Source organism: Phragmites australis, chromosome 6 (assembly GCF_958298935.1).
Source record: "Phragmites australis chromosome 6, lpPhrAust1.1, whole genome shotgun sequence".
Classification (NCBI taxonomy): domain Eukaryota; kingdom Viridiplantae; phylum Streptophyta; class Magnoliopsida; order Poales; family Poaceae; genus Phragmites; species Phragmites australis.
This window is the reverse complement of record NC_084926.1, coordinates 11,250,801-11,318,717: the sequence shown is the minus strand read 5'-3', so window position 1 is coordinate 11,318,717 and position 67,917 is coordinate 11,250,801. Positions and strand designations below refer to the sequence as shown.

The 67,917-nt window shown below is 42.2% G+C and overlaps 2 protein-coding genes across 4 annotated transcripts; one reads left to right on the top strand and one right to left on the bottom strand.

Moving 5' to 3' along the window:
• Nucleotides 1-27,525: 27,525 nt before the first annotated feature.
• On the top strand, nucleotides 27,526-35,718 carry LOC133921667 (thylakoid lumenal protein TL20.3, chloroplastic-like). Of its 2 annotated transcripts, XR_009910310.1 has the most exons (7): nucleotides 27,526-27,963; nucleotides 28,047-28,076; nucleotides 28,654-28,760; nucleotides 32,662-32,696; nucleotides 34,577-34,705; nucleotides 34,987-35,119; nucleotides 35,307-35,445. XR_009910310.1 is itself a non-coding variant. In XM_062366643.1 (6 exons), exons 1-6 carry the CDS (start codon nucleotides 27,659-27,661, stop codon nucleotides 35,496-35,498), a joined length of 798 nt encoding a protein of 265 aa, XP_062222627.1. In that variant the 5' UTR covers nucleotides 27,537-27,658; the 3' UTR covers nucleotides 35,499-35,718. The 2 variants fall into 2 exon arrangements, 1 of the variants encoding a protein (XP_062222627.1); XM_062366643.1 differs by lacking the exon at nucleotides 34,987-35,119 and having other exon boundaries at nucleotides 27,537-27,963; nucleotides 35,307-35,718.
• Nucleotides 35,719-35,830: 112 nt separating this feature from the next.
• On the bottom strand, nucleotides 35,831-39,075 carry LOC133921666 (NAC domain-containing protein 7-like). 2 transcript variants are annotated; one of them, XM_062366642.1, is made up of 5 exons: nucleotides 39,012-39,075; nucleotides 38,755-38,915; nucleotides 37,230-37,419; nucleotides 36,849-37,120; nucleotides 35,831-36,775 (listed from the first exon to the last, which is right to left on the bottom strand). In XM_062366642.1, exons 3-5 carry the CDS (start codon nucleotides 37,387-37,389, stop codon nucleotides 36,191-36,193), a joined length of 1,017 nt encoding a protein of 338 aa, XP_062222626.1. In that variant the 5' UTR covers nucleotides 37,390-37,419; nucleotides 38,755-38,915; nucleotides 39,012-39,075; the 3' UTR covers nucleotides 35,831-36,190. The 2 variants fall into 2 exon arrangements, with proteins under 2 accessions (XP_062222626.1, XP_062222625.1); XM_062366641.1 differs by having other exon boundaries at nucleotides 38,755-39,069.
• Nucleotides 39,076-67,917: the final 28,842 nt, after the last annotated feature.

Sequence of the window (67,917 nt, the reverse complement as noted above, 5' to 3'; positions counted from 1 at the left end):
ATCTCCGTCGCCCCTCTGCCTCAAGACACGCGCCAACTAATATCCTTCCTCGATGGTTTCCTATTTGATCCGTTGACACGGCCACCTCTAACTCCCGCCACTCTCACTTTCCCCGTCTACTCGTTCATGTGCCTACCGTACCGCTCTCCTAAATCTAACGCATGCACTAGGCGAAAAAAAAATCACAAGTGAAGGATGATAACAGATATTAGTAACGGATCTTGTATATGTCATTTTTATCACGTCATTAGTGACGAGTGATGACTTATCACTATTGAGATCATTAGTGATAGGTTGTAACCACAACCCGTCACTAATGTTTCATTAGTGATGGGTCACAGTCAGGGGCGGATCCACCGCTAGGGCGAGCTTGGGCGGCCGCCCGAGCTCCCCGTCGGCGAGAACTCCTTGTACCCCCTCCTTCCCACGGATTTCGGTGATTCACCAAGCTGTGAGGCCGACGCACACGCACAAGCGCACATCCCACAACTCCACAAGTAAATCTCCAACCAGCCGGATCCCCCAAATCAGAAATTCCAAATCTCCACAACTCCATCACAACTCCAAATCTCCAATCCACCCTGCTGCTGCGTAGGCTCCCGGCGGCGGGCGAGCAGCGGCAGTGGCCTGCGGCGGCGGCCAGCTCCCGACGGCCCTGCTGCTGCGTAGGCTGGCCAGCTCCAGGCGGCAGCTAGCAGGGGCAGCCGGCAATCGGCAACCCGCAACTAGGCAGGCGGCCAACCGACCATGCTGCGGCTGCTGCTCCTGCGCCCAGCAACCACAAGCCAATACCACGCGCTACGGCAGCCCTGAGCAGGCTAGCAAAAATGATTCATTTCTTGATCCCAGTTTCCAACCGTGCACGCGAATTTTTCCTCGCCCAGGTGAGCTTCCCAGCTGCCAACAATGTCATTTTTTTAATCCAAGAACTTGAGCCGTTGAGGTGAATTTCATTTCAGATTAGCTCACCCTTCGGTTATTGATTCGTATTTGTAGACTCGTAGTGTCATCTGTGAGATTGTGACCCAAGAATTTGTGTAAGCCTTTAGTTCTAGACATAATTAGTGGTTGTGGTTTCATAAGTTTTTTTATCTAATTATTTCTATTGTCTTTGATTACATTTGGTTACTTTGCTTAACTGCATATATATTTACCTTCGGTTATTTTCCATTTTACTGGTAATATGATTTTATCGCCCTACCTGCTTTGCCCGGCTGGATCCGCCACTGGTCACAGTTATACTCGTCACTATTGACCGAACATTAGTGATGGGTTGTAATTTTAATCTGTCACTAATGACCAATGAATATTTTTCGTATTTTTTTTAAAAAGTTAAAAAATATATATTTTTTCACCGAGCCATTCCAACGCAGGCCTATCTCATATGCCCCACACTTTTTTCACATTGTTTTCAAGTTTGCATTCTGTAGGAATCGAACCCACGACCTCCTCCTCGCGCGTGTAACCACCTTAATACCTCTGCTATCACGTAGTTGTGATAGAAACTGAATATTTTATCCTTTTAACCTTCTTTACCCAAGGTCATTAGTAACGTGTTATAACCATGACGCATCACTAATGACTCATTTTGCCAAATTTCGTATTCTAGTGATGCTGAGGTGAGAAAAAAAAGAGAAAATTAAAATAAAAGTAAAAAATATTTACCAATACCGTCATTAGTGACTGAAGTTGGTCATTAGTGACGGATTACAAGTTGACCTATCACTAATGATTAACATAGGATGACCCGTCACTAATAACTAGCCTAGGACGACTTGTCACACTGATGACCTAGTCATTAGTGATGGTCACAACTTGACTCTTCACTAATTACTAGCCTATAACGATCCGTCATTGATGACCTTATTATTAGTGACAAATCACAATTTGACCTATCACTAATGACTGGTCTAAGATGACCCATTACTGATGACCTAGTCATTAGTGATGGGTCACAACTTGACCCGTTACCAATGATTGACCTAGGATGACCTGCCACTGATGACCTAGTGATGGGTCATAACTTGACCCATCACTATTATTATCAGTGACGGATCTATATCTGGTCCCGATCAGAAGATACATTAGTGATATATTCTTATTGGACCCGTCACTAATAGGATATTAGTGACGCGTATTGAGCAACCGTTACTAATATGGTGTCTGCTTTACTGGTTTCTTACGTAGTGGCACTGCAGAAATGATTTAATAGGACACTTCAGTACAGACTATTCTACAGAACCGTCTATACAAAAATTACTATAGACAACTTCAAACAAAAACCATATGAGGAAATAATGGGAAATAATTCTAAATTGGTGAGACGTTTTAATACAGATAGTTTTTAATAGAAACCGCCTGTACTAATACAGATAATACATACAATTTTAATAATAAGTCGTACGGCTATATTAATAGTACAGGATGACTCAAGACACGTGCCAACCAATCTCCTTCCTCGATGGTTTTAATTTCTATTGGATCTGTTGACACTGCCAACGTACGGGTCCAGTGGTAGCATCACCACAAAGCTGCTAAATCACAAGTCCCACCCCACCTCCACCCTAAATTCATCGACCCTTGCCATCGACGAGCATCATCGCTTGAGAAGATGGAACATAAAGTGAATCTCAGCATAAGTAGTGATCGAAGTTTTGCTAATTCTTTGGCGTGCAGAGACCGGAAATCTATGGGTACTGTTCTTGTACCATTCCTGGTTTTCCCTTGCAAAAAATGTACTACCATTTCTTTATTAATGTGATAATGTCTACACGATAAGGAAGGATATACTCATTGTAGACATACTGGTTGACGTTGACCACAAGCATGCATGCTCTTAGATTTTGCCGCTCCACAAATCCAGAAGTACTATGTTATATCACATCATAGGGTAACTTTACACTGGACCTGTTCGTTATTCTATTCGCATTTCCAAGCTGTTGAGCATGTGTAATTGGTCCATCCATCTATAATCCATTGTTCTATGTTCCACAAGCAAGCTGCCAAGAAAACTAATATAAAAATTACATGAAGCTGCCAAAAGCGATGAAGTATCCACATGGAGGACCACCATTCCAACCCATCTCTCTCTCTCTCGTTCATATGCTAATCCGGATTGCTTTATTTCTCCATTTGACACTAAAGCCTGCTGGGCACTAGCTCCACGGCCTCCACGCACACCAAGATATATGTCCTTACGGTCCATCTTTATTCGTTTCTCAGCTAGTGCCTACACCTATTATTCGTGGACAGGGCACACAAATAAACCTTTTCAGAAGGTGGGAACACTAGAGATAGCTACAGCATGTTAGTGTCAACTTCATGCTGTTCGTTACTATACTCCAATTAGCATGGTGTAAAATTTCCGAGAGAGAACGATGGCATTTCTCTCACATGCAACATGTGTTCTAGTTCTTACTCCTTCCCGTTTGCCGTTTGGAATGTGGAGATCGTTAGAACAGCGCGAGCGCATGAACCATGCCTATTTAATCAGTTCGTTGGGAGATAGCTCGAGCCTTTGCGATTTGCTGAATATCGCTGTTGCCGAAGATAGCTAGCACTGGACGGCTCATGCAAATTACAGAATGGCAGAACAGATTTGCAGGCTGGCTAAATAGGCAGGGGTAATTTTTTTCTCTCTCTCTCTCCAGGTGCATGCATGCTTGCAGTTGCCTCTGTAACAGCGATCGAGCTGATGCCACTGCCGGAGCTAGCTAGATTCCATGTCCTGACTCGCCTAGCTCGTCAGTCTTTAGAGCAGATGGTCCCTCTAGCTATACGAACGTACGTACATATACGTACTACACCCCTTTCTTCCTTAATTGTTCCTGGAGAGAAGAGAAACGGACAAAAAAAAGGTAGCCGATCGAGTCACGGTGTAGACAGGGACCAACGACTGTTCTAGCTAGTGTGCGTTGCATGTTGCGCGTCGCTGTGTTTGCATGCACACGTACAGGAGCACTGCGCACTCATGTTCCCATGCAGGCATGGGCGCATACATGCATGGCGCATGCGTTAAATGAGCCCTCCGCATCTGCATGTGTAGTTGCAAGTTAGGCTCTGTTTGATTCAACTTGTACAGTGTGGATTGTGATTATAATCAGTAAATTAAAATAAATAAGTAGATTGTGCCATTTAGTTTTTAACAATCTAACTCTTATATTATAACAATCTAGCAATTTATCTTCCACCAACTTATATAGATTGCGCAGTCTAGTTTTTACAATCCAACTTCTTATAATCAATAATCTACCAGCTGAAACAAACATGCCCATAGAGCAACTCCAACTTAGCCCTCAACTGGCTCGTTACCTTACTATTTAGGGGAAAACACCTGAAATCGGTCTCCAACCCGCTCGCTACCCTCCTTGCTAAATTTTTTCACTCGTTATTCCTCCTCCCTCACTTGATACATGTAACGAGCCGCTCTCGCTCGCTATCGAGCATGGGAGGAGGCCAATGGCAGCGTGGGAACGAGGGGGGGGGGGGGGGGGGGGAGGGGGCAGCGACAGCGAGGTGCTGGGGTTGAGCTTGAGCACCGGATTGAAGAAGACAGTAGCGGCATGAGGGAGCTCGGGCGAAGCAAATCAAAGAGCAGGCACTACTACAGAACTAACTATAAGTAGCGCCTCATCACTGTCGGTTATGTAAAAAACAGCAGTGAAAGTGTATCACTACTGGTTCTTACCCTCTCACGCTTGAACCATGATAAAACTGCTAAGAACCGGCACCATTACAGACTATCAGTGCCGGTTTGTAACAAAAATCGACACTGATAATATCAGTGCCGGTTTTTAATACAAACTGGCACTGAAGCCTAGCCCGGACCCAAAATTCCAATGGAATAGCATTTTGGCTCACAGCTCTCACGTCCGTCTACTTGACTCGATCATTATCCTCACACGCTCAGTATGACTGCCTTATCCTCGCACGCTCATATTGCCTCCCTCATCTCTCCCTCTTCTCTCCGACCATCCACCCAATGGATCCAGTGTGAGACTCCACTCCCTCTTCTCTCTGGCTGCCCCGATGGAGGTGAGAGGGGCATTGATGGAGAGCCTGGTGCTAGTGGTGGGGAGGCACGGGTGCTGCCTCAGCCACGTCGTGAAGCGACTGTTGCAGGGGCTCGATGTTAACCTGGCCGTGCACGAGGTTGCAAGCGAGGCAGAGCTCACCGAGGTCATCGATGGTGGTGACATCGTGCTCCTGGCGGTGTTCTTTAGAGGCAGGCTCCTTAGGGGGCTCGATCGGCTCATGGCAGTGCACATCTCCGGCGAGCTCGTGCCCATCCTGAAGGAGGCCGGTGCACTCTGGCTTTGAGAAGTTGGAATCGTCATTCTTGCTTGCAATCCTCTCGTGAGTTACTAGCGCTCATCCTCCTCTTCTTTTGCTTGGGATTAACGATGGTGTTGTTGTTAGATAGAACTTCGATTCTTTTAGGTGAAGAACAGTTAGGAAATGGAGTGTTTCTGGAAGATAGTGTGCCTTAGTTTCTCTGCGGGATCCATAGCGGAGCAGCGCGGCAGGATCTAGAGCATGTGCTGTGGCGGCTGCCTTAGAGCCGTCGCGTTATATTGTTGTGCAGGAGCACGGGCACGACACCAGCTTCCTCTCCGGTGGTGGCGGTGCCCGACGGGAGCGGGATCCAAGCTGGCTCGATTCCAGGCTGGCTTGATCCATTTTTTGGCTCCCAGAACACCTATCACTATTGGTTCTAAAACCGACAGTGATAGGTATTCACTTTTAGTGGCAAGTAAACACTACTGGTTCCAAAACCGATACTGATATGGTTTTGGAACCGGCAGTGATCACCCTTCAGCCGACAGTGATAGGTATTCACTTTTAGTGCCGAGCAAATATTACCGGTTCCAAAACTGACACTAATGTGGTTTTGGACCAGCAGTGATCACCCTTTTTGCAGTTGTGAGGCTTTCGCATGTGCCGCCCACGTTGCCCTCCAGTGCGCCGCTTGCCTGCGTTTGCTACCTGCCTTGCCACCTGCACGCACCGCTAGCCAGCATGCGCTGCGTCGAATCTGAGTGAGAGAGGGGAAGGAGGGGGCCGTTGTGACCCCCTGTCGCTACCCCCCACCGACCACATCGAGGGTGGAGGCGAGCGGGGTGCGGGGGCTCGGCAGGTGTGAGACGAAGCTTGGGTACCCTGGAGACGGCTTCTTTGCCACCATCACCGCCGAATCGATTTGGAAGGAGGATAGGGAACTCAGGCGGCGAGGTGGGGAGGAGCTACTGGGCGGCGAGGTAAATTTAGGTAGAGAGCTCTCTATTTGAGGTAATAGAGAGCTAGAAATAGGAAATGAGTTGTAGATGCTCTTAGTATAACACTCTCTTCAGTCTAAAATAAATGTTATTTTGGATTACATATAATTAACTATTTTAAACTTTGGTTACAAATTACTTTTTATATATTGAGTTTATATATTTGAAAATAACACTAATAGATTTGTCTTCGAAAGTACTTTCATAATAATATATGTTTACTATGTTTTATCAATATATTATAATAAAATGTAATAATTAAAGTTATATTTTAAAGACTCGGTATCAAAACGTACTCATTTGGAACTAGACCTACTAAACTCAAAACTTCTGGCACTAGTATAAATCTCGATGCGATATATAGTTATATATACTCCATGGTAAAATACGGTTGCTCGAGCAGTAGGCATTCATACAGCATGCAGCTGCTTCGATCGGCGCTGAGCTGACGCTGCGAACTGCTTACGGTGTGCTGCACGGAACGCAGGAGCAGCGCAGGGTCAATCCAGTAAACAAATGATACTCTTCGAGTACTAGTAGGCGCAGCATAGCATCTAGCGATGTAGCTAGAAAAGCAACATGTCTATGCATGCAGTAGCAGTACTGAATTCGTAAGTTAATTTAGTATTTGTTTGTTTCTGTAGATTAAAAAAATAGTTTTTAGATTCTAATTATGAAAAGCTAAAGATCTAAAAACTGAAAGCTGTTTGATAACCGTAGATTTTTGATAGATTGAATTGCTATATGTGTATGTCAAAAAGTCTGAAATACCCTACACTCAACCGATCATTATCGGATCATTCACAGTCCTGGCCTGATCTGCATATTTATGTGTACATAGTGCATGTGATCAAGTGAGGGCGCGATACAAGTATACAATGTTTCATTTACTGAACACCTCTTGTTGAGTTGTCATGCCAGTCTCTCCTAAATTATTTTTGACTTACTATTAGTTGCTTTTGATGTGCATAGTTCCACGTATGAATTTATTTTAGAATTGCTTGAGGTATACATATCTTTTTGGCCATATCATTAACATATACGTGCAGTTTGGCTATATTTTCATATTTTATTGTCAGGTGGACATCAATTGTTTGCAAAATTTTCAAAAATTAAACATTATTTCCTCTCAAACAATGTGTCCAACTTAAAAGATGTTTGAACAATGGTGTCTTTCACAAATAATGCAATAAATAAGCTCCATATTTGTAAATTACGATAACACATAATTAAATTGCAAAAAAAAATACATCATTCATACAAACTTTAATTTTTTGTCCATACCAATATCCCCCCATAAATAATCTACTCTCTCATAGCATACAAAGCATTAGCAAAACTATCACGGAAGACATTCATATATATCTCCCTTTTCATCTCCTAATTCACTATTGCCACCACTCCCTTGAGAGGGTATCGGTATGTAGTTTTCATCTTCATCACACATGTCGAAATCTTCATCACTCATAGCACTATCTCGAATGAAGTTATGAAAAGTCATGCATGTATGTATTATTCTTGTTTGCTTTAGCATATGATAACTTGGTAAGTCCAATAAAATTCTCCACTTCATCTTGAAAACACCAAATGAGCGCTCAATCACATTGCAAAGAGATGAATGCAAATAGTTGAATACCTTCTTCTTGCCACTAGGACGTGGGCCTTGACGAAACTCCGGTAAATGATACTTCGTCCCTTTGTATGGAGCTAGAAAGCCTGTTCGATTAGAATAGCCCAAGTCAACAAGATAATTTTTTCCCTAAAAACAATGTACAACATGAGAAATTGTTTTCGATATTGAAACAAGTGAGATGAAATCAATAGTATATGTGGCTATACCATGTAGTGGAAATGGGACCTTGTCAACATATTTCTGTATAGCAACATTGAGCACTCTCATGTCATGTACCGCTCCGGGCCATCCCGCAACAACAAAAGTGAACTTCATATCAAAGTCACATATGACCAACACATTTTGAGTGGAATGTCCATAGCGTCCCACATATTGTACCATTTTTACCGCATGCACAACAACAGGTATGTGAGTACCATCTATTGCACCTATGCAATTGTTGAAATATGGTGCAAAACTAGAACCTTGAAGTCTTGGATGCACCGCTATAAATTCTGGGTCCCTTGGTTTCAAAACATCTATTGACATAAGATATATACTATCCAACACTATATTGAATTTCCTACTAATAGTTTCCTTTGACCTCTCAAATCAGTTTTTCACTTGAGTAAATGACTGAGTAGCCCCAATAGTCCATAAAAACATGCCTAAAGCTTCAATAGAGATCATCTTTCTAGTTGTCTTCAAACCATAAGATGACACCAACAAGTTATGAAACCTATCAAAAAGTGGCCTACTCATTCTAAACATGTCATAGCATTCTTTTGGAATATTAAGGCTATGCATAACCCAATCATGACCCGATAGAATAGATTCTCTTCTTTGTGACTTGTTCAAATAAGTGTCGACATAGTACGTACCAAATGTGCAAGATATTGCTCCATATTGTTTAAGCACATCAATTTGATTGCATGCAACCTCAAATGCTTCATCCTCATCATCTACAACATTTTTAAACATAGACATTGTCAAACATAGTTCACATTGATAATGAAGCCAATACATAGGTTCAAACATAGCCATTGCCATATATAGGTCAAGCAAATATTACATAACCATTTTCAAATATAGGTTCAAGCAAATTAAATTAACACACGCTAATATTAGATGAGTACTAATAGCCTTCCTTCTTGCACCACATCTTCAACCAACTGAGCCTCCCTTCCTTTGTGGTTATCCTGCGGAATACATCACAATTAAGAGTTGGCTAGCTATGAAATGCTCTACGCCTCCTTTGGTTGCCCCGCACTCCACTGTCAAGCTCATCACTTCCTTAGTGGACCCAAACCTCATTTTACCCTACATAACCTTGTTAGTAACAATACTATTAGCCTGCATAGTCTCCCAAATGCTCTTCATTATCTTAACCATGGGATTCTTCACTTTCTTCTTTGGGCTAGTAGCATTGTTACTACTACTACATCACTTTAGTGGATTGCTACCCTTTGAATTGCTCTTCTCTCTGCCATTTTCTTCACCACCTCTTTCTCCAATTCCTTCTCCGAGAACACAAGAAGAAGAACCATCCACTGCATTAAGACCGAACATGATCTGAAGCTCATCCAACCACTCAGGTGGACCATTCTTGAACTTCCTCCATTCTGCATGATTCTGCAAACATTACATATTAATAGTAGTTCAGATTTGTAAACAATACATGCTCTCTAAATGATGGACATTATTAGAAACTTCCTACCTTTGTGTTCTTTTTCCAATAAGTATCACTTGCAGTTACAGTATCACTTTACCAGTATCTTTGTTAAACCTTAGCCAGAAGCTATACAAACCCTTAAGTGCATCCCACCTATTCTTTAGTTGCGTTCTAGAGTGACGCAACCCCATGCTTAACAATTACTTCTCAGCTATGTTCTTATAGCCTCTGTGTAGTCATAACTCTAATAGACCTATTCCGAGCTCTTGTTTCCTCAACACATATTTTACAGAATGTTGTATTGTTGAAGGCATTCCAATCGACTTTGTCAAACTCATCCATCTATTCGGTACAAAAATAATAGAGGTAATGGTTGGTATGTAATAGGAATCAACATCAAAAGTATGAGATTTGTGCATATTTACTAGTTGATTTCAGAATAACAGAATAGGAAAAACTAAGACCTGAAGAATGTCCAAACCAGACAAGTGCCACTCACTACATTTTGTTGAATTCATGCTGTCAGTTTAATATACTGTACCAGATAAACCATACTAGAATGGTTGACTAAAAAAATCATTTTCTTTAATAGTTAATATTGGCAGCTCAGGACAACAAGATGCAGCTAACTGACAGCATGATTTTTTCCTTCCCTAAAAGGATAGAAAAATTATTGACACCATCTAAGCATCTATGTTAACAAAGGCTAGTCATGAACAGGTATGCAAGTTTTTTTTTTGGTTCTGCATGCCTTCTACAATCTACATAACAGACTCAAGTTGACAAAAAGTGTTGTAAGCTAAATTGTATGTGTTTCATCCAGCAAACCTACTCCACCCTCTGCTATCTGAATCATAGCCTACATGAGCAAAATATAAACACCGCATGATGGACTGAGTGACACAAATACAACAGAATTTGGCACACGCACAAGAACATAATCCACCCAAAGTGATTGAAAGCAATTCAATCGATAGTATATGAGTGTACTGAATATACATGTAATGAAACGATTCTGAACTAATAGACACATAATTGAAACAGAATTGAGGCAATTTGCATGGATCTCACTGAACATATTTGAGGCAAATTGATCTCACCGTGTTGACCGGTCGCACCTGGAAGGGGAGCAGTGCCATCCGCGCCTAGGATGGGAGCTGCGCCGCCCGCGTGGGAGGGCTAAGGCGCCCTATACGTGGCCGGGCTGGGCCGCACCGTTGCCCCAAGGACGTCAGGCTGCGCATGCACCGCAACCGCGCCATCGTTGGAGAAGTAGGCCGTTGCGTTGTGGCCTTGGATCCGGCAGGCCAGAGTCTGATCGATCAAAATTCAGACATTAATGATATTGTTGGTATCGGAGCAGATGTGATGAGATTGTAGATTTCAATCCAGGTCAGCTTCGCGAGTTCCTCAGCGATTAAATAACCTCAATCACAGGCAGCGAAAGCTAGCAATGGGCCTACGGACATCTGAACGTACGTGGATTATTATGCGTATATACTACTACAGAAAATATTTGTACATATGGTTTAGAACCCATGCGAGATTCTTTGCTAAACCGTCTGTAAAAAAGAGTCTGTACAAATCTTGGGTTTTGAATCGTCTATATAAAATATTTGTACAGATGACTCCTATCACGAAACGTCTGTACTATGGAATATCACAAATGGCTCAAAGTTTTGAACCGTCTGTGATATAGTAATAGTACAGACAGCTCCACTAACGAGGCGTCTATACTATGGTACAGTATAGACGGTTCGAATTTGCGAGCCGTCTGTGATATTGTAACAGTACATATGTCTCTAATAACGAGATGTCTGTGATATAGGAACATGAGCTATCTGTTTTGATTTATAAAGATGTTGTAGACCTAGAACCGTCTGTACCATATAAAGTACTGAATTCATATATTTCTGAATGTAAACTGACATATCAATAACAGATCATACACACAACGAATAATTTGCATTTAAACTCCATACACAAAGTAGATCATACACACAGTATATCGAACATATTCATTCAATGTCACAAAGTCATATACATATCATGTCTCAATGTCATACATATAAATAGAAGTAAAATGTCAACATTATAGAGACTCACAATATTTGCAAAGCATTCTTCATTCTTCATTCCTAAGTCAACCAATGCCTGACAATATATAAACTAACAAATTAGCTTTAACACATTGAATTAAAAGGAAGTAATGAGTTCATTTGCTTCATTTTAGCTTAATATCAATAGACTGCAAGATGCAAGCATTTTTAATATATTGAATTGACCCGCTTCTGTTGAGATTACAAACCTTGGCTCATAAAGTTCTCATGGTCATGAAATTCACCGCTCTCCTTTAAGTCTGCGTATTTATGAAATAGATGAGCTATTTTTTTAATATACATGAGATCCACCTTTTCGAGACTATTTATAGGAAATTTATATGTCTATAGAAGAAAATTAAAATAATTAAGCACAACGATGAAAAATGTATTTTAATATACTATAATTACACTAACCGGCGGATATACTGGTGGACTAGAGCCAACAATTTGCATCATATATTGGGTAACACTGCAGAAATTTATGACACGGTAAATTTAGTTCTATGGAATGCATATTATAACGGTAAATTGATTTGTGACGGAGGAATTATTTCTGGGAACTTATGTTGGTGGGTTGCCGAGGGTTTATCTCTCTGTACAAGCTCGTTCATCGAAGCATACTTCTCTAACGCCCTTGTTAGCAAGTCTGTTAGATCTGAATACCTGTCTGGGTCGTAGTACATCGAGTCGAGGTATATGTAGTGTTGTTTGTGTGTATAGATACAAACTAGCATCCAATGGTATCGGTAGTTGTACGGTAGAAGAACAAAATCCTTCAATCCAATGAGCGACCATGGCCTTCGCGACGTATTTCCCGACCTCCCCCGGAGACCAAGTGATTGTTGACCTGCATACGATCTGTGGGTCGAGGAATTCAATTCTTGGATTCTCTCTTCTGGCTTCTTGAATCATATGTCTACACATAAGAGTAATGTAGATGAATGAGTATATCAATGAGTTAGACGATTCATTAAGCATAGACCGTGATTAATAACACTGACAATATCCAGCATTTCATTAGGCCCACGTCCAGTCAATCACGAAGGTAGAGGAGAAATAAATCCTCAAAGGTCACGAGGAAGGTTCCACCTGGTTTCAGAAAATATTGCCGCTGGTACTTGGAGCTGAAACAAGGAGAAAGATGTTTCTTCTCATGGAATCTCTTCATGTATATGTCGTGTAGAATCATATTTACCCAACCCAATTGCTCTAACGCTTTCTTGCTCAGTAACGACTCGCCTACCACATAGGTGTTTGACAGAGATTCTTCTTCTAGCTCCTTGCTCTTGCCCTTCTGTTTGTTAGCTCTGTGCTTTCTGGAAGGTGCCATTTTTGCAGACGGTTGGCCATATTTGCTGGACAATTGTTGTTGCTCATGAGGCGCAGAAGGAGATTTGACCTTCAGTGGAGCACGACAAAAAGAGAAGTCTATCGTCACGTACTGGAGACAGAGGCTGCAGAGGCGGTGGAGGGGCAACCAATGTTATGAACTTCTTTGGCCACTGGATGATGGAGCGGATGGCCTCCCCACGTGTCCTGATGTCGTCCTCTGAGGAATAGGAAGTGAAAGGGACGTGCAATTCCTAGAGACGATGTCCAATAACACCATAGCATAAGCAGACTGTAGCGAGACTCCGTGAATTGGTTGTTCCCCACCACATGGGAATGCGAAGCCTATTCCAGCCTTAATGATGTTATCAGAGCCAACATTGGTGGACAGTAAGAGCTTGCACTTGGTGGCCGCCTCTATGTCGTCAACGAGGTATCTCTCACTGAGGACCTCTTTTGGAATGCCATCGACGGAGGGTCACCTTTAAATCCGTCGATAGGGAAGTCATGTTGATCGAGCATGTTATCTGGATCATTATCTAGTGCAGATGCGCAACTGCTCTGGTGCCGAGCTAATGGAGATTCAAGTGTCGTGGCCGCATCTTGCTGCCTCATTGCCCGTAATCGCTCCTCGACCCGTTGTTCCATCCTTTCTGCAAGCATATCCATCTGTTCTTTCATCCTTGCTTCGACCTCAGTGACAATATCCATTCTCATCCGTTCACGCTTGGCTACTTCGTGCTCAGCTTTATTTCTCCTTCGGCTCCTAAATGAATTGGCGTCATCAGGGAATCCCATCTTCCATGGAACGAAAACACCTATGCCACGCGTGTGACCTGAGTGCTCTTTGTTCCCTAAAGCCAAGGTTAGTATGTCTTTTTCCCGAGATGGGTGGAATGATCCTTGAGTGGATTCTTTCAAAAGTTGCAAGATTCTTTGATCCACTTGTTCATTTTCTGGCTTCCTAAAGGTAACAGAACTATTGACCGAGCTCATGGCCCTTCGTCGGAACTTGTTCTAGGCCCACCTCTCCAGGATCTGTGAAAATGGTGTGGAGCGGTTCTCCTGAGCTGCCTCCTCATACTCCTTGTCCCAGTCCAACTCCTTACGCGTGTAGCCAACGGTGCCGAGCCTGTGGGGGTGCATGTTACATGACTGGTGCGCCTTGTTAGCGTGACTCTGCTGCAAAAATTCCTTAGACTTGCACCTCGCCACAAACTCTGCCCATTGATCCGCCAAGTACCCTAAGCAATATTATTTGGGAGGAGATCCTCCTTCATATATTTATTATACAGCTCGCTCTTGAAGATCTTTCACGCCGTGCCCATCTTGACTATTGTCTGTCTTTTCATGTCCTTCAAAGAGCATCCTTTAGGGAAGTCAAATTGAGCTTTAATTATTTGCCACAAGAAGCTTTTCTTGCTCTACAGCCCAACCTTCTAGTTTGGGTAAGTTATCTTGACTATTGTCCGTCCAAGTGAGGTGCATGCTCTAGAAAATACCGCCTGAGCTTGTTGAGGCTGTGTTGGAGCGTCTGTCTCATTGACGTGATTTATGGTGCAGTGACTCATGGGCATTTGGTTTTTGCCCCGGCCACCTTGCTTTCGCTTCTACACCTGAGTTTATTTTGTTTTCTTCTGAGAAGTGGCCTCCGCATCTTGTTGAGTAGTGACCCCCTCTTGTTGCTGAGAAGAAGAGGCTGGAGGCAGTTCAAGTTTATCTCCAGATGCTATCTTCAAGATAGGAAAATTTCAAAATCTTAGAATATATATGTGACAATAGAATGTGTATCGATCTCAGAAAGAAAATAAAAAAGATAATGAGATGTGGATATATATTATAGGCTTATAGTTGACTACCCTTCCTAAACATACACCCTTTTTCGAATACATGGATCCTACAGTCTCTTGTTTTGGGTGCTACTTCTAAGAATCTTCCCACAGTTAAGATTTGAACAAAGCTAAATGAACTACAATGTACTTGTGGAGTACATATAATCTCTTGTAGATGCTAAGCTCAATAGGCTAAAACACATGCCAATATGCCATACTTCATTGAAATGACTTCATACTTCCTTTTTTCTAACATAATTATTGAACCAGGAACTCATACAAAATAAGAGAGAGAGAGAGAGAGAGAGAGAGAGAGAGAGAGAGAGAGAGAGAGAGAGAGAGAGAGAGAGAGAGAGAGATCCTCCACAAATTACCAGTTGTTGACAAGCCAATTGGTAATGAAGGGCTAGCACAAGGCCACAAGCAAACATAACAGTCATATAGTAATATATATATATGTGTACACACACATGACCTTTGAATGAAACAACAGGTTAACAGGACCATCAATATCCACCATCACGTATATTCCAAGTACTCAACAACAGAAATAAAAAATTAATAGATGTGCTCTCAAAAACAATGTAACAATTGGCCCTAGGACTAACATGGTTCTGCTCCCTAATTGTGCAATGTTCCTAAATATTCAGCTAGTAAGAAAACCTAGACAAAGTTCTCATTGATCAAGGAATCATCATGGGCAGTACAATAGTGTCAAGCCAAAGTGCACATACTCGGAACGGGACTAGAAGGTGACTGCCGAGATCATATCTCATACAGAAAAAAAAATTGAACAACAAATTACAAAAGGGATAGTAGCAACAATTGGATCACCAATTTATCTAGTATGAGATATGTAAAGCTCACTCTGAAATCCACTGCATCACTAATCCGGTGATCAAATGAACTGACCGCACATAGGAGAACAAAACCACCAGGTGCATCTTAATGTACAGGAACAGAACTGAGACACACACTAATTAGCCTTCAGGTGCTATCAATTCAACCAAATAATTAGAGATATCACAAACCTAAGATAGAATACTCAGAGAATATGCCCAATTCTCAGCACATATATTCATCATTGAGCAAAATCATAAATGAACCTTGCTGTCTAGATCAATAGAGATGGAGGAAAGGTAAACCTTGAGGGAGGTCGCCGGGAGGGGGGCCGCCAGGAGGGAGGACGCCAGGAGGGAGGTCATCGGGATGGAGGTCGTCGGGAGGGAGGTCACCGGGAGGGTGGCCGTCGGGGAGGAGCGTGATCACAGGGGATGTCACCAGGAGGACCGCAGGAGAAGGAGGCGGTTAGGGTTTAGGAATGAACTGGGTAGCGACGCGGGTTGAACGATATTTATACCCTCGTTAGTACAGACGAGTCGTAAGGTGAAACCATCTGTACTAACATTAGTATAGACAACTATTTATAAAGAACCGTCTATACTAATATTATGGTTACAGATGACTCGTTGTACATAGCCATCTGTACTGATATTAGTATAGACAGTTCTTTATAAATACCCATCTGTACTGGTATTACAGACTGTTCAAAATAATAACCCATTTGTACTATTAATTTTTCAAAAACTTGCAAAATTTGTAAATAATTCATACGAACTCCAAATGAGATGAAATTTTTATGTAAACTTATGGTTTAATGTGTACTATCAAATGGTGTAGATCTCATTAATGTTACTATAACCCAAAATTTAACATCGACACTAAACATGCTATTGGTCTTGGAAGCTGTTCTTCGTTAAGGTCATTGCCGTCTGAGAGAGGGAGGTAATCAAATTTAGTTGTACTCTTATTTGTACTTGTTGATCTTAACACTATGTTATAGTACACATTATACCATAAATTAATGAGATGAAATTATTAAGTAAATTTATAACTAATTCAATTTAACATATTACATTGCAATATATATGTACATAACAATCGAGTAACATCATAGATCTTTAACAATCAGGCTTTCTTGATGATCGACGCGCAGATAGCAAACAGCCTCGGTCGAAAGTTGTTCTTCGTTAAGGGTGACACCATCCCCATGAGGGTACTCATTAAATTGAGTGTACTCTTCTTCATCCAAGACACTCTCAACTTCGACAATCTTTCTTTTTCCCTGAAGGACTACATGAAACTTTGGATTTGATGGGTCTTGCACATAATGACCTAGACAACTTGCTTGGCGAGTACAAATGATTCATATTTGTATGCGGCACGTTCAAGGTCGACAACAGTCATTCTGTACTTGTCTACTTTAATCCTTGAGAGTGCGACCCAACAACACCAAAAGAGGGGGATCTTGAAAAGTACATAGTCAAGTTCCCAAATCTCCTCTACTTACCCATAGTGCACACAGACTCCACGTTTGTCCTAAAAGGCATCTATGTGCACACCGTTGTTCTGTACCGTGCTCTTACTATCCCCGTGCTTTGGTATAAAAGGTGTACCTATTTATGTCATATGCTTCATATGTCATGATTGTGTGATTTGGCCATCTTGCCAACCAGCCAATATTATCCTCTGTTGAAGTATTATTACTGATTTGCGCTGCTAACCAGTTATTGAAGTTGCGGTTGTGTTGTTTTGTGATCCAAGCCTCTGTACAGCCTGGATTCTCTCTGCGTAGCACGTCCTTATGCATGTCAATATACGAGGATACTTCACTCATATGTTACAAGACCATGAAATGAGCTTTAGATAACGTGGCAAAGCTAGCAATGATTGATTTCCTACCTATGATCCCTTCCCACCCAATCTCCCCTCATGGCGAGATATGGCCACACCTATTGGTTTGAGTTGCTCCATGTAATCGATGCAGAACTTGACTACCTCTTCGGTTATATAACCTTAAACGATGCTGCCCTCTAGGCAAGATCGATTCTATACATAATTCTTGAGAATTCCCATGTACGTCTCAAACGGGTATATCTGACATAGAAATACTGAGCCACATATCTTTCTCTCTCACATGGTGAATGATAACATATACCATGATATTGAAAAATGACGGAGGAAAGTACATCTCAAGATGACATAGTGTCTTCACCACATCAACCTATAAAACATCAAGTACTTGGGGACGATGACCTTCTGAGAAATTGTGTTGAAGAAGTAACATAGCTTGGTGATTGTGTCTCAGAGATAGGTCGGCTGGATATTTTGAATTGCAACAGGAAGCATCTGTGTCATCAACACATGGCAATCATGGGACTTCATGCCAACTAATTTCAAATCTTGCATCGAAACAAGTTTTGAGATGTTGGTGGGGTAACCGGATGGAACTTTCACATCATGCAAACATCGACACAGTTCGGTTCTCTCGGTCTTTTTTAGATTATAGAAGACAGGATGAAGTCTCGTTCTACCTTTTTTGGAGGGCCCAGGTGCCAACTCGGGTCTGATCTTCAAATCAACCAAGTCAAGCCTTACGTTGAGTCCATCCTTCGTCTTGCCTAGAATATTAAGTAAAATACCAACCAAACTTTCACACACGTTCTTATCTACATGCATGACGTCGACGCAGTGGCGAACTTCAAGGTGCTTCCAATACGGTAGCTCCCACAATATCGATCTCTTCTTCCACATGCCACCAGTATCCTTAGATTTTTTACTCCCCTTTCCGAACACAACATCGAGATCTTTAGCCATATTGTGCACCTCATGACCACTGTAGTGCCTTGGACATAAATCTCTCTCCCTCGTTCCATCGAATTGTTCCTTCAAGTTGTGGTATGGGTGGTACCTATTAAGGAACCTACGGTGGCGTATGAACACCTTTTTACATTAGTGGGGAACCCACATACTTACGGTACCATCTAAGCAATGAGGGCACACCATGTCTACTTGTTTACTCTGCCCTGAAAGGTTACGTAATGTAGGTAAATCATTGATCATGCAGAACAATAAGACGCGTAGCATGAAATTCTCTCTTTTGTACGTATCCCATACTTGCGACCCTTCGTTCCACAATGTTTTTAGATCTTTGACCAATGATCTTAGGTATACATCAATATCGTTCCCAGGTTATTTCGGGCCTTGGATAAGCAGCGAGATCATCAAGTACTTCCGCTTCATACACAACCAAGGAGGTAGGATGTAAGTACTAAGAACAACTGGCTAAGTGTTGTGCCTGCTGCTCATGTTCCCAAAAGGATTCATCATGTCCGTGCTCAAAACAAACCTTATATTCCTCGGTTTTGCACCAAAGTCATCGAAGATCATATCGATATTTCTCCACTAGGGAGAATAGGCAGAGTGCCTTAGCTTTCCATCTTTCTTGCGGACCTCTGAGTGCCAGCACAATAATTTGGCCTCTTTTCGATTCACAACAAATGTTGAAGCTGTGGAATTATAGGTATATACCACACCACCTTAGCAGGAATTTCTTTCTTCACCTCATCGTCGTCTGATTGACTATTATGCTTGTATCGGGATGCTTTGCACACTGGACATGAATGTAAGTCTGATAGATCTTTACGGTAGAGGATACAGTCGTTTGGACATGCATGTATCATTTCTACATCCATCCTCAATGGACAAAGAACCTGTTTTGCTTCGTATGTGCTTTTGGGCAGCTCATTTCCATCTGGAAGCATGTACAATAAGAGTTCTAATAGCACCGAGAAACTCTTGTGTGACCAACCATCGCTTGCTTTCAATTTAAGCAGTTCAAGCATGGATGACAACTTTATGTATTCCGGTTTGCATCTACAGAACAACAGCTTCTCCGAGTCCTCAATCAAGCACATGAATTTGTTACAGTCTCTCTAAGTACTCAAGTGCACGTCTGTATCGCACAGTATCTGATCCAACCTATCATCGTCTTCTGTAGCACCATAGTCATCATCATCTGCACCAAATTACTCGTCATCTTCTCTTCTTACATCGACTTTGGGTTTTTCAATGATACCAATGTCTTTATGTAACACATTATGCTCTTTACCATGTTTGGTCCAACACGTGTAGTCCGGTTTGAAGCCCCTAATAATCAAGTACCCTTGGATCTGTAGGGCTGCATTCTGTCTAAGAAATGATTTTTCGCTTCTACAATCGCAACAAGGACAATATATAAATTCAACACACTTCTCCGATTGATCCTCTTCGGCAGCTACCAAAAAAGAAGTCACACCATCAAGGTATCTTTGGTTTGTACGAGAACTGTACATCCAGTCATGATCCATCTACATGTATGAAGTAAATTAATATCAAATCAAGCTAATAAAAGAGAGCAACCAAGCTTTTCGTTGAAGAAAATGGAGCTACCATGCATGCATGCATGAATGAACCATACATATGACAATTAATTCAAAAATAATTAATGATTACCGCTATATTATATACATGGATACCTAAAAATAAGGGCAAACATTAATTCAAAAGTTATCATTAAATACTATATAGTTATTGATAATTTTATGTTTATATTAAAAAAAATTCAAAAAATTTCTAAAAAAAACACATAATTAAATATTGATCTATACTTTGAGCTTTATATATAACTAGAAGAACTAATATATTCTAGATCATTATAAAAAAATCTAAGTCTAGATGTAGATATAGACTTAATTATCTACATCATCTAATGAATAGAACAAAGTCTAAGACTAAATTAGCATACAAATCTACATCATCTAATGAATAGAATAAAACTATATGATCATAAAAAAAATCTAGATCTAGCTAGCTCTCCAAACCAAATCTAGACCATCTAAGCTAAATTAGAACATAATACTACTTACCTTGGAGTAACAAATGCAAATAAATATTCAATTTTTCACCAAAAATTAATATTATTTTTTGAAAATCGTCAATCTCTTCCTCCAAAAGCTACGCACTGTTCTTCATTAGGCTGGCACTGTTCTGCTTCGATCCGGAGGTAAGGGATGATGTACTGTTCTAATATTATAGATGACTTCATGTTTGGAGCCGTTTGTACTAAAGTATCCCACCTCTACTCGGTCATTTTCTTAGACGGCTTGTTTTTAGAGCTATCTATATTAATTTTATGGATGACTCGTAGTTAGAGCCGTCTGTAATAAAACAAATATCACATATGTCTCTAAATACGAGCCGTCTGTAATAATAGTATAGACGGTTCTTATTTGGAGTTGTCAATAATATTTGTTTTATTACAGATGGCTCTAAATACGATCCGCCTATATTAAGATTACAGATGATTCTCAATAGAAATCATCTGTACTAAAAGCATCTCACCACTTCTGGAGGCGTCTCGTTATTATCATAGACGGTTCTTATTTAGAGTCATCTATAATAATTTTTACACAAATAACTTCATAATAACCGTCTGTATAGTAACGTCTCACTAAATTATTTCTATAACAGTGATAGCTACTTCTACATTAGTCGTTTAGGTGTGTGTGTGCGCAGCTAACGAGATGACAGGTGTGGAGGCAGAAAGAACAGCTACGGCTGAGTGGCAGCCCGGCCAGCTCCAGGTCCAGCTCCAAGCATCCAGACATGCAAGTTGTAACGATCGACTTATGAGTGATCAATATCATTCCCCAATTTGGACAAAATCATCGATTAATGCACAAACTCTAGTACCTACATTGATAATGTACTTGTATTACTGCTTGTTAGTACACGACTCCAACACTTGTAATATCATGTGTTTGTGTATGATTGATTTGAGGCGTTCTAATGTGGCCTTGGGGTAGATCTTTTTTCTTTTCCTCTTGATTAGTGAGAGACTTTATATAGTCATTTTATTTTAAAACACATATGGCATAAGGTGAGATTGTAGACATCACCATTGTTTCGCAGCTAGGAATTCCCACAATATTCAGTTAAAGGAAAAGAAAATTCCTAGGAGTTTCCTCAATAAGCCACGCTTCATATCTCGGAAGACAGATTGCGACTATACAAATTAATTCTGTGACACTCCTTTAATCTTAAATTGATTCCTAATGCAGCATCACACAAAGTCGCGTTATCTCTGAATTTATAGCCACCGTTCAGGATACAAACCCTTAAATCTTATAAACAAGATTCCAGAACCCTGTCAATGCCGATACAAACTGGGGAGTAGTTAATCTTCTACCGGTATATATGTGCTGCCTGATTGAGAACTTTGCCTCGATTGATGATTGACATCACGATCCTTGGTAAGCAATGCATCTGGCTCAAATAACTGGTGGTCATTTAATGAAAGCCGGTGGTAATTGATCGACGAGTTTGCTGATTTTGAAGCTCGACCATTTGAGCTCATTTTTTACAAGCTCACTGCAAGGTAGTGAATCACAAAAAGAACATATTCAACTCATCAGCTGCCTGAGATCTGCAAAAGGCAAGAAACGAAAAAAAGAAGAAGCAAATTTACACAATGAAGGTTCCCTCAAAAAAACTTACACAATGAAGCAGTTCTCATATGGCAAAGCGAAAAAACGAAAACTTTTATAATATAAGCAGGGTCATTTGCATGAATATTACAGAGATACTAAGCCTAGCACGTAGCACCCAACGTGAAACAAGGAACACAGCATCACGGTAGGGTAGCACACCGGTAAAACCGAATGTCATGAGCATCAAGCATTCAGGCTTCAGCAATCTACCAACGCAACCAAGCAAGCCGAAAAGCACTACAGTTGCTGCAATGGCGAGAGGTTTATGTTGCCGTGGGTGCTTGGACTCGCAGGCTCGCAGCTGCATCTCCATGTCTGCTTGCTCTGCTCGTACGCTTCTCCAGCTGTTTCGAGGACGCTGCCGCACTCGCTGCTCTTCGGTTCTTCTCAGCACGTGTGCGCCATCGGATGCAGCACAACTCAGAACCGGAGGTCGTAGCAGCGAGGAGCCAAGGAAGGGAGGCGTCTTCTTCACAATTTGACTCAGAGATGTTTAGGAAATCAAACTGACCTTTTTCCTATATCGAATCGAATGAGATTTTGCAATGCCTGTTCGTTTTTTTGGCGTAGTGTTTGTACTGCTTGCAGTCAAATGAACAAGAAAAACTGTACCAATTTCCCAAGAAAAAGAACTATAGCGTTGTCCATATTAAAATAAACTTTAGGTCGACTTATTCATGACATATGCTCTGTAACAATCTTTGCCACCTCTAAAACAAATCTGACGACAAATCTTTACCAGATCTATAACAAATCCAAACTGTATTGGACGGGTACTAGATCTGCAGTTTAACCAGCCGTTGTCACCAATAAACTGACTATCATTTGCAGTTTATTAACTAGCAAGATGACCACATTAATAGTGTGACAAGGCTCGTCCTAATATTTTGTCATGATATTTTTTATTAAACATTAGTTCATTTAGTTTTTTTTTAATAAAGTCAGTGTCATTTAGTTACAAAATACATAAAATTAGAAGAAGAGAATATAGGACCGAGATATGTGACTAGATGGGGTGAATAAGCGTTTTAACAAATTATTTTTGAAATTGATAATTTTCTCCTATTCCTGAGCCCAACACACCTTAAAAACACATGCGAAAGCAAAAAAGACAAGAACAAATTGCAAAAATTCCAAAACCAATACTCATTTTTGATGGATGTGAACTCTAAGTACCAGTGAAGGCTATATTAAGAGTCATAGCGCAAGGAATCAAGCACCTTGACGAAAAACTACTGAACACAAGAGAACTAGTCGCTGAAAAAGAGATTCTTAAGTTGATGGATCTAGAGGGTTGTGATGGTTCAAGACTAACTCATATAAGATGATTAATCCTCTAGCAATAAGAAGAGTACCTCTTACATGATCCAAAATGAGCAGCTCTATAGGAAAAAAATTAACAAGAAAACATAAAAAACTTGCACGAAAACCAAAAAACCAAAAGCATGAGACTAGAACAAGATGAATTCAAGCATATACAAAATCATTTCCTTTATTAATCTCAAAGAAACACCCTCATTTGATAAATTACAAATTAAGTATTTTTCTCACAAAAGCTCTCATCTAAACATAAGCTAAACACATATCTCTCCCTCTCCTCACAATACAAGTGGAAGGCTTTCAAAACTCTTCAAAAACTCTCAAAGTCTCATACCGAGGCAATACAAACATTAATAACTAGCCAACTTCAATCTCATATTAGGCAAACAAGCATTTAGGACATAAGGCTCACATATGTAATCAAGACTTAGTTAGATCAAATGATTAAAACAGAATTGATCATTTTTAGTACTTTTATTTTTATTTTTATCCTTAAGTTGTCTCTTATCCAAACGAACTATCGCATGACTGGGTACGAAAAACACCTCAATGCTTCAAGACAACCGTATTAGATCACATTCAAGCACAAGAAATTTGATTCTTAAGATTTTTTTTTTAATTTTCACAAGATCAAGTCAAATAGTGTCTTTGCCATATAAGGAACATATGTTCCCTTAAGGTTATATCATAAGCTAAATATTTGATAAAAATGAAAAATATAGTACAATATTTTCCAATCCACTATCTTGAACCAAGAAGATTAGAGTAAGATATTCATCAAACTAGACTTAACACAAGTATTGACTAAGCCAAAGCAATTACGAACATGATGATCAAGAATATAGCATTTCATACTCTACATGATTCATAAAATTAGCAAATTTCATCTTTACGAAAGCTAGCTTGCTTAAGATGTCTCATGTCAAAGCACCAAGAGGAGCCTAAGATTCAAAAATTGCTCTACACGACTACTCAACTTAGTCCAAATTCAAATCTAGCAATTGAAAATGCTAAATACATACAAGCTAAAGTTCAACTACTATGTTTATCTTATAAGATGAAATGAGATGCAACACAAATACAATAAATATAAGATAGAGTACGTACAATTATTACCCCCTCATATAATGCCATAGGGATGGCAAACTCCAAGTTCCCCCTCATAAAAGTAAATTTGGAAGCATCGAGAGGCTTGATGAAGATATCGGCAAGCTGGTTTTGGTATCTATGTATATCAGCTCAATGTCTCTCTTCTCATTATGGTCTCTTAAAAAGTAGAATCTCACATCTATGTGTTTGGTTCTGAAATGCTGGACTGGGTTATTGGCTAGGATTATTACACTGGTGTATCACATAAGAATGACACACTCTTAAAGTTTAAACTAAAGTCTCTTAAAGTAGTAACCATCCATAAAATCTGAGAATAACAGCTAGCAGCAGTAACATATTCATCTTCAGTAGTTGACTGCGCAATTCTAGACTGTTTGCGAGAAAACCAACACATAAGAGAAGTACATAAGAAATGACAAGTACCAAATGTACTCTTTCTGTCAATTCTACAACCAACAAAATCCGCATGTGAAAAACTTCGAAGAGAAAGCGAAGAGGATGCAAAGACCATACTCAACGGTGTGCTCGAGATACCTGAGTATGCGCTTTACCGCTTGGCGGTGATATGTCCTTGGTGAAGTTTGGAAGCGGGCACATAAGTTGACGATGAAGTGGATGTCAGGTCTTGTTGCCATCATGTACCGGAGGGAGCCAATCATCCTCATATACTCCCACTAGTCTATCTTCTTACCATTTTCATCTGAATCAAGCACGATCGAGATAACTATTGGTATTGCCAGAGGTTTTACATCGCTCATATCGAACTTTTCCAGCAAATCCATGGTATGCTTTATTTAGCAGACGAATGTACCTTACTTGCATTGCTTAATTTGCAGCTTAAGAAAAAGTTGCGCTCTCCCATCATCGACATTTCAAATTCTCTGCTCATAGTATCTGCGAACTTGACCACAAGTGCATAAGAAAAGCCAAAAAAATGATATCATCTATGTATATCTTTAAAAAAATGAACAATTACTAATCTCACTCATCATATTACCTTGCTCGCATTTATCAATTGGTGAGGTGGATGACAAAGTGGTATCCCCTTGAACAAGAGAGGAAGTCATTTGGTGCTCTTCATGATATGATGATGTATTAGAGTATTCCACAAATGACGTCGTTGAAAAAAATTCTTTTTTTTATCATATTTGGGCTTATCATATATTTCTTTAAGAGTAGTCCAAACGAGATAAATGTCTTCAAGCGGTATGATAGATTCAACCACATGTATACCCAAAAGATTAAATAAAATATTAGTAACTTGACCATTGAGATATACGCATTTATGTTCCTCTTTGGATGTTAACCAGATGTCACTATGGAAAAAAAATACTTATATCTACTTACCTTGCTAGGTTATGAACTTCTATTCATGGCAGGAGGATGTCTTGTCAACGTTTCATCTTCTCACGAATTTCTGCAAACAACATCTCTCAAGTTCTTTATGTCGAAGTTGATTCTCTCAACTTCGATATCTCTCTCATAGACCTAACTGGAAGAATACTCGCATATTATTTTTCCTCTATAGAACGCACCCACACATAAGAAGATGAACACGAGCGGACGAGCATAAAGCTCGGTGGCAACGCTTCCAGATAGAGACAAGCCAATAGAGGTTTGAGCCTCCATTCCGCACCCTCCAAGCCACCAACGAAGACCACGTCGTGAGAAAACGCCTGTAAAAATAAGATGAACATGAGTTTTCGTGTAGCGCTGCACGCCACCTTTTTCTCCTTTGTTTCTTAACCTTACGATCCATACGGCTGGCCCTCACGGTCGCTTAAATAGACGCTGGACTCACACCAGTACTACTCCGCGCAACAATCATCAACAAACTAACATACTTAATCCCTAAACTCTAGGACTCTACCCGCCGGCCAACTCATCTAATCCAATCAGACGAACCACCCTAACAAACAAAGACCCGATCTCACGATTAGGATATACTCATATACATATACACGTGCTCACAACGTGCACATGCACTTGATTTGCATGCACATACACGCATGCACATATGCATGATTTGTACAAGACTCGACTAAAACTCAAACGCAACACGACTAACGCTAACACTTACACTTCTATGCAGTCCAAAGCCACAATCACTCGTCGGACGTTAATGTCTGCTAGTGCCAAGTTCAGAACCTCACAGCACGCCATTGCCTCTGAGCCGGAAGCTCCACCAATCCATCAAAAACGATACAATAGCTGCCTGAAACACACCCGCATTCCTCCCCTGGTCTCGCAACCACGCCATCGACATGAATCTTCAGTAAATTTGCCGAGGGCGCGATCCATTTGCCGTTCTGCCGGTCACAGAGACGCTTTCGATTTTGTTCGTGGTACAGATCGGCGTAGTTGACTCCAGTTCCTTGAGAAAGTAGCTAAGTATCTGTGTATTACAATAAAAATATAAATATTGGATGTATTGTTGCTGAATGAATATATTAGGAGCGATATGTAGTTTGATTTCAGGTTAGATTTGAAAAAGAAGAGGAGATTATCCGCTAATTATTTTTCTAATTTATTTTTATTAGTAAATCCGGTTCCATATTTGTATCAGTAACCAAGTAAAGAAGCTGGATGACGAGAGTTAATGGTAAAAATGGATAAATTATTTAAATTTTAAATTTTTTATTATATAATAAGAGAGTAGAGTAAGAGATTATAACAGAACTGACTCGTATTTTATATAATATAGATTTGTTCACAAATCCAACTGTAGACGATGAGCTCTGGAACTCGTTCTCAAGAATTGTTTTCCTCGTTGTCCAAATGAGTGTTATTCGTTTGGGCCGTGTTAACTACACGACCCATGCATATAAGGCCCAACTCATATTTCAAGCCCAACCCTGCACTCATGGCCCCAAATACGTAATCGCTGGATCTTTTCTCCGCGTCCGTGGCGCGATGGCTCCGTCGGCGGTTACGTGCTCGCGCGCGAGCCACCACCACTCGTCCCGTCGTCCGTTCCCCACCTCACCCTCTTCTTCTCCCCCTCTTCTCCTCCCCACCTTAAAACCCGTCGCCGCCATGACGCTGGCATCCACCTCGCCTCTCGCCGTGGCCGCCCGACCCAAGACCTTCCAGCGCTGCGCCCCTCGCCGCATCCCTCGCGTCTCCTGCCAGGCAGTCCCCGACCGCCCGGCTCGCGGCGGCAACGCGTCGAACGGCTCGCCCGCGCCGCTGCCGAGGTGGTGCGCCGCGGTCTCCGCCGCACTCGCGGTGGCCATGGTCGCCGCGATGCCGGCATATGCGGACCTGAACAGGTTCGAGGCCGAGCAGCGGGGCGAGTTCGGCATCGGCTCCGCCGCGCAGTTCGGCTCGGCCGACCTCAAGTACGCGCACCCTCAGTCTCTTCTTCTTGCTCGTGTTGTTGCATTGGGTTTCTGATTTTCTAATTTCGCGAGTGGCTTTGCAGGAAGGCTGTCCATATTAACGAAAATTTCAGGTGGATTCTTAATTTCACTTGTTCAAGTTAATTAGAATTCATTGGTGTCAACTTCTGCTGTTGCTGATATATTTAAGGGAATAGTGGGGAAAGGGGATCCAGTATATTTCAACTTCAATAGTGAACTTCCGTTACACTCGGGTTTTGCCTGTTTGAGTCTGAATGTCATTTTGGCTCTCTGTAAGTGTAGGTATTAGCGCACTCCATAGAGCTTCACTACTACTCACATATAATGATGATATCCTTGTGTGTGCACATTATTTTGTCACAAAAAAAAATTCAGCCAGAAACGATCTAGACCAAGCTGATGTCATTGTCGTTATGTTGGTATTGTGGGCAGAGAGTCACATGTCAGTATGTCTGGAGTCTAGATGGATTTTGCATTTTCTGAGCATTGCTTGAACTCATATACTAGATGGAAACCTCTTGTTCTATTAGATTCCTATATATTGTTCAAAAGAATTACTGCAAGTACGCTGGAATTAAGCGATTTTTTAGGAGAATAATTATTTAAAATATTGATGACTAAAGGAAATAGTACATTTTGTTATTCCTCATCTCCACTTTATTGATGTAGGCGGGCAAATTTCACAGCTGCTGATATGAGAGAGTCAGATTTTAGTGGTTCTACATTCAATGGTGCCTATCTTGAAAAGGCTGTTGCTTACAGAGCAAATTTCACTGGTGAGTGAAACTACACCTTTTCATTTTCTATGTGCTCATACTTGATGATTGTAGCATGCTTGATGCGCATAATTACCTTTCTTAAGTGGTCAGTGGTCCTCTGATGTACCTTACCAGGGACGCCACTCCACCAGAGATATCGTAGAGACCCTCTCATCTACTACTTTAACAAGCACCTCATTAATCCTTCTGAGTATAAATTCAGAACAGGAAGCTAATTGTAGTTCATTTTCTTTATCTTGTTTTAAATTGACTCAACACGGTATTATTTATTTTAAAGTTGGGCAGTGGTTCTGGGCTTCTGGCATTCACGTAAGAGGTGAATGGGACTCGACCTGGGTGGGTTCTCACATCTGTGCGCCCAACACTTTGCCCTAGGAGAGTTTTTAATCAACACAAGAAACCTCCCTAATTATTAGTGAAAACTGAAGAAAATTACAAAAGTAGCTGTATCTATTTTTTTATTTCTTAGTGATTTTTACTGCATTTGAGAGTATTGTTAGATATATGTATATGTAGCTTGTTTTTTCCCTCTAGTTGGAGGGGTTTTCTGCATATGTACCTTGTACATCTAGCCCCTTTGGGCACGGAATAGAGTTGAGTTGCATATACAAGTGAAATAAATTTTGTTGGTTTCCTTGTAACATGATCTACATGATAAAAGTATTTATATTTATAAAAAAGTTTAAAATTTTCTGTGAGAAAATGTATTTGTTAAACCAAGTTAAATGCATAGTTTACTTTTTGTTAATCCAAAAATCATGAAACTAATTTTGTTAGTCTTCTTACATGATCCTATGTCTTTTAAAAATACATGAACTCATGAATTAGTTATTGTAACATACAGGATTGTGTAAATGTGTTGCGACTAGATTAATTCATAACCGACCCATCACACCTCAAAAATTAGTGAAATCACTTTTATTAGTTTATGTATACTATGATTTACATAGGAAAAATAATAGTAGACATGAAAAAAAAATTCAAAGGGGAGGCCCACACCCCCAGCCACAAAGGGACTGAGGGGCGCCTCCGAGGGTGGGAGCCGGGGATCGAACCCGGGTCTCCCACCTGGGGACAGTCTCCAGGAACCACTCGGTTCAGCTACTCTCCTATGAAAAAGTTAATTACAATGTTGTTTCTTAACATATTCACTTTATGCTTGTGAACTTTGTAAAAATCATAGAGAAATTAATAAAACTCTAAATAAAGTGAGATCAATTTTAAAGATCCTCTTAAGATACATTCTATACAAGAAAAATATGTGTTTGCATGTTAAGCTTTTCTTTAACATGAGTTAATAACTGAGCCTCATGCTTCAACATTTTTTTATTTTTTTCAAACTTCCTCCCTATAGAATATGATACAAACAACATTATTTTTGAATTTTTTTTCACAGAAGGTCTTAGAATTGTGTCTAGTTTTTTTAGGATTTTTTTTTTTCGAATTTTTTGAATTCAAATTCGGTCACTGTTCGGTTTCTGAAACCGAGCCGGACCGAGAGCCTGGTTATTGCGCATTTTGGTCGGTTACCGACAAATTTTTGAACCCTGCTCTTGTCGAGCCCATGACCTACCGTCACGGTTCAAAAAACCGACGGTAACCGCTCAAAAATCGTGATAACCGACCTTCTCGCTCCGGTTCGGTTTCAGAAACCGAACGGTAACCGAATTTGAATTCAAAAAAATTGAAAAAATAAATCATAGTATAAATAAGCTAATGAAAGTGGTTTCACTAATTTTTGAAGTGTGATGGGTCAGTTATGAATTAATCTAGTCGCAACATATTTACACAATCATGCATGTTACAATAACTAATTCATGAGTTCATGTATTTTTAAAAGACATAGGATCATGTAAGAAGACTAACAAAATTAGTTTCATGATTTTTGGATTAGCAAAGAGTAAACTATGTATTTAACTTGGTTTAACAAATAAAATTTCTCACAGAAAATTTTGAACTTTTTTATGAGTATAAATACTTTTATCATGTAGATCATGTTACAAGGAAACCAAAAAAATTTGTTTCACTTGATTTGAAGCTCAGATGAATTAGTTATTGATTTTACAAGATTGAGATAATTTTTGGGTTTTTTGTTGAACTTCACTTAAAATCGAGAAAACCGCTCGATAAATCGCAAAAACCGCTCGGGTGGACCGGTTACCGAACGGCTAAAATCGCGATTTTTTTTCCAAATTTCAAATTTTGCCAAATGAATTTTGTCTGAATTTTTTTGAATTCTCGACCAGTTACCGCAATAACCGCGAATTTTCGGTTACCGTCGGAGCTCGGTAACCGAGCTCCGGTCGGCAAGGTTAGTGGGTCTATAAGATCAAGACTCGCTCTGATGGCTCTCTTGAGCGTTACTAGGCTTGTCTTGTGGCTCGTGGTTTTCAGTAGGAACATGGTCGTGACTATGATGAGACTTTTGCTCCAGTTGCTCACATGACCACTGTTCGGACTCTTGTGGCTATTGCCTCTGTTGGTCCATCTCTCAGCTAGACGTCAAGAATGCTTTTCTCAATGGGCGAGCTGCATGAGGAGATATACATGCAGCCACCTCTAGGATACTCTGTTCCTAATGACATGGTTTGTCGTCTGCATCGCTCTATATGGTCTCAAATAGGTTCCTCGTGCTTGGTTTTAGCGCTTCTCTTCTATTGTTACTGATGTTGGCTTTTAGCCTAGTGACCACGACCTAGCTCTTTTTATTCACACTTCTCGTGGTCGCACGCTTCTTCTTCTCTATGTTGGTGACATGATTATCATGGATGATGACTCTTAGTTCATTGACTTTGTGAAGAAGCGTCTCAGTGACAAGTTCTTAATGTCTGACTTGGGCCCCCTTCACTACTTCCTTGAGATCAATGTCTCTTCTACGCCTAACGGTATCTACCTCTCTCAGGAGAAGTACAGTCAGGACCTTCTTGCTCGTGTTGCTCTCACTGATCACTGCATAGCTAAGACACCTATGGAGTTTGGTGTTCACTTGCGGCTCACTGACGGTGAGCCTCTTGCAGATCCCACTAGCTATCGCCACCTAGTTGGGAGTCTTGTCTATCTTGGGATCATTTGTACTGACATTTCTCACTCTGTCCATATCCTCAAGTCAATTTGTTTCTGTTCCCACTCAACTACACTACACCCACCTTCTCCGTGTTCTACGCTACCTTCGTGGCACCGTTTCTCGTAGTCTTTTCTTTCCTTGCTCCAGCTCACTCCAGCTTCAGGCATACTCTGATGCGACCTAGGCTAGTGATCATTCAGATCGTCATCCGCTCTCTGCCTATTGTGTTTTCCTTGGATCCTCTTTGGTTGCCTCGAAAATCAAGAAGCAGACAGCCGTTTCCCGTTCGAGTGCTGAGGCTGAGTTGTGGGTTATGGCGGTGTTGATAGCTGAGGTAACCTGGCTATGGTGGCTCCTTGAGGACTTCGGTTACTGCACCGACTCCCTTCTCCTCTGACAGCACCGGTGCGATCAGTATTGCTGAGGATCCCGTGAAGCATGAACTTACCAAACACATCGGAGTTGATGCTTCCTATATGAGATCGCAGGTGTAGGCCGAGGTTGTCTCTCTTTGTTATGTGCCTTCAGAGCTTCAGTTAGCCGATTTCTTCACAAAGGCATAGACGAGGGCACAACACAGCTATTTCCTCTCCAAACTCAGTGTTGTAGATTCACCATGAGTTTGAGGGGGTTGTTAGATATATGTATATGTAGCTTGGTTTTTTCCTCTAGTTGGAGGGGTTTTCTGCATATATACCTTGCACATCTAGCCCCTTTGGGCATGGAATAGAGTTGAGTTGCATAATTCCAACAAACATGACCTCAAAAGAGGTTAGCCTTTTCATGCAGTTTTTTTATGATATAATTTTCACAGTGATGTTTGGTTTTTTTCAGGTGCTGATTTGAGTGATACTTTAATGGACCGCATGGTAAAACCTGGATTAGTACATTTAGCTTTGATATGTTAATTCAACATACCAATATTTTGTCCAAATGCATGCGATCTCGTATGTTTATTGAAAAATACGGTCCATACTTCCGTTGATTGTAGGCATAGATGGAGTCTACACAGCTAAATTTCTAGGTCAGCATTCAACATTTTCCCTATGTTTCCTCCTTTTGTGTAGTAATAATTATGATGATGGAAATTGTACTTGATTCTTAAGGTTAACAAAAGATATCAGAATAGAACCCAAGTCGGTGCACTATTGGCTTCCTCTGTTTCTGGCATCCTTTCGTAAATCTTTGAATAGCATGGAGAAGCCTAATTCTCTGTCAGATCGAACTTTCAGGGTTTCTAGAATGAGATAGAAGAGTGAAACAAAAGGGAACTTTATAATGAAAAACTACAACCTTTCACTATGCAATTACTGACTAAGGAAGTCAATGTGGTTAATCTCCTAATTAGCACAAGTACTATCTTTGTTATATCTGTTTGAGGGGTCATGGAGCATCGTTTATTGGATCTTTTGTGGTTGAAGAGCTGCTGCGGTTTCCATGTGTCTCCATTTATCAGTAAAACTGAGTACCTGCATTTCTACAGAAATCAGGTTATCCTGTATAGAAAACTTTGTCTACTAATCTAAGATGTTCAAGTACATGGAGTGACATGAGAATTTAACTAATAACAATAAAAAAAGGTGGATACTGCATCTTCTGCTGGGCCCTGGATTCATGTTAGCTCTTTTAAAATGAAGGAAGAGCGAGCAACATTTCTCTATGTTCGGCACATACACCCCTTCCTTCTGGAGCAATGCAAACCAAAGCTAGTCATATTTTGAGGAGCTCTCTGCATTACTAAAATAAAATTATAGAAATACTAAATTAGTTATTGGTCCTGCAGTTAGCAATGATGATGTGCAAAACAAATCCTCATTTTTTCTAAATAACAAACAATGCAATTTTCTTTTGGGATGTTAGATAGGAATTTAATGAAGCATAACTCTTGGTCAGTGTAGGTGTACTTTTTTCGGAATAACTGTGTGTAGGAGAGCTACCAACACAAATATATTAGGGGCTCAAGGTTATTTTACAGATAGCCTACAAGGGCAAAGCCAAAAAAAGGGAAAAAAAGAGAGACAGAAACGCAGAAGCTAAACTGTATGAAGATTAAACGAGATAAATAAACACAGTAGCAGGCAAAATCCTTCTTTTATATCCTGGCAATCATCTGTTGCAGGCATCTTTTTGAGGCATTTTGCCAGCTAGGCTCTTGAGTCCAGATGCTGCTTCCTCCATGAGATCATAGCTAGGTTTTGCAGTGTGGTGGCCAATGTGTTTCTGAAGATTCGCTTGTTTCTTTGCTTCCTTCACTGCCAAGCCATTAGGATGGGCAGTGTCTTGGTGCGCTTCAATGGCCATTCTGAGGTCACAACTCTTTTGAGCCATCAGTCCATTAGGCAGCAAGCTAGTGGGTGGAAGAGTTGCCAGGCTGCAATCATTGACCACAGTTGGCGATTGGCGAGCAGTGGCTGCATGTTTTCGAGCTCCTGTTGCACTTTGAGGAAAATTATTGGTTTGATAATCCTCTTGCCATTAGCCGTTGGGTCGTCCAAATTCTGTTTTTATAAGGCAAGTCAGATGAAGAACCGGGTGTAGTAATAGAATCTTATATTACTTCTGGTGTTATGTACTTAATGCATGCGTTGTTAGACTTGCAAATATCGATTCAAGTTTGATATACCATGGCAACTAGTGGAGCCTATGCTCCTTTTCTTAATTTGTTATTATCAAAGTTGTCTAATTATATACTTCCCTTACACATTTGCCTTCAAACAAGTCTTGAGACTACGAATATTATTGTTGACAGGTTCTCAATGAAGCTAACCTTACGAATGTTGTTCTTGTACGGTCAGTCCTCACACGTAGTGATCTCGGAGGAGCAATCATTGAAGGCGCTGACTTCAGTGATGCTGTTATCGACCTAACACAGAAACAGGTACATAATTACTTAAATGGCAATACCATCGCATAACTGGCACTTAAGGTTTATGATCCTTCTAAACAAAGTTTGTGAATTTTGTGATTCCACTGATATGTTCTGGGAAAAATACTGACTGATAAGCAGCCGAGCACATAAGTATCTAAATTTGGTGCCTTCCGTTTTCTATTTCAAAGTGTTGATATAAGTGTAATTTACTGTGCTTTATAAATTCTTACTATTTGATTTTTCTGTTAGTAGTTTGTAAAAGCTGGCTAGTAAAAATTTGAATAATGCAGAAGCAAGGCATAGAAGAGCAAAATCAAATACGTGGATGTCCTCCCTGAGTATGATGATGGACTTCTCTATTATCACCCTGGATTGGAAGTAACTATACTGTTGGGTGGATCATCAGAAGCCAAAACTAAATTTGTATGCGGCATTTAAGTACATTTCATATTCTTCACCAAACTATAATATACTAAAGGATCAACTTATGATGCCATATTGCCATGTTACTCCTAGAGATCGTCAGGGTCCATGGTCATTGTTTGTGTGAGTTCTTAATATAGTTATAAGCTCGCAAACTGAAGATGATGCATTCTGATCATTTTTTCAGGCTTTATGCAAATATGCAAGCGGAACCAACCCCTTGACAGGGGTAAGCACTCGAAAAAGCCTAGGATGTGGCAACAGCCGTCGAAATGCATATGGGAGCCCTTCGTCCCCTCTGTTGAGTGCCCCACCACAGAAACTTCTCGACCGCGATGGTTTTTGTGATTCAGCTACCGGTATGTGTGATGCAAAATGAGAGAGATCAACCTACTACAGAAACTGGGCACTGGATGCTGTATATACATGGAGATTGGGTGAAAGACAGCAGAATAGTGCAGAAAAACAGTCGTTTCTTCTCCTTTTGCAAGTGTTGTAACATTGCAACGGAATCAGGTGAACTTTGGGATGTAGATATGGGCGCTGAGCACTGAATGCCGCATATACTATAATATGTATATGAAGTAGATCGTATCATATGCCTCTTGCTCGAAAGAACTGCTCCCTGCTTTGTTCTGAAGCCAAAATATACCCAAAAGCAGAAGTTAACCACAGGAGTGTTCCAGTAAATAAACTTTTCACTCCATTTCAATGAATTGAGGTACATCTATAAATTTCACAAACATTGCTGATGCAACGGCAGCGACCAGAGCTGCCGTTTTGAATGATAGACTGCATAAATAGACGTCCATCGACAGCTCGACTATTTTACAAATTGTCAAGTCAGTTACTGAAGCTCCTTAGCTTCAGCTTTGAGCTACTTATTAACATCAGGTCCAGAGACCTGATGTCAAATAATATATATAACCACTTTGGTTACATATTTATTATGCATATTTATATCTTCATGTACCATGACATGTATAGACGGCTATATTTGTACACTAAATCAGATTTTGGTGGTATGAATTGTATACGGTATCCAATGGATTTGTGTACGTTTTGTAGCAGCTATTTCCACAGGTCAGCGTCGCCTCCGCCAGAGGCAGACGTGGAAGCGTAGTCCAAGGCCTCTTCCTGCTGCTTGCTCTCAGCAAGAAACAGCTGTGCCGGATTGGAGTAACTGGACTCTTTCGGAGTGCCGTCGCCGTGGCTGAACAGCTGAGACGCGACGAACTTGTCGAGAACCCTCCAGTCGGTGACCGAGTCGTCGCCGGCGGCCATGTAAGCCGCCTCCATTGGCAGTTGCTGCGTGTTATACCTCGAAGCCTCGTCGGGGGACTGGAGGCTGCAGCTCCCATGGCCAATGTAGGCGGGAGGCTTGGGGCTCTCTAGCTGAGGAAGATGCTGCAAAAAGGCCTCTTGGCTGAGCAGTAGGTGATGGTACTCCAGCTCCTGTTTGCATTGGTATAGCTGCTGTCCACCGTACACCACCGTGGCATTCGGGTGGTGGTGGTGCACCAGCTGCCTCGGCGAGCCGAGGTCTGGCATGAACCCGGCGACGTGGTCGTCGAACCAGCACGGCGAGCCGTCGGCCATTCTCCGCACCGTCGCCACTCGCTTCTTGAACACCCTGCAGACCACCCATCCTTCCTCCTGAATCATGCAATTGTTGTCAGGCTCGGTCACAAAAAATGGAAGAACTCTTCTGCCAGGTAGTTTAACGTACAGGGGTAGCTCCGTTCTCGTTGGTCTCGAGGCGGTACTCGTGCATGATCCAGTTGGACTTCTGGCCGTTGGGCGCGCGGCCCCTGTAGAAGACGAGCGTCTTCCTCATCCCGACGAGGTAGCTTTTGGTGTAGATGGGCTTGTCCCGCCCCGTAGCCTTCCAGAAGCCGGCGGTGGTCGCCCGGTTGGTGCGGGTGCCCGTCGGGTACTTCTTGTCCTTGTGGCTGAAGAAGTACCACTCGTTCTGCTCCTCCATCCCGATCTTGCACTTCTCTGTTCATTCCGAATGTAATGTCAATTAACCATTCGTTGCATGAATGAGTGGTAAAGCAAGTAGCAACTCCGTTGCATGAACTACGTACTGTCAGAATGTAGTGGTTACCTTGGAGATCCCAAGGTTCAATTTTGTAGAGATCTACGTCTTTTATGACGTCGAGGTCGATCTTGTCCGACGCCACCTTCTTCCTCAGGTAGTAATCGACGAGTTCCTCGTCGGTGGGGTGGAAACGAAATCCAGGCGGGACATGGGAGAAAGTGTCCATCTTATTCGACTGATCCAGTAACTGCGTTAGCTATAGATCACATGAAAATATTGTCAGTATATCATCAAGCTTGTTACAAACATGCATTGATGCATGCTTGATCTACGCCAGCATGTTTTATCTATGGAAATGCACAAATTTACATGTACCACGAACATGAAGAAAGTCTAGGTGTTCAGATCCCAAATTACTTTCTCGTTTCAGTTCATATCCTCTCCACTTTTTTCTAAGGACTTATCTTCTTTTGTTGTAACATTTTTACGTTGCTCTTAAAAGGTTGGTACTTCGTACCCAAGTTTGGTAGATGAGGATAACAGCTGTGTACATATTTCGTTTACAACAAACAGATCAGAAGTTTTTAATGGTTTCATTTCCACTGGGATGATATTTTCCGGAAAAGCGAGCAATCATGACAGTACTGGATAAAAAGTACAATACTTTCATCATATATACGATCACCAGATTAATTCAAAGTTTCGTTTGGTTCCTTTTGTGCCAAGGAAGCTAGCTCAGTGCACATGCGGACCTTTCTGCTGAAAGACATGCAGTACCAGTACATGATCAAAATCATGTATGAAGTAACTAAATAGGCAACGATTAATGCAAACAGTATTCTCAATTCTGTGCCATAAATATGACACAGATTTTGTGAAAGGTTAAATCAGTTTAGAATGTTCACTTTGATAATGAACAAAAAAATCCTGTTGTGCAATGAATAAAAATTTATCGAAAATACTAGGTCTATCTGACATAAAATAATCAAGAGCGCATTGTAACAATGAAACAAAAGAAGAGAGGAAAGCGTAGAGTTTAGGGCCTATTTTAAATACATGAATTTTGTCGAAATTTCACACGAAACAATTCAATTCCTGTAGCAGGGAAAACTTCCCGCATTCCAAACTGGGCCTTAACTCCAGGTTGTCTATATTATATGAACTCGATATGGATCTTAATATTGTCTAAATCTAGTAGTTTGTTTTATGCAGCAAACAAATTAAGCAATAGACTCATTTGGGAGAGTATGGAATACCACCACTCCCAATGGGCAATGTACCCAAATGACGCCTTAGTATTACTGGCCTACTGGGCAGTCTCCATCTGGCAGCCCCCCAAAGGAAACTGTAAAGAAGGAGATCGATGTTCTCGCTCTTTTGCGTTCAAAATCTTCCATTAAAAACATGTAGAAATTGTCGAGGTTGTCTATCTGCTAATTAAGCCTGTATTCTATCTGAGCCTACAGGTCTGCAATCACACACACACAAACACAAACGAGAAGAGAGAGAGAGAGAGAGAGAGAGAGAGAGAGAGAGAGAGAGAGAGAGAGAGAGAGAGAGAGAGAGAGAGAGAGAGAGAGAGAGTTCTTACAATGCAGGGAAGAACAGAAGCCGGCCCGCGTGCGTGCCAAATCTAGTGTGTCCAATGAGTCCGACTCCTCGGAGAGCCAATCACAGACGAATCAGGCCTATCAAAGCACAGTCACACCTTCTTCGATTCTCCTTCACCAGTACAGCAGCCACCTCGCCAACCTAGTACCCTCGACCCCAAGATCGATCAGCAAGGCACCCTTCGCCCAACCAGCACAAATAACAACATGTATATATAAGTAGGACGCGCGCACGTACGGAGGGAGAGGACACACTAAAAGCTAGAGAAAAGATCGACCAGCAGAGAACATATGAGAGCTGGTGCTCACCACCTATCTGTAGCTCAGCTTCGGTTTATATATCAGCACAAGCTGGCGAGGCTAGCAGCAAGCCACGCTCGATCGCTTTCACCACCGGCCCGGGAGGGAATGAGGGGAGAGGGACGACACGGGGGATTCACGCGGACCGGTGTGGGGTGTGCGCGGAAAGCGCGGATGGATTGCGGGCAAAGTCTGGGTGTGCAGAAATCCAGGGATCCCTGGATCTGCTTGTGCCCTTGCCCGATTGGCCGCTCCGCCCGCGTTCCTCCCACTGTAACCGCCACCACCTCCACCCGCCACCAATAGCGACCGCCCGCGCGCGACTGCGCTACCCAGCAGCTGCTCACCCCTCCTCTAAGGCGCGCGCTCTCCCGGCCTGCACGTCTCTGTCTAGCGTGCCGTCCCTCTCGCGAGGAAGTGACAGGCAGAGAGGCCGGCCGGGCGCGGTGGGGGTGGAGGAGTGGAGTGAAATGTAACGGGGGACGCGGGGTTTCACTCATATATATGGTGGCGTTGCGTTGGAGAGGGTGCCACTGGAAGCTAGCTAGCTGGAGTCAGGAACACTGCTGCTGCTGCTATCAGCTGGCTGGAACGGAAAATTTCATAACGTGATGGGCACGTGTTTCGGAGAGTTTGATAAAAAAAAAATTATAGAATAAATAATGAGAATCAGCAGATGAACAGTACAAGCTAGTATAGCGGAGAATGTCTCGGAGGCGAACGCTCAAATTAACAGGAGCTAGCCTAGGCCGAGACCGATGCCTTCTCCGATAGTAGTTCATAACCTCGTAGTAGCTAGGGCACACCCTGGCCTTGGCCAGCTTCTGTGTCGTCGTAGTTTTCATCATGGTAGATCATCTCTCGATCGGCCGGGACCCACACCAACCGACCTAAGTAGTATATTTCGATGGCAACCCTTCTCCAAATGGAAATCCAGTATCAAAGAAGCCAAACATCTTATCCCAGTCCATATAGTCTTGTAATTAGGAGCGCAGTGAGTTAGTCATACATTAATTAATGAGTGTTTTTACAATGCTTGGGATTATACCTTCGGCGGTACCGAAATTTGGTACTTAGGTACCAAAATTTGGCATGTAAGAGAACGATCGATGCTTATATATAGTTCCCAGGGAAATTCTAGCTAGCTGGCTCGTTGTGTCATGCTACCTGAATAATCATTTGCTGAAACACAATAGCAATCCAGTCGTTTGGTGAAATAAAACTCGAAGATCTGGTCACTCACCTACCATGGCTCGCAGGTCAGAATTAGCTAGGGTATCGAAACATAAAACAAAGAACCGAAGAAGCAAGTCCTCGCTACACTACTCCTATATACTAATCCGAAGAAGAACCGAAGGAGAGCAAGAATGTATATGTGTGAGTCTAAGGGTGTATTTGGTTCTCCGTATCTCTATCATCTTAGCTAAGTGGATGCGTAGAATCTTTAAAAGAAGTCTATTTGGTTGTCCGTATTCACTGTTACAGTTTGGCTCGGCGTGTACAAATATATAGCCTCATCCTGGCCCGCAAGTGAATGAGCTTCACTTCATAGCCTGACCCGGCAGATACAGGCTCTGCATCCGCTAATGCAGGTGAGATCACTTGTCAGTGTCACAAAAATATCTTCATACGAATAACCAATTACAATATCAAATCTTGTATCTGCTCACACGACCTCAGATTCAGTCAACCAAACAAAAGCTTAGCTTAACTTGTCCAGACAGATACAATCAACCAAATACTATTTTTCTCAACAAATGACTTCGCTCAGTCTGCTTTCTCTCAACCTACTTATACATGTATTTCTATGAAACCTCGTCCGGGAAACCAAAGACACACTAAGAGATTCGTCGGGTGCCAATGCCGGCAGCAGGAATAGTTAGGTCGTGGCGACGAGTGGTCCAGCGTGGGCTCAACCTAGGGATGAAAACGGACGGGAACGGTCGGGAAAACCCTCTAACCATTTTCGTTTTCACATTTTCTCAGCCGGACGAAAACGAAAACGGGATAGACGGGAACGGAAACGGTCGGGACATAATCGGATGGTCGAAAACGAACTAATCCGATAGAGAAAATGGCGGTATCGGTCGGGATTCGAAAAACACAACGAAAACAAAACCCATAAAACCATCAAGATGTGTCAACATGTATAAGTTTAACATGACTATAATAAATGCATCATCCATGCTTAGTGAGATAACATGTGATATGACATAACGATGACATGTATATATTTAACCACACAAACAATAAGTCTCAAACAGATATATAAGTGAATGATAGTACAAATATCCATACAACCACACAAAGTCTTAACATAATAACATCGAACCACTAGTCCACCACAACGTCAACATATGACAATAATAGTACAACAAAACATGAACATAAACATTCTTCAATCACTCTCGGCCTACAGCTGCTCATAATCATTCATCACATCTGGATCACTTGCTATTTCTTCTTCTTTCTCCTGTAATTTTACAATGCATGAAAAAAGGACATGTTAGTCAGGCCGTACATGAAGAAACAAAAAAAAGAGCATAGCTAGAGAGCGAGTGTGTGATCAGCTTCGGACATCCATGCATCAAAATGACCAAGAGATTCTATGCACCTCCAGCATTGTACCATGAGAGGATAGTATAAGTATGGTAAGTACCTCATGCATCCGTTTATTAGAAATGGTCTCTAGAACCTCCAGATCATCCACAATGGAAGAAAATATCTTGGAATCTAAAAAATCAAACAAAGACACATACATCATATGCAATGACAAAGAAAATAACCAATTATTGCACAATTATAAATGGTAAACTATTTAAATTATCACCTTTTCTTCCTGCAGCTATCCAATCTTTGGTGCAAATTAATGCTTGTACCATCTCAGGATCAAGACGGCTGCGATAAGGATCAATGACACGGCCACCGGCACTAAAGGCAGACTCTGAAGCAACTGTTGACACTTGTATGGCCATCATATCACGGGCAATTCGTGAAAGAATAGGGTAATCTTCTGTATGGTTCTTCCAATATGCTAAAATATCAAATTGGCTCTGCTTCAAAAGTGGCTCTGCCATGTATTTGTCCAACTCACTTAGGCCATCTCTATCAGGGCCACAATCATCATATAAGAAGCTTTCTAGTTCATCATTTCTATTTCCCATGAGCTCATCTACTGGGTTTGTAGGTTCATTCACATTACTCTTTGCCTTTGAAGATATAGGTGCAGAACTAGCGTAAAATTGATACACCTTCTTTACAACACTAACAAACTCTTCAAGGTGAACTTGGTACAAACCACCATAGAACTTTCTCATGTAAAATTCTACAAGCTTTTTCTTGAACCTAGGATCAAGGAAGCATGCCACTGCAAGAGCAGTACTAGACTTATTCCAATATTTCTCAAACTTTGTATCCATAGCAGTTGCCATTTCACTAATAATGAAACTTTCACTAACTTTCCATTTACCAAGCAATTCTTTTATCTCACAGAAACCTTTATAAAACATATTTGCAGTTGGATATAAAGTACCAGAGAGAAGTTCAGTAAGATCATAGAATTTCATCAAGCACTGAAAAATAGTTATAGCCATATTCCATTCATCAGAAGATGGAGAAATTTTCTCGTACCTACGGCGATCCGAGGACTTAAGCCTCACAAAAGCAGGCTTGTAGTACAAGGCATCCCTCAGCATCAGATAGGTTGAATTCCACCTAGTTGAAACATCAAGTGAAAGACCCTTCGTTGTATCCAACCCACACTCAGTGTACACTCGAGCTAACACTTTGAACTTCATTTGCCTTTCTCTTTGGTCCTGACAAGAATCAATATGACAAGAACCAATAATGAGCAATGTCTTATTCCCGTGCTAGATATTACAACAGATTCTTGAATAAAAACACAAATAAATGAACACATGACATTATATCATTGTCATGGGAAATTCGAATGAACACTTTCTAAAATCATCATTTTATTTTCATCACAGTGACTAGAACACTTCCTAATATTTTATTTTCTTCACAATGACAGTCAATATCGCAACATTTCATTTTCATCACAATGAAGAGATATATTGCTATGATTGATAGTCATCACAGATTTACCTGCAGTAGAGCTGTCGGTCTTAGCATCGACTGTAGGTGGCGGCGGCGCCTCTAGGAGCAAGCGACCTAAACCAAGATACTTCTCTGGTGGCCTCGAGCTAGAAGGGGCTTCTCCAGTTGGTAGCATCGCGCTGCCCCTCACTTCACAAAGCTCACTTGCTAGTTGCTGTGGACAAAGCACACTGCACACAGCAGCACAAAGCGCACACATCAATACAGGCGTACATCACAATTGCACAAAGCTCAGTATAGCACAATTGCACAAACTCACGTCTTTCACGCTGGATGGTTGCCTCAAGATAAAATTTTCAATCACCAAAGTATTGAACTTTTGCCCTGAAATATTGATTGTTGCCTACAGAAAAGCATGTGCATGTTAGGCCTTGTTCAGACCAAATGGCTGAAAACTTGTTTAGATAAATTGTTCATTGTACCTTATGCTTCAGTGCAAGTAACTTTTCGGAGTTTGAGGGCAAACCATGCTGCAAAATCCTCGGTTATTATGTTCACAACATAATTGAATTTTAGGGCAAACCATGCTGCAAAATCTCCTGTTATTATATTCACAACATAATAATTTGAGCATATAGATGAAAAATAGAAATACCACTGCAATTTTCTCAAAATCCCTTGGAAACCAGCGGTCCTGGCGTGCGGCGGGCCGACTGCTGGCGTGGACGCCGTTGAGCGCCGTCGGGCGGAATGGCGCGTGGCCTTCCTGCTGCTTCGGCTTGACTGGAGCTCGCTGGCAGCTGGCTGGCGGGCCGCGGGCGTGCGTCTACTGCCTACTGGCTAGCGGGCTGCAGCTGGCTGGAGAGGGACTGCGGGAGCGCCGGTCGCCGGAGCGGGCGTCTACTGCCTACTGGCTAGCGGGAGCTGCGGCCTGCGGAGCTGCGGCCTGCGGAGCGGCAGCCGGCAGGAGCGCCGAGCGCGCTGGCTAGCAGCCTAGCGGGCGGCCGGGCGGGCGTGCCGCGTGCGTGCGCTGGAGGCTGGAGCTGCGGAGCGGGCGAGCGGCAGGAGCGCCGAGCGCGCTGGCTAGCTGCCGGCCGGGCGGGCGTGCGCTGGAGCAGTGGAGGCTGTGGAGTTGTCGGGCGGCGGCTGGCGGCTGGGAGGGCTGGGATGGCTCGAGTCGAGTGGATGAGGATGACACATGACCGGAACGGTGACAGTCTGACAGATGGAAAATGCTAGCAGGCCGGCAAACTACAGATGGGCCTTCGTGGGCTAGGGTTCATGTATTTAGGCCTTATCCCGCGAAGGAAAAACGGGACTAAAACGGAAATATCCCGAATAAAAACGGGAAAATTACAAAACGGACGAAAAAATATAAAACCGTTTCCGGTACCGTTTTCGCTCGAGCTATACCGTTTTCATCCCGTTTCCGAATAAGACCCGAAAAAACGAAAACGATCGGGAAAAATCGGGATACGGCACCGGGACGGTACGGGATTTTCCCGTTCCGTTTTCATCCCTAGCTCAACCTGATCACATTATGTAAGAAACCACCTTTAGTGACACAACATTAGTGACAGCCGAACAGAACATGTCACTAATGCAAAATATTAGTGATAGGTCTAGTGACGACCCGTCACTAATGTATGGCTCAGATCGGGACCCGACTAAGACCCGTCACTAATGAGTGTCTTTAGTGACAAGTCACCTCAAAGCCCATTACTAATGAGTGTCTTTAGTGACAGGTGTCCATCACACAACTGTCACTAAAAACTGTTATTAGTGACGTGTGATGTGTCCACCCGTCACTAAAGACTATCATTAGTGGCGGGTGATTGACCATAAGAGACCATATGAAACGCATGTTAGTGACAAGTCTAAACTGTGATCCATCACTAATAACCATCATTATTGATAGGTCGGAACCCGTCACTAATACGTTATCATTAATGACGCGTTCAGAGTGACGGATATAAGAGCTGTTACTAATGTACTGTTCTAATATAGTATCATTAGCTAACCTAGCTTTTCTCTCTATTTCCCTACCTAGCTAGCCTTCCTTAAGCCTCCTCTACATTGATCCATCTACTGGCGCTGACAGCTGATCCCTAGGGTCCACACTCACACTCTCGAAGATCCTGACCCTACTAATCTGTCAGTAAGTTTGCCAAAATGATCGAGGGCTCTACAAATCGATGAGCAAAGACCAGCATTGATCAATTGTTGGGAATGGTCCTAAATAGCACAGCACAACTAACATCGTGGTACTACTACTACCCAATGTGAGTTAGATCAATGTGGGAACCTATAGAGGTTAGTCTTTAATAATGATTTCGAGGTATGCTGGATAGTGGTTATGTGAATGGTGTTTTAGGAATCGATGTGTGCGCGTACGATGGACTCAGGGAAACATGAAGTTATACTGGTTTAGGCCTCTAGAGGATAATAGTCCTACGTCATGTGTGTTGTGTTATGGAAGATCTCAATTGGTTATAGAGATAGTTCTAGCTGACTACCAGACTTGATCTGCCCTTCTCTACAAACGTTGTAGGGAGGAGGAGGACTTACATATGGGACTCTGTTCATCCTAATATCTAACACAAGCCATCATTACGGAGGACAGTCCCTGACTACTTGCTTGATCGGCCTGCTGATAATGTCCTGTCCGTTGTGCGGCGCCATGTTGACCTGCAAAAGTGCTACTCCATAGCATTTAATGCTATGAGATGGGACAATGCCCCTCTGCGTCATCCATGACTTCGTCCACTAGAGTTGGCATCTGGGGAAGGAAAACACTTGAGTGAATGTCAATAAATGCGACTGGACATGTTGTGTTACATCCGACCCTGCGACCAATGAGGCTGATCGCGAGTTTATGTGATGGCACAGGGAGACTGGTTGTGTATGACTTGTAATGGTCACAGGAACCATGCCCTGGTCACACGACCGACCAATTTTAGAAAATATACACATTTGGCTTTTATATCCCTCGTGAGGCCCGTTTACCAGGGTACCCCTTCACTCAAGACACCGATAGTACCCCCCGAGCTTCCTCGTGAGCGTGGCCTGACCTGGTCACACCACTTGGGCCCCGGTCGGACGTAGTCTGTCTAGGGAGTGGTTATTGACGCCGTTAGCCCTTAGAGTGCAACTTTGAACTTCGCGTCACGTGGGGAGGTTTAAATGTCCAGAGAGGGAAAAAGATGGTACGAGAGAGAGATATTGATTACCGCTGGACCTGAAGGACTCTTGGTTCCTTCTGTGAGCCCCCTCGGGTTTCGAGCGGTTTGAAGGCTGCGCTAGTTGGGCTGTTGCTGTGGTTTAAAAAGAGGAGTGCTTGATGGCCTTTCGAACCACCCCCTCGTCTTCCTTCTCACCCTCAAGTCATTAGTGCCTAGAGTCCATTCGCTTTCATCCCATCCTGCGTTCTGCTCTGTAGTGTTTGCAGGCCCTGAGTCCATGGTGTACTCCCCTCCTTCATCGCCGGACAGGTCGATGATGTCGGACTGCTCAGCGGGGCAGAGTCGCCTCCGGCTCCAAATCCGTTTGCTGTGGTGCTTTCAGATTTCCCTAATTGGGAACAAGGAAATCACCTTGGTTCTGTGAGCCTGAAAGTAGTGTCTGAGCTTGCGAGAGGCCATTAGGATAGCGTAAACAGTTTCTGAGCATGTGGGTACCGAGCCTTCACGTCGTGTAGGACCTCACTGACGTAATACACTAGTCGCTGGAGACCTTCCCGCTCAACGACTAGGACCCGCGCTGGCAACCTATAGTGTTGAGGGTAACATAGAGCAAAAGCTCCTCGTCAGGTCGAGGCGCAGTCACTACAGGAGGAGAGGAGAGGTACCTTTTGAGCTCTTGGAATGCTGCATCTGCCTTCGACGTCCACTGGAAGTGGTCATTTTTCTTCAGGAGTTTGAAGAGCAGCAGTTCCTTCTCCCCTAGCCTTGAGATGAACCTGCTCAGAGCAAGAATGCATCCTGTTAGTTTCTGAACCTCCTTTAACCTAGTCTGGGATCTCATCTAGTCGATGGCTCTGGTCTTTTCATGGTTCTCCTCTATCCCTTGATGAGACATGAGGAATCCAAACAACTTCCCTGACGGAACCCCAAACATACACTTCTCCGGTCAACTTCATGTGGTACTTCTGAATATTGTCGAACGTTTCTTGAAGGTCTGTGACCAGGTCTGTCTTGGTCCTGCTTTTAACAACTACATCGTCCACATATGCCTCGATATTTCTTCTGAGCTGTGGTCGGAAAATGAGTTGAATACACCGTCGCTAAGTGGCACCGATGCTTTTTAAGCTAAAAGGCATTTTTACATAGCAAAAGACGCCAAAGGGTGTAACAAAAGCCTTCTTTTCCTCATCTTCCCTAAACATATGAATCTGATGGTACCCCTGAAAGTGCATCTAGCCCCTATGTGTGGTTTTGGTAATTAATGACAATACCTATGGACTAACAATGGTGTTGAGTTTGTTAGTAGGTTGTTCCATAGGTGATGCATGGATGAGATATGCATGAGCTTTAAGTGAATGGGGAGAATAAAAATGCATCAAGATGAATGAGCTCAAAGTGATGCTCGGGTAAGTGATGACAATGCTTATGGACTAACAATCATATTGAGAATTGCTATTAGGTTATTCCATAGGAGATGCATAAATGATGAAGCATGGATTCTTTGAGAAATGCCATGAGTTCAAAGAATTGCATCAAAAGTCATTCAGATTTTAGTGATGCTCATAAGAAGAAGAAGAAGCTCAATAAGATTGGCAATAAGCTTGAATGCTAAGTTACTTGTGGAGATCAAGTAACTAAAGGTATGACTTGTTAATAGAGTTGTATGGACTAACCCGTGTGCTATGTGTTTAAGAATGAGTAGGGTTAGGTTCTATATGAAGATTGACAATATGCATGAAGGCTAATAAGTTACTTGTGGAGATCAAATAACTTAAGGTATAAATGTTGTCATTTAAATTTTATGGACTAACCCATGTACTTTGTGCTTGAGAGTGAGTTGGGGTTAGGATCCATAAAAAGGCATAAGTTGAATTGAAATCATATATGCCAAGAGTGAAGAACAAGAATGGACTCCATATATGAAAAAGTGAATTCCTAGAAGATGTCGAATACAAAGTGGTTTTCTATGGCAAGACGGTGAAGGGCAAGCAAGACTCGGCTGCGATGGACCATCCGTGGTGAAGGGCAAGCAAATGGCTTGGCGCCGAAGGACCAAGGCGGTGGTGAAGAGCGAGTGAAGGCTTTGCGCCGATGGACCGTGCGAGGCTATGTAAAGCTATGGATGATTCACATCAATCATATGAAGAATCAAGAAGAGATGGAGTGAAGAATATATGGAAGTTGGCAACCCTCAAGGTTTGAAAGAAAAAGAAGCGGTACTTGAAAGTTTTCAAATGCTCAAAGTGGTTCAAATGAGTTTTATCTTTGAATTTGAGTATAGGTATGCCGCACTATTAAGAAGGATGCAACGTGAGCTAATTGTCGCGTCTCAGTGCTCAAGAGTTCCCAACCAAACCCAAAGTGAGAGTTTGTTGTTAAGAGTCCGGAGCGGAAAGTGGGGAAGTGTCCAAAATGGGTTTTGGAGTGTTCCTAATTTGATCCTTTGTGTTTTAGGTCATGAATTCAGTTGGGATGAGTAGCCCTCTGAATAAGCTTTCCATAGAGTCCAAAATCGTCGAAATCGGACTCCGGAATCAAAAGTTATCGCCGTTTTTCGGAGGTCAGCTGTGCTGTACTCGGAGACTCCGGTGAAGACCGGACTCTCCGGTACCTGGAAAGGCCGGAGACTCCGGTGAGGTCCGGATACTCCGGTGAAGTCCGGATACTCCGGTACCTGGAGTGGCCGGAGACTCCGGGAAGTCTTCGGGGCTGTTTTCTGGGTTAAGTGCCGACCGGAGACTCCGGTGTAGGCCGGATACTCCGGTAAAAGTCCAGAAAAGAGCATAACGGCTAGTTCTGACACATTCTGTGACAGTTCTGACGCCGTATTTGGATTTAGGGCCGGATACTCCGGTCAGTTCTGTCAAAAACAGTAACGGCTAGTTGTTTGGAGTGGGCTATTTATACCCCACTCACCCCATCCTTTGGGGCTGCTGCAAGGGCACGAAAAGAACATCCTCTAGAGCCAAAAGAACTCCCTCCCACTCCATTCTAGTGTGTGATTTGAGAAGAAAAGTGAGTTGGGTTGAGAGATTGGAAGATTGAGTGCAAGTGAGCTAAATCCATTCTTGAGCACTTGAGTTCTTGACAAGAAGTTCTCGAAGCGTTTGTTACTCTTGGAGGTGAAGCCTCCTAGCCGGCTAGGTGTCGCCGGTGAGCTCCCGTGCTCGTGGTGAGCCGTGGAAAGTTTGTGAATGTCGATCTCACCTCCGGAAGGAAAGAGATCAAGTTAGTGGAAACCGAGCTCAAGTGTGACCGAGCTTAGAGAGGAAAGCGGTTGAAAGAGACCCGGCTCGTTGGAGCTTCCTCAACGGAGACGTAGGATTCACGGTGGTGAATCCGAACTTCGGGAAACAATTCTTTGCGTCTCCTCTCTTGTTTCCTTACTTTTATATTCTTACTCAAATCTTTGTGCATATTGCTCGATCTACTTGTTTGTGTGTATTTGAGTGTAGGTTCTTCGTGAATATACTTGGAATCATCTCCGGGAACACACGACATCACTTGGTTTGAGCTAGAACTCTCCACTCATTAATTTTATTCAGTTTCGGGCTCTGTTCTGTACAGAAACCGGAGAATCCGGACTTTACCGGAGTTTCCGGACCTGTACACACCGGAGTATCCGGACTACACCGGAGACTCCGGCGGTGAACAGTAATTCCAGGCATATGAACAGTATTTTCAGCCTTTTTCAATTTAAGTTTTATTGCATATCTCTTGCTAGAATTGAGTAATTTTTGTCACCTTAGGATTGTAATTTCCACACTTATTTAGGGTGATTGTGCACTAGTTGAGCCTAGCATATTTAGGTTTTTCTCTTGTGAAAAACTCGTTAGTTTATATTCCGCTACAAGTTTAGGCCAACGGTAAAAAGGGTTGAATTTTTGTTAAAACGCCTATTCACCCCCCCCCCCCTCTAGGCGACATCATTGTCCTTTCAACCCCGATCGAGCATCTAAGAAATATAACAGATCGTTGTTGGCCGTTGAGTCAACTAGCTAGTCGATTTGGGGAATAGGGAAAATGTCTTTTGGGCACACCTTGTTAAGGTTGGTGAAGTTGACGCACATTCTCCACTTGCCATTGTGCTTGCAGACCCTGACTGGGTTAGCCAGTCATTCTGGGTATTGCACCTACTAGATAAAGCTTGCTTTTAGGATCTTGTCGATTTTCTAACGAAGCACTTCCTTCCGGTTGGCTGTGAATCGACGTTTTTTTTTTTGCTTTACTAGTTGCGCGTCTGGTCGCACGGACAACTTGTGCTCGATCAAATCCCCAGAGACTCCAGGCATATCAGATGGACTCCATGAATAGATGTTCATGTTCGCCTGGAGGAATGTGATGAGCATGAGTCCCTATTTGGGGTTCAGTGCGGCCCCTATCTAGACCGACTTGGTCGGGTCGGTGTCGTCCAGGCTCACTGCCTTGAGCCGATCATCTAGGCTGGTGACGACATGGACCTTTACCTGTTGCCCACTGGATTCATTGGTCATGGGCTACGATCTAGGAGTCAGCTCTACCATGTCGAGGCTTCTCTTGTCGTAGTACATGGCCGTTTTGGCGTTGCCAACAATGGTGATGGCCCCTGTTGGCCCACGAATTTTGATCACTTGGTATGTATAGTGGACAATGGCCATGAACTGGGCCATCGCTGGACATCCAAGGATCGCGTTATACACGATATCAAAGTCGGCCACATCGAACAGGATCCTTTCGGTTATGAAATTGTCTGGCGAGTCGAAGGTAACGGGCAACTCGATTTGCCCTAGTGGCTTAGCAGAGGAGCTCGGGGTGATCCCCAAGAAGGTTGGAGATGACCTCAATGAGCTCCTCAAAATCTGCAGAGCGTCCAACGCGTTGGCGAAGAAGAGGTTGATCAAGCTCCCCAATCAACGAGTACGTGGCCCAGTCGGATATTCAGCACCATGGGTTTGACCATGATGGGATAGCGACCAGGGCGTTTGATGCACGCGGGATGGTCAGCCTGGCTGAAAGTGAGCGGGACCTCTGACCACTTCAGGCGCGGGCTCGGGTCTAATGCAGTCGCCAACACCTCCCAAACCACTGACTTGTATTCCCTATTAGAGGAATATGTCGTGGTGCCTCTGAAGATATGGTGGACCATGTGATCGGCCTGCTGGTATCCCAGGGCAGACTGGTCGGGGGTGGCCTCGTCCTCATTGTCCTTGTCGTGCTTGTTCTTACGCTCCCTGAGCTCCTGGTTGATGATGCCTCGAATGATCTTGCACTCAGTCAGGTCGTGGGCGTCTATACGATGGATCGGGCAGTAGCCCCAACCCTTTTCCCCTTCTTTCTTCTCAAAGCGCTAGCGTATTAAGCCGGTTTGCTCGACCGCCAACCTCAGGAGGTCCGGCCTTGCGCTTGCTCTTCTTGTCCTTCTGGCCGACCCCTTTGGAAGAGGCAGGCTGGATGGAAGCAGATCATGGACTGGCATCGATCTGCAGCTCTCGAGCCTCGGCAGCCTGTGCGCACTTTTCCGTGATCTCGAAGAGCTCGGTTGTGCTTTGGATTACCCGGGTGGCCAACTTCTCGACCATTTTCTGGTCTTTGACCCCCCGCTTGAACGCTATGATCACAGACTCTCCCGTGATCCTTGGAATGGTGTTCCAGTGTTCGATGAAATATCGTATGAAGTCTCGCAGCGACTCTCCTTGTCACTGGCAGAACCAATATAGGTTGTCCTTGACCCCTAGTCGGGCATAGGTCCTTTGGAAGTTGGCGATAAACTGGTCACATAGGTCCTCCCAGGAGTGAATGACCCATGGGGGAGGTTCATCAACTAGGACCGGGTGGAACCGGTCAAGGTAGTAGGGAAGTAGTTGTCCATGACCTTCCTATAGCCTCCCGCAGACTACACTATAGTGGTGTAGATTTACAGGAACTCCTTCAGGTTAGTCAAGTCGTCATACTTCTCGGCTAGGACCGGGTGGAACTTGTCCGGTCAGCGCACCTTCCGTAACTGGGTGTATAGGGCATTGCACCATGTCTCGTAACAGGGAGCCACTCGTTGGGAGGTGGCATGTTCCCGGGGGGAGAGATGACGGTCTCAGGGTCCTGGCGATGGGGATGAGACGTTCAATGCCTCCATGCAGGAGGAAAGCGTGTGGTAGGTCTGCTTGCCCCCTTCCTGCTCCCGCCTAACCCGGTCCTCCTGCTCTCTAGTGGCCACGTGGCTCTAGATCACGCCATAGAGGTCATGTTGGTATAGAGAGTCGCGCAGGTCGGAAGGTTAGCTATCTCGATGTGACAGTGGTCCATGAGTACCCATGTGGTTAAGGGAGCACATGACCTATTCCACTGTGGGTCCTGCCATTACCCTTGGCAACCATGACCCTCACCAGCCTTTGCAATGGATGCGGTGCATGTTGACGCAGTCTGGTGTTGGGATGTCTCAGCCAGGAGAGAGAGAGAGATCACGCAGTTACGGTGCCACAGGCGAGCCCTCCAATATAAGTATCGGTGGGTGGCTGAGGAGCACTCCCATGGTCTGTAGGTTTGGCACCGACATCATGGTCCCGTAGTCAAGACGCTAGGCGCGGAGCGGCGATAAGTTGCGAGAGGGGAGCCCTCGGTGCTTGGGTGGCGCGATGGCCTAGGTGATGACGCCATCGTAGACTGCACCCTGTGCAAGGGCTCCTCGGGACGGCGCTGGTGATGTGGGGGCTGTTTCGAAGCACATGTTTGTCTGGCATCAGACTGGTTTCCCTCTGGGCGTATAGTTGGGGGTTCGCCACCAGCACTTGGGACGTGAGAGCCTACAACGCCCCCTGCTGCATGGTTCGCCATGCAGATCTCGTGTTGGGTCTCGGAGCTCCCGGACTCTATCTTGGTGTCCCATACCTGGAGCACACCGGGTTCATTCAGGTGGTACCCCATGATGAATACCTCGTGGTGACTAGGTTCCTCAGAACGGGACTCAGCGGTTGCCGTAGATCCGGTCATGGGTAACCTGATCAAGCTTTTCAAACTTGATGAAACGACAAAAACGTACCCCCTAGCTAGCGCGCCAAATATCGAGGGTTAGTCCCTGATAATGATTTCATGGTATGCTGGACAGCGGGTTCGTGAACGACGTTTCAGGAATCGATGTGTGCGCATACAATAGACTCAAGGACACAGGAAGTTATATAGGTTGAGACCTCCCGGAGGATAATAACCATACGCCCTATGTGTTGTGTTATAGAGGATCTCAATTGGTTACAGAGATAATTATAGCTGGCTACCAGACTTGATCTATCCTTCTCTACAAATGGAACCCTCATCCCTTTATATAGTAGGGACGAGGAGAATTTACATGTAGGTTTAAACAGAAGATCCTACTCATCCTAATATCTAACCCAACATATCATTACGGAGGACTATCCCCGACCACTTGCTTGTTTGGCCTACTGACAACGTCCCGTCCATTGTACGACGCTGCGTCGACCTTCAAAAGTCTCACTCCGTAGCATTTAATGCTAAATGCTACGAGACGGGACAATACCGCTCTGCATCGTCCATGACTTCATCCACTGGAGTTGGCGCTTGGGGAAGAAAAACACTTGAGTGGATGCCCATAAATACGATTAGGCAGATTGTGTCAGATCCAGCCCTGTGACCAATGAGACTAGTCGCGGGTTTATATGATGGCACAGGGAGACTGATCACGTATGCGACTAGTCGTGAAAACCATACATTGATCGTGCGACCGACCGATTTTAGAAAATATATGTCTATTACCGTTATATCCCTCACGGATTCCGTTTGCCAGAATACCCTTTTACTCAATACACCAACAAAAACCTTAGATACTTGATGCTAATCTTCGTGGGCATCATGCATATCGATCGATGTATGATTATTGTTTGTCGTCTGGTCCTCAATATGTGACATGCACGCGCTTTGTTCTCACGCAAATGAGAACAAAGACGGTTTAGATGGCTTGAAAGATGGATTAGGCACATGCATATATTTCTTCTCTCATTAAGATGCACGGACAAACGCCTATACATGTGACATATAACCCTCACGTGCGCGACTGTTGCTCTATAGTAGTTCAAGCCAGAATCCAATGCTTAGATATGCAGCAAGCTCTTGTAAGACTTAATGAACGTATACTCGATCGCATATATATATATATATATATATATATATTCGGTACTAGAAATGAACATATGAGCTCCTAGTCAACATGCATGGAGCTAGTTAGGTCAAGCACTCATCTATAACATATATTAAAGGTATAAGGATTGGCAGCCTCTCAATGGTCTCGTCCTGTAGCTACTGTGTAGCAGCGGGTCATATATATATATATACACGTGCGTAAACATATATCTATCCATATATGTGTATATATAATTTTTATTTTCAGGAAATTTCACAAAAATGTTAAAAGGAGTATTAGTTATATTGATAAATCGACTGAAATAATTTAAAATATAAAAAATACATAAAACTAAAAAAAATATAAAACAAATTTCGTTATGTGCATATTACTTTCGTCTACGTATTAAAAGTATGTGCATGAATATTAAGATGTTAAAAATTGACGAATCTAATTTTTTAGTCTTCTTTTATTATGCTCTTTGCGAAAAAAAATGAGCGCGATGTAGGCTCCCTCAGCCTAGTAATGTCCTAACTCGTCAACTGCCTAGCTATCCAGGTGCAAGTTGACGGATTAACTAACAAACTAAACAAGTTTGTCACACTAAACCCATGCATGCTCCGGTCGACACGTCGTATACATAATTAGCGGCGTTCGACCGTGCGAGGTGCGACATGATGGCATATAGAGCCTTTTGCAATGTCATATATATGCATTGACGTCTTGACGAACAAGGGATCAGTCGCATATATAGCACGCCTTGCTGGTCTGATGGTGACCCACTGATCCATCGACCGATCGATCGATCCATACACACAACTTCTATTATTTCTCGGATGCATTTGGGTGGACGCTAGCTACCAATTGGCCTGGTTATTGCATCTTGTACGTAGTATACAAAATCTTTGGGAGAGAAGTGAAGCAAAAGGGTCGGATCGTATCGGTCATCTGGTATATCTGCGCCATGCACACGCATGCAAGCTACGGTCAGCTTGCACGGCGGCCGATTTGCGTCACGCCTGTTTCGCCCACACACGCTCGCGTGCATCATGTGTACTGCACGAAAGAGGGCCGATATGATATGATGTAACGTTGTTGTTCAATTTGGACTTGTGATTTGGCACTATGTAGCCAGGCTTATTGGCTTAGCTAGCTTTCGGCCTTTGACGATATACAATGTATCATTTTCGGCTGTATCCGCGTGCGGTGCCGTCAGACTTCGGAAGCGCCCAAGCAGTACCGAGCGGCACGGTAGGTGCAAAAAGTGCAGCAGGAAGCGTGAGGCGGCGCCGGCCAAGAACTCCTGCATGCATATATACTAGCTATAGTTCCAAGTTTAGACTAGACTAGCAGTAGTGACTATATATGTTTTACTTGTAGTATTGTGTGTTAAAAATTATAATGTTATGGGTTTTTTTTTTTTTTGCAACGCAAGGATTTCGAACAAAATTTGCAAAAAACATTACAAAAGCTAGCATGAAGCTCGCGAAATACTAGCTAGCATTCCCAACGGAGCTTAATATCGGGAAAGTTGGCTCACTTACACTAGTCTGATCATATATATCGGGAAAGTTGGCTCACTTACACTAGTCTGATCATATATATCGGGAAAGCTGGCTCACTATATATGATCAGCTATCAAAACGAATCGTGGCCCATTAGAACGTGTGAATCGTGTGATCTTGCGCACATCACTACATTTAATTGCTTCATGCATCGGTTTGCAAATTCGTTGAAAACCAGTCAAACCAAAAAATTCAGTCAATTCAGTGCAATTCGGTTTTGTAACGACCGAAATTTGTATTTGAATTCAAAAAATTCAAATTGAATTTGAAAAAATTAAAAATATTCATAAAAAACTAGAGACAGTTCTAAGACTATTTGTGAAAGAAGTTTTAAAAAACATTGGGATCGAATGCACAGTGCAAACTGTCTGTTTCGGCTCAGCTGGATAGAGTGAGTGATAAAGTTTGTAATGAATTTTATTGTTATTATATTTCTTTCTTTTTTATATGGAAATTGGTTTCATGATTTTTGAATTAGCAAATAATTTCAAACCACACATACCGAATCATACAAAATAGAAATGGAATTTTGACATTCGTCGAATAGAAAAGGATTTACAATGGAATGACGATTTATGTATGATATATGCGTGGAGTAGATGGTAGAGATTAAACAAAATATAGCAAATGTTATGTCATATTTGTTTCCCTTTTTCTAATTATTTTTGTGATTTTTTATGTTTTTCTTGAACTTTATTGAAATTCAACCAATGCACTCAGTAAATCCAGAAATTAGAATGGTTTTCGACTAACTCGACCAAAATACGAAAAATGCAGTAGGTAAACCGGAAAATGCGATGGTTTTTAGTTGAATTCAGCCGATTTTCGCTCGGTCGATTCGGCCGCTTTTTGCCGTGATCAAACCAGTTTGACCAAATGAATTCATCCAAATTCTCTCTAAATTTTATGAAATCGCTAATCTCCAAATTTCGGTTGTCAAACCAATTTTTAAACCCTGGCCATCCACACGATAGATTGCATCATCCATCAATGGAACATACGTCTAGCTTCTTTTCCCCGTCCCAGAAATGTGGGGCCCGACAGACACAACATCTTATCCACTTGCACGCAGAATTATAGAAAGGCCACAGAGAGCGAGCTGTAAGTTATGCTCCATTTCTTCCACCTCGTTGAGTGCTTCTCGCTGTAACTTTCGTCAGGTAAGAGTAAGAAAGGAGATCACATGCTCACATCACCGCCATAGTGTGGCACCGTCGCAAGCCACCCACAAATTGCTACTCGTGTATGGTTAAACAAGGGCTTCCGGTTAATTTTTTTTGCTGAAACTTTGGTTTCGTTTGACGTGCTAGAAAGGTCTCGATTTTGTGGTGTCGATATCGCGGTAAAAGAAAGGATCTACCTTGAATAATCATGAGATCTCCAGTAATATGGAGGCGGTTAAGCTCAATGATGATAACTTTAAATTAAACTAGGTAATTATATATAAATACATGATGTTCTGAATAAGATACGGTTTTTATACATAACTTTAACTACTATTTCTTATTAGATTTATTTATAGATTAATTGAATTTATAATATTATAAAAGTATTTTTTAAGATAAATTTACCCATCTAATTTTAAGACTTCAAACTATATATTTTTAAAGCTATTATTAGTCAAAGTGTTAAAAGTGGATCAAACATTTTTCAAAAGACTGGTGGGATTTTTTTTAGAAAAAACCGGGTGGCTAATCACCCATGGTCGGGCCGCCACAAATCAGTTAGCGAGTCGGAGCCTGGATGGCTGGCAGACGAAGTGGCGCTACCCGGTTGGTCGCGGCGGGACCCACTCGGCCAATGGTTTGCGGCCTCGCCAATCCTCCCCGCCGCCCCTGCACTGCACCCACTTACTCGGTGTACGCCATCATGGCAGTCTACCTCTACGCCACCAACTGCTGCTCCCCCTCCAATACATACAGTACATGTACACAAGCACAACTGTAAATAAAGTGCGTAGAAAAAGCGACACAAGCGCAAAGGCTGCGTAACCGCGTGTCGCAGATATTTACAGGCCTATTTCTGGCCCCACCACGCAGTAACTTTGGGGAGCGTTATGGCCTTCAGGGCCCACATTTCATTGAAAGAGTTCACAGCAAAGTTTAGGAGACAGGAGCCTGCAGGTACGCAGGTGGAGAGCAGTGCTCTCATGTGAGTTCTGATTTTCTGGTGTACGCCTCTGGAACTGGCATGTATTTGTACAGCTTGTATGCGCAGGTATTTGCAAACTGTGCCCCCATACGGCCAGCTATACTCCTAGCTGTCTATCATGGTCACTTGGAAGAGCAGCGAAGCTGCGAAATGAAAAAGGAAAAGGAGCACGAAAAGAAGATGCATGTTTGATACGAATACAATGTCTACAAAGTATAGACCATAGAGTTGTGTACTCATGCATACGTCTGGGGTACATGGCTTTGTTCGATCAGCGTACTGTCGTTCTCTATCAGGATAATTGTTTAGAATTAAGCTGTTCTGCTTTTGTGGTCCTGTAGCTTCCTAATTTGGGCGCATCATATGCAGGCCCGTACCGATGGCGTGTGCATCCTGTTCGGCTGCACAGGCCGAAAAAAACAGGGCCCTATTTGGCGTTTTCTTGTGTTGTGCCTTGTCGTGTCCAACAATTCGAGTGTGATAAAGCTGGGCGTGGTATGTGATGTTGGATGGATAGTAAAGAGTTAGCCAATCAAAATAGAACTTCACTTACGATGGTAATCTCTCTAGCAGAGATCTAGGTCAATGGGCATGATCTCTTAAACGTCCAATGATATAGTAGTTGGACCTAAAATGCATTGCTGTTTGTGACCACTGACCACACGCTTGCGTCTCGGTCTGGCCCATTTGTATGTGTGCAGCTGCTTCCTCTTTTGTTCCGTTCCCCTTCTCCTGCTCTATTACATTTTCAATATAATTCTCAATGGCAATTAAGGACAAGTACTTAAATTGCCAAAATGTTTTTCTTTCTCTGTGTAAAAGTGAAGCGTCGATGAACAAATAAAAGATAGATACAAGATGTGTAGATTAGTGATTAAAATTCTAAGATGTGCTTTCTGGTAAGTTGTAATTCTTAAAAAATAATTGTATTGTTGATATGATAAATAAAAAATGTGTTTTTAAAGTACATTTTCTTATACATGTGGCCTAATTTTGAATTTACACCGCGCCTCCAATTTTTGAGGTACGGCCATAGTCATACATTAACATTATAGAAATTGACAGGTGCGTATCCCGGAGAGCATGAGGCTAATGAGTGATCCAACAACAAGTGATGTATATATGCCCTTATGTATTCTGAAAGTTTATGATAATGACATAGGTCGGGCTTTTGTGATGTATTCTGAAGAGTCGTAAAGTTGGATAGGTCCTCCACTTCAACAACAGTTGATGTTTTTCCGTAAGATATTGGCATAGGTCTAATAGGATATGTACGCTGCTGCTAATAAACGGATGGAGAGGTATTGTCGTCTTCATTCTAAAGGTAGTTGTTATGGTAAAACGAGATATTCATTAACTATCCACTACTATAGAAAAAGTCATCACAGCCAGTTCAAAATTAACATCACTGCTGGTTTTTTAACCGATAGTGATTGTACATATCACTGTCAGTTCGTGTTACGTTGGTTCTTGATCTTATACCGTTCCATTTATATACTTATCACTGTCGGTTTTAACCACGAAACGGTAGTGATGCTCAATGTAGGATAAAAATTAAGCATTAATAATGATACTAAAACTCTATTAGTATTAATAATTACTATATAGTAGAGTTCATACTAAACTAATTACATCAAGTTGTCATGCTTACGATAGCACACAAAATCCTAACCACGTGAAAAACTCTAATGCACTCGTGGTCGACTACCTGCGGCCGAGATGAAACTTAACCCACGAACGGAAGTCATCGTCGCCACCCTCATCCTCACCGTTGTCACCATCGCTATCGTCCTCGGCAACGTCCTCCTCCTCCGAGCTCGTCCGGGTCTTTTTGGCCCTCACCTCTTCGATGAAATAATCCCACACCTCGTCGTCCGATGAGGGGGATCCCGATGAAATTTCGGAGTTGGAGGTCAGGGGCACCTTGTCCGATGACCAACCCAGCGGAGCCTCATCCTCCCCGGACGAGGTTGTGGGTGTGGGAGGTGTCCTTAGAGAAGGCAGTGGAGGCGGCGGTGGAGGCAGTGGATCCATGGAGGTGCAAGCGGCTAGTGGTGAGTGAGAGAGAGAGAGAGCTTATTGTCACTGTCGGTTATTTTTGAACTGATAGTGATAAGAGGACACGAATAACCCTTTTCTATAGTAGTGGTCGATAACCTACTGAGGATGAGGACGATGACAATTGAGAATCATCATGCATGTGGCAGTTTTACATCACTTTTCCAACTTCATACATTATACTTAAACCCACCGCATTCTATTTTACATTTGTACTCATGTTTCGGACATTGGCATGGTTTTCAGTCTTCATATCTGACCGTTGCGGGCATAGTTATAGGTTTCTTATGGTCCAATACCGCAAATCTTACTATTACTAATTAAAGGCTCCTTTTAGAGCCTCCATATTAATCCTGAGATGAGACACGTTAGAAAAGGAGAGAAATCTTAAAAATTCTCCCAAAAAAGTAAAGCATCCAAACATCAATTGGTGTAACAACAAGAGCCATGGGATCTAACACGTTTATAAATTATCCATATTTGTCATTATAAAAAAATTAACCTAAAGTACTCTCAATATCTGTTTTTAAATTACCCACCTCTGTCATTATGAAAAAAACTAAGCAAAACAACCCAAATATCTAGTTATAAATTAACCACATCTACTGGTATATTAAAATTAACCCAAAGTGCTATTGATTTGCAAAGTTCCATATGATTTTCACTAAACAATAATTTAGGCCTCTCTCAATTATGCCCTGGAGTTAGGAGGCAAACTAAAAAGAAAGGGAAGATCATACCATGGATGACCACACACGTATTAGCGAATATCATGAATGTGAGGGAAAAAAATAAGAAAAATAATTTTGTGCAAAACTCTGATTCAATAGAGGAATATAGTAAGTAAGCATGGTCAATATACCCACATCGGTCACCTCTAAATCCTAAATCATAGGCATCTCACAAAGTTCTATTATTTATGTATTTTCTAAAAGTATTTATAGTCCATACAGGTACATGGGTTGATGGACTAGTAATTATAAATATAAACTGAAAAATTGATCAGTTTATGATAAATTTCAAATATGAAGTCATAATTTGGTGACACTGTCAAAATCATTACTTAAAAAATCACAAATCCAAATGAAATCTGCATTCTAAATAATTGGAATAATTCGATCCACCTTTTTACCTAATACCTGCATCTAATCTGATGACGAAAATAACTTTAGTTGATCATCAAGCATCATTCTTTTTTAGAGGACCATCAAGTATCAATTATGGGCAGGGTACCAGCGTGGCAAAAATTTACTAGAGAAAGAGAACTAACAATTCTTGGGCCCAATATAAACCAAAAGCCCATTTTATTTAGGCCTTAGAGTGGGTACCAGCGTGGCAAAATTTCACCGTGAGAACAGTGGTAGGAAAGGAAAAGCTCAAAGTTCCCTCGCCGAAAAAGCGCAAAGTTCAGCCCATTGTACTGCATGCGAGCCCATTATGTATTTTTTTCTAAAAAAAAAAAGAATTCAACTCTTTGCTATGCTTTGCGGAACTGGTCAAACAAGGATGCGATGAAACCATGTGTTTACCCATGACAGCATGCATGCGTGGCGACTAAGAACCTTGCTGAAACACAAACAGAAACATACAGAAATGGTGAGCGAATCAGAATCTCAGAGAGGGTAGATCAAATTATATTGTTAAAGTACACAATAAGAACATCAGATCGATGGAGCTGGAGCCAAGCTGCAGATAAATAATGAGGCGAAAATGGTCTGGGACGGACGTTGGTTTGCTGGTCTCCTTCGAAATAACTGTGCCGCGACGCAGACGTGGACTGTGATGATGGCAACCAACAAGGCATAAAGAAGGAAGCTGACGTGGCGTACGATTATGAGGGGAGCCACGAGATCGCTGTCGTGATCGCGTCCGCGTAGACGTCGCCATCTCCTGGTCTATGGAGCTGGGATTTTTCGTACAGCAACTTGTGACCAGCAAATTTGGCAAGATCAATGTGTTATATTGCGACAAGAAACCCAACTGAAGTAGCCTCATAATTGAGGTCTCAGTGATTGAAGCGAGGGATATATTAATCGCGTCCTGCGTATTCAGAGGTATCAGAACTGCATGCCTGCATTTCGTAGTAGATATTAATTTACAGGTTCAGTTTGTTGGTTAGGAATCTCTTGTCAGATCACTTGTTTTACTTCCTTCAGAATGAAGAATAACTCGGGCATATCTAGTATAATTCAGTTTTGATTGAGAGTACTGAACTACTCCATCCGATCCTAAATATAAGTCTATTTATATTTGTTCTAAGTCAAACTATTTTATCTTTGACTATCAATAACTAAAAAATCACATAGATGAATAACATAAGGTTGGTGTTACTAGATTAATATGAAAAATGCATCTATAATATATAATTCTTTCTATTTAAAATAATATAATTTTACATATATTATTAAGCAAAGTGATATATTGGAGATTGTGTTAGTGTCTTAATAGACTTATATTTAGGATTGGAAGGAGTACTAGTTAATAGTGACAACACCAATTATGACACTAATTGCTTCACACACACATAAAAAATCTCGTTCACAGAGAGATGACGTCACCTGTCTTTGCATTAAAACAGAAAAGTACTGAACCCTTTAGAGAAGGACTTACATAACCTATGAACACTCGAGTTCGAGCCCGAATGGACGGCTGGAGGCTCCACACAAGTCACTTGCAAGAAAATCCGGTTGTTAGTTCATAGAAGATCTGTTTTACAGTAATCATGGCTACCTGAAACCGACCTGTTCCTGATTGCGAGCATCAGCACATGAATGAGCATGATGTGAGTCCCAAGGGCATTCAGAGGGCAATGCACTGCAAAATAATTTAGCATGGACATGCATGATGTAATTCTTGCACTAATATATGTGGAGGTATTTCATCGTTCTGTTATATGCGTCCTTATCTGCCAGCAACCTAGCATGGTTACCAAAATTGTGAGCCAAAGGCCAAATTCAAATATGCATCGCTTGAAATGGAGTAAAGATCACTGGCCTTCCAAGCTCCATAGAGTCAGGAAGACAAGAATGCCTGACAAGAACAAGTCATTAGTCGGCACAGAAACGCTGAACAAAGTCTATAATAGTATGTATCTGCAGCTGATATTGAGGACTGATCAGAGTTGTGTCCACTAAACAACAGGTCATTGTTGGGAACAGGTGCGTTGCAACCGTGGGTGACTGATCTCGGCAGATCTCTGCACTGCAGTTGGGCCATAACTATGTCGCGCGCGAGCTCTCGCACGGCTCCGCGCGTATCTCCTGACAGCAATCCGACAAAACTTCTGTGAATAATTTTATAAGTACTTTTGTAAACAAGTTGTCTACAAAACTTTCATAAATAATTTTTCAGAACAATTTTGCAGAAAAAGTTTCATTCAATATTTCTACAGTAGGAACCTTTTAGCCAACAATATTAATTGAAAAAAAGTTTATATGAAAAAGTTTATCTAAAACTTAGGTTATTAACGTAAAAAAAGTTGTCGTGAACAACTTTCGTGTACAACTTTCCAAAACAAGTTTTACACAAAATTTACAGCAAAGTATTAAAACTTTTGTGTACAAAGTTTTAGTACTTTTATTGTAAACTTTGCAAAATAAGTTCTAAAAAAAAAAGCTTACAACAAAGGTATTAAAACTTTTCCAAACAAGAAAAAGTCTGGTGGGACCCAACGCACGGAACAGAAATTCTGCTACAGTTGTGGCATCGTTCTGGTTCCGAATCAATTGGTGGCTGCGACGACCGAATATGCTTGGATCTTGATTGATCTGAATCAGATTTTTTTCAGCTCTGCTTGATTCTACCAGGACTCAAGTTGAGAACTATAAGTTTTTTTTATGCTGCTATTCGCTGATCGCTGAACATTAGGTGTAACCAAATACCAATAACCCGTCAAGGTCAGTGAAAACAACTGATGGGCAGTGCTGCTCGGTTTAAGACCTACATGGCATACTATTTCAGAAGAAAAATAAAACCTCAATCTTTCTAGCAACATATCATACAGTTATACTTTATCTATTCTATTTTCTCTTGGAAGAGTACGGAAGTACTGTACGAAATTAGCATCAGTCAATTGTTACGTATCTTGTTTGACGGGTATATGTTGAGATACTTGCTCGCCGCCTGTCTAGATCTCTGGGTTGAAACAAGCTTATTTTCGTCATCATCCCAACTTCTAAATCGCGTACCTCCGTTCGAAGATGGCGGATGAGTATTTAAACAAATGAAAGAATCTGACTGGCTCTCCGTTCCCCCATGCCATTTTTAGACGTTCCTGCCAGTTTTCGCTCAGGCGAGGCTGGGGCTAGCCGCATTGACTTTATATACTTTGAACGTCTTCTCCTAGCTCAGGGCAGTTCTAAGGCCTCATTTCTCTCCGGCAGATAGCACTTGTGATGAAAGTACTTGATCGTACTAGCTTGGTGTCCTTTCGAGGTACTTAGGGCCAGGTAGTTAACTTGACGTCAGTCAGGTAGCATATGCATCCAAACCAGATATGACAACGGAGTGTCATGCTTACACGCATGATCGATCATCGCCCGGGCGCGGTGGTGGCAATTTCTTCCCATTCGTCAAACCAATTGCATGGGCCCTTCGATTGGTCCCTCGATCCAGCTAATCCGTGCCCGTGATCGTCGTCAGGTCCAGCTAACGACTAGGACGTGCATAATAATCAATAAAGCTAAGAAATCAAATTAAAATATATCTTAATTTGTATGGTATAAATTATTAATAATGTTGAATTTAAAATAATTTTGGTTGATATGAGCTTATTTATGTGTGATCTTGTTTATGGATAACCAAAGTTTAAATTAGAGTAGATTATTTTATAGTCCAATAAATTATGTCTCACCAGAACATCTGATGTGTGGGTTTTTTACCACACCGGATAATTCATTGTTACGGTGAAGTGAGCACCGAAGTATCTTGAGTGCTGAAGCAAAAATAGAAGCAAACACCGGATGCTCCGGTGATGGACTTAGAGAGTGTCGGAGTATTTTCTGTAGAGAGAAGATTTTTGACGTCAAATTTGATTATGTACGCCGGATAGTCCGGTGCTGAGTTTGTGAACACTGGAGAATACGCTGGACCTTTTATTGCATAGAGATTACAAAAGGGTGGTTCAGTGGATTGGTGCATACCGGATTATCCGGTGATAGACATAACATCACCATAAGCTTTCACCAGATTTTTTCTTACAGAGAGCAAATTTTTTTTGGAATAGATAGTGTTACACTCACTGGATGATCCAGTGTTTAGGAGCAGAACACACCAGAACATCCGATGTTCACGTTTTTTGCAGAATGTACTCTGAGTTGAAGTTTTTGATTTTGTGTTAACCTGAAGATGTTTTGGAATATGGAGAAATATGTTTGCTTGTTTCAAGGTGTGCAGGTGATGGATGCAACTTGATGGTCGACGGTGGATGATCTGGACTAAGCGGGTGCTTGGTGCCGGACGATCAAGGAGGACTGAGCGGAGTCAAGGTTGATTCTAGCTGTACACATGAAGGTCAAGCAAAGCATGAAACAGAGGATGAAGACGGTATGTTGACAAAGTCAAGTGAAGTAGATGCCGTGCAAGTGACAAGATGGCCCAAGGGATCAGGAGCGCGAGAGACTTGCCGATGATCAAGATCGCAAGATGAAGGACATGCGCCATCATCAGAGCGCTTCCTTGAGGTGGAAGCAAGTGGCGGCTAGTCACGCTTTGAGAATCATGTTATTGTTTCATGGTTTGGCCTCAAAACCGTAGGATGACTGTAGGAGTACATGGCATCATCGTAAAGCTTGCGTCAAGGTAAAGCCAAGTCGTGAAGATGTCGAGGCCGTCTGATGAATAGAGAAGAAAATAGATAAAAAAAACTCTCGATGGTAGGTAGAAGTGTACTACAAGAGAGGATTATTTTGGAAGAAAGCTAGGAAACTTGAGGGTTAAGTTTTCTATGCATATAAAAAAGTGGTAAGGCTATGAGAGAGGGACAACCAACCATTCGAACCCCTTGTGCCACCTATTTGAGAGTATTGTGCTAGTGTTTTAGAGGAGAATAAGATGAGTGCTTAGCCTATGTAATAGGTGAGAGTTTTGAGAGAAAGTCTTTAAAATCTGCCTAAAATATGACTGATCTCTTTAAGTAATGAGGTTTATTTTGTTTCATATGCTTAAATTTCACTCTTTCTAGTTTCCATCTCTTAGTTCTTGTGCCTTGTGTGCAAGTTTTTTCTTTTCGGTGTTGATTTTTGTTTTCCTTTTTCAGCTGAAATTTTAACATCTTGGAAGGTTGTTCTTCTTGATGCTAAAGGTATAAAATTCACATACACATGCGTATGTGATAGGGTCTTGAATTCACTTGCCTTTAGATCGTCATCTTGGAGATCTTCTTTACTTGGTGTTCATATCTTAATCCTTGAGTGATCTTTTCTCAAGACTCAACTTTTGTGTGTGGATGAGTCATGTATTGGTTTGCTGCGGAACCTAGTGTTTGATTCCAACCACGAGACCCATATTTGTTGAATCTTCAAGTTTAGTTTTTGATTTTTCTCTAGAGTCTCCGGACTTTCTAGGTAGGTGTAATCTTCAAGCAAAGAGAATAAATTTAATCTTGGCTAAGATCAAGATGTATACTGACAAAGCGGGTTGTCTCTTGGGTTGGGTTTTGAGAAGGTGGCTTACAGTGGGGAGAGTAAAATTGTATTCACCACACCTACTATTTTAGAAGCTGAGAAGTCCAAAATCAATACCACGATATAACCAATTAAGAAACTCATTCTTCAATCCACAAATAAGAAACCCGCACTACAACCCAAGAGAGCTCCATAGCCTAAGATAAGAGAGCCTATGAGAGAGCCCCGAGCGACTAGCAGATGAGTTCCCGAGAGACACTACCATTGCACCTACTCCCAGAGAAATGGTCACTTGGTTGGGTTTTGTTTTCACCGTAGGGGAGATGAGCGGTGTGAGTGGGAATGGGGCACCAAGGACATGTACCGCTCATCTGTTGGTGTATATGAGTCTTTTCCTCGTTTCCACTTATGAGTCCCTAACGTTTTTCAGTATCTTCCAAGAGGTATTGTCTAGAGTGGATTTTGTCATAACTCATATAGTTTTGATCTACATGTAAGAGATTTTGAGTTCCAGGGCTTTGACGGATCATGTTTTCCTCGTCATGGCACTCACTCTCAACGTACTAGACCTATTTTATCTGCACCTGCTTTTACCACTTCAGGGCAGATGACCCAGTACTGGATTTCTAAGAGGTTTTTGACTAACCCTAGTACTTTCATCCACCTATTATTCTTCTCATATGTAGGTGGCAGGCGGAGGTCTAGAGAACAAGTGACTCATTGACTTCAATTGTTCGCACCACATGATTAGAAATTCATCATGGTTCTCCAACCTTACTATCATGAAATGGCATGAGTACATCACATTCGGGGATGATCAGAAAGGAAGGGTGAAAGACAAAGATATGATAAGGATAAATGAGAGTTTCACTATCAAGGATGTGGCTTTGGTGGAGTATCCGGGATACAACCTTCTCTTTGTATCTCAGTTGTTGGATGAGGACTTGGAAGTGCGTTTCAAACGCGATACTTCTCGAGTTCTCGATTTTTCTATCGCTTTGATTTGTAAGATTTCTCGAGTTGGGGGAGTTTTTGGAGTTGATTTTTTGAGTCTCTTGGTTCATTTCGTTTTTGATTGCTCAACCTTCTTCTGAGTTTTGGA

Bases quoted from the DNA above. Each gene is read 5' to 3' on its own strand.
- LOC133921667 (XM_062366643.1), top strand. From the start codon at position 27,659: ATGACGCTGGCATCCACCTCGCCTCTCGCCGTGGCCGCCCGACCCAAG. The intron at 28,077-28,653 runs GTGGATTCTTAA...TTATTGATGTAG, and splicing joins CATATTAACGAAAATTTCAG to GCGGGCAAATTTCACAGCTG. The intron at 28,761-32,661 runs GTGAGTGAAACT...GGTTTTTTTCAG, and splicing joins TTACAGAGCAAATTTCACTG to GTGCTGATTTGAGTGATACT.
- LOC133921666 (XM_062366642.1), bottom strand. From the start codon at position 37,389: ATGGACACTTTCTCCCATGTCCCGCCTGGATTTCGTTTCCACCCCACC. The intron at 37,121-37,229 runs GTAACCACTACA...CGGAATGAACAG, and splicing joins TGAACCTTGGGATCTCCAAG to AGAAGTGCAAGATCGGGATG. The intron at 36,776-36,848 runs GTACGTTAAACT...TGCATGATTCAG, and splicing joins ACGAGAACGGAGCTACCCCT to GAGGAAGGATGGGTGGTCTG.